Here is a 65,200-nt window from a genome sequence, read left to right on the forward strand (position 1 = left end):
GTTCCATAATTTTTTCAGGCTCTTCTGCCTCCAGGTCTAATCAATCATTGACTGGGGTACTCTAGGAGGATGCATAGTGAATGACAACATGAAGCTAGCTTGATGCTGACTCTGGCATATTTCCAGCATTCCCCAGAATGCTTAAAGAAAAAGGGGGCTCTCTATAACCTGATAAATCTCCCCAAGCAGAATTTTTAGAACTAGAATTTAACACATTGGAATTGGCAGAGACCTTAAAAACTATTCAGTCTGACACTGGTTTAACAGAAGGGAAACTGAGGGCATGAGTGATCAGTGAAGCAGCCAATATCCATGGTGCACTAAAGAGTAAGCACCCTCAATAGGAACTCAGCAGCCTAGCAAAGAAGCAGTAAAGGGTCAGGAAGAGGGGGAGAAGACTCTGGGAGTAGCATCAAGAGAAACTTTGGCCCCAAGCTGCCAAAGGACTGGCTCTCAACTTTTTATGTGTGTGAAAATTACCTGGGATGCTTATGTAAATGCAAGCTCCCAGGCTACATTCCTAAACCAAACCTTCCCGGGTTGCCTACCAGCTGGCCTTTTATATGAGAGAGAAATAAACCATTTAGTTTAAGCCATTGTTATTTGGCATCTGTTACAGTAAGTTAACCAATATCCTAACTAATAAATCACACAATGCTTCTAGAAACAGTTATTAGCAGTGCTCCTGCTGAGTCTTCCTGTGGCAGTTGTGAATTACATCTCTTTAAAAGATTTTACATGGTGTCACCTTTCTACCTCCTCCTAGGCTCTGTCTGCTGGGGTCCTCAAAGTGAGTTCTCACTCCTAAACGGGTACCCTCTTAGGATGCTGCTATGGAAAGTGCCATCTCTGCCTTCCAGCATTGCCCATGCTCAGGCACCTAGAAGACCTCATGCACTCAGTTAATTTATTTCACCATTTATGGGGCTCTTCTCATGTGGCAGTGCTGGCTTTAGACACCAGGGATACGGCAGTGAAAAGACCGATTAGTTTTATGTTCTCAAGAGGGTAACATTCTAGTAGAGAGGTAAAGATACAATATAACCAAATAAATAAGACAATTTCAGGGAATTAGAAAATAAAACCATCTGAAATTTATCTTTATTTGCTCTGTAAGATCACACAGGCAAACTGAGTCTCAGCCACATTGCTAGTCTCCATGGTAACAAGCCTCAAAGATGGCCCCCAATGATCCTTGTCTCTTAACTGCCTCAGCCTGAAGGAGACACATTACTTCCACCCACATTCCTTTGTTAAGAATTAGTCCCATGAATGTACCTAGATGCATGCAGAATGGGAAATACAGAGAAGCACATAGATATTTGTTGAATACTAACAGTGTTCTGCCAACATACTCATCATAAAAGCTCAGATAAATACAAAATGTAAAGTAGAGAATAAAAGGGCTACTTTATCCTCACTCCTCATAAGTAACTACTGTTAACATTTTGGTTCATTCATTCAAGCAAAACAGCATAACTGATCTCCTGCAGGGAGCCCAGTCCGGTCCTAATGCCAGATGGGCTGGACATCGTTCCTAACCTCATGCGGCTTCCAGTTTGAGGGCGTGCCTCCTCGGGGTTTGTACACTACCACCGGCACACATGGCTGCGTGATTCCATACAAACAGAACTCCCAAAGGCATGGTTTCCTCTTTTGCATAATGGGTAAAATAATAGTACCTAATTTATAGGATTGTTGTGGCAATTAATTTGATAATATACATTAAATGACTTAGAACAAGCTCTCAAAAAATCTATTGCTATATGCATAATACAAATATTTATTTTATAAATAGTGTTACACTGCACTACTTATATGCAACTATTCTATAGTTTACTTCTTGAACCTTTCCAGTAAGGTTCATTTTTTCATTTTAAATCATAGAAGATGAAGTTCACCATTTTCACTGCTTTATGATGTTCTATTCTCTGTTTTTATCCTAATATATTTGGCCGAAAGATGGATGGACATGGGGTCTATAAGTGGGCAAATGCAAATTTATTAATGTACTCATTGGAGAGGGGATCCAAAATTTAGTTATATTCTGAAAGGATTCATAATCCAAAAACAGAACTGTGATTTAAATGGATCAATCCTTGGTCTTGATCATGTAATTTCACCTGTTTGTTCTCCAGTCTCTGTAGCTGCATGTTTAGTTAAATCACTCCCCTCTTTCCTGGAAATGTGAAAGCTTTCTAGGAAACGCAAACAGAAACATAGAACCAAAACAAAGTTTTACTAGGTTTAAATGTAATGGTTCCACTTTACTTCCAGCTCCTAAGTGGAGCAGGACTGCCAGCCTCTACACTTGAGTTTTGCTAAACTACCCTAAGTACCTTCCTAGCTCAGGCTTTAAAAATCTGAGTTTCTGTACTATCTTCATAAGGCCTATTTCTTTTTCTCTCTCTAGTGTGTCCTCATTTAGATTTTCCTCCCTCTATATAGGTTCTAAAGCACCACTCTTGAGAAGATACAAGTGTTCCATTAATACTTGCAGCGTACCCTTTAAGGGTGCTCTCAACCCTGTAATTTAATGTCATTATCTAGTCCAAATTTGTGATTTTAAAAAATGTGCTCTTTGAACACCAGTGATTTTTCTTATTGATTTTAGAGAAAGGAATAAACATTGATTTTATTATTCCACTTATTTATGCACTCATTGATTGATTCTTGAATATGCCCTGGAAGGGGATTGAACCCTCAAACTTGGTGTATCAAGGGTGATGCTCTAAACAACTGAGCTGCCCAGCCAGGGCTGAATACCAGTGATTTTTTTTTTTTATATTCAACTGCCACAGTTAAGATTTTTAAGGGGAAAATTTTAACTACCCATTTGATTTGGGGGTTTTTGGTTCTGAGATCCACAGAGGCACAAAGTCCTGGATGATCATAGGCAATCACTCCACTTCTCTGAGATCACTTTCCCCATTTATAAATGTGTGGGAGATAAGGAGTTTTCCAAATGTAATTCCTTTGAACCTCTGGTGACTGATGAGTTGCCTTAAGAGTCTACTTGTTGACTGAGCACTCTGCTTCTGTTTCATATCCTGAGATTTTCTGATAACCACCAACCGACAGGGTGATCCCTTCCACTTCTGCTATGAGTCGGTACCTGGTGAATTACAAGTATAAGCCATTGCCTCTCAGGACCATTGGTTCATACACAAGGTCTCAATACACAGTGTTGAAAATGGAAAATGGAAAATGGAAAATGGAGGACAATAGTGAGAGAAGCCATGGGGAGGAGAGGGAGAGAGACCAGGGAAAATTGGGAAAGGAAGAAACGAGTTGGCCAGCCTAGTAATGTGACCCATGTAGAGGGCTTCCTCTTTAGGCAAGCCCAATGGGGAACTTTCTGCTTAAAGGATTACCCAAAGTTAAAGAGAGCTGGAACTTCAGTGAAGATTCTGTCCCTGGCCAAACAGCTGATGCTGTTCCAGTTCATAAGAGACTGCTGTGCACAGTTGACACATCTATACATATGGAAGAGAAGTTCAGAATCTTGACATGTTACCAACTAATGGCATGACTTTAGACAAGTCATGTAACTCTATGAGGGTCAATTTCTTTATCTAGAAAGTGAGGGATAGGACTGGATGATCTCTTGATGTGCTTTTCTGCTTGAAAATGGTGTGATTCTTATCAACACTTATGTATGTAGCCAGGTGTTCTGGTTTCTCTGTTACTAAGTAGAACCACCCCAACACTTAACGCCATAAAATAACAACCATCATGTTATGCTCCCATATTCTGCAGGACAGGAATTCACACAGGACACAATGCGGGGAAGTAGGAAGCTTATGTCACATGGTCTTTGATCTCAGTTGGGAATGACTCAGGTGGGGGTGACTGTCTCACTGGCCTGCCTGGCGCTTGAGCTAGAAGGCTTGAAGTCTGACCCAAGAAGAGTCTGTTAAGCAAATTCATGGGACTTTGGCTTTACATAACATGGCAACTGGGAATATGTTGAGATTGACCATCCATCCCAACAGGGAGGATTCAAAACAGGCAGAAGTGCCCTGGCCTTTTCAGACCTGGCCTTAGAAGTCCCTTGGTAGCAATTCTACTGTATTTTATTGATTATAAGCAAACCACTGAGGTTCAAGGGAAGGAAAAGTAGAAAGACAAATTCATTGTTGGGGCTTAGCAAGTTCACATTGCAAAAGAGCCATCTCTGCTGTCAGTTTTGGAAAAGTACAGCCTATCGCAGCCTATACTCTGGCACAGCCGTTCACATCCCTCCCAGACACAAAACCACCTCACCCATCCCTCGAGGTCCCCAAAGCCTCATCTTCAAGATATCTAAAGTTTGCTTCAATTCAGAGTCCAGAACCTTGCTCATTAGTCAGGTTCCCATGCTGATAAGTTTTCTCAGGTGGCTTTCTCAGGAATGGCCCCATTAGTGCAATTCCTTGCAATTTGAAGACCTGTATACTAAAGAGACAAGTGGTGTCTCAAGCTTCTTAAAGTGCCTGTTACCTGTCTGAAAGGGTTCATAAGGAACAATCTGAAATCTTTCTGAGGTTTTTAAAGTCACCTCATTGGCTTTATCTTTACTCGGAGATTTTGTCTTCCTGACTGCACCCTAGATCTGACCTTTCCACTGAGGGCATTCCTTACTCTGAGAATGCCTTGCTGACTCAAAAGACTGACTTGAGCCTTCTATACTTCCTCTAAATTTTGCTGAAAAATTGAACCATTCCTCTTTCTCTAGGCATATTTTATCACCAGTAACTAAAATAAACCAGTTGGCACTTTCAGCTTTTTGCCAGGGTATCTTCTTAGCCAAATCCTCTTTCACTTGGTATATTTTCTATTTTTCTTGTTACTGAAGGTGACAGCGTTGATAAACATTTTGCTACTACTTAGCTAATTCCCCTTATGTCCACCCTCCAACAGTAATTTCCTCCTTCTCCTAGCCTTCACTGACAGTCTTCTCAAGGTCCATAGCAATTTCACAAACTTCTGAGGGCCATTTGACCTTGAGAGACAGCATATGCAAACAGATAATGGACAGAAAATATATAAAAATGGAACTGTGACCCACAATCTGCTGTGACCAGCTTAAGAAACCAACCCATTATCTACAGTAACCAGCCCAGGAAGCCTGTCTACTATAAGTCAAGCTTGGAGGAAGCCAGACTGCTACCTTTAGCAACAATCCAGGAACCGCACAAGACCCCCTGTAAGAAGCCAAAATAACCAGGTTAATAACAGGAGACAGTTCCCTTAATTTTATCCCTGCTTCCAATTTAGAACAAACCAGAGAAAGCCAAATAAGCATCCTAACCAATCACATGGGACATTCCACTTCTAGTTAGCCCACCTACAGCTTCCCCAGTCCAGCACCTTCCAATCAGAGCACACATGAAGTCTTCCCTTTTTTCCACTGTAAAACTATGTCACCCTGCTCCTTGCTTTTGAGTTTCTGCCAAAATGCATTTGATGGTGGCTGATTGCCTTGCTATAGCAAGTTCTGAATAGCCTTTGCTTGTTCTCATTCGATTGGTCTTCCTTTATTTCCACAATATTCTTCCTGCTACCAAGTCAAAAGCCAATGATTTATGTTTTTGTTCTTTATTATGGAAGAATTCCTCTTCCAGGTACCAAATTCCATTCTGGTTATCTATTGCTGCACAAAAAGTACACCAAAAAGTAAAACAACAGTTATCTTATTCTTACAGATTCTGTGGGTCCAGAACTCAGACAGGCAAACAAAGACATCTTGTTACTGCTCCACAATGGCGGGGGCCTGGGTGGGAAAACTCGAATAACTGGGGAAAGGACTCGCCTGGAGGCTGCCTCCTTCACATGCACTGACGCCTGGGCTGGGGTCACTTGAAGACTGGGCTCAACTGGGTTTGGCAACCACGGACTTGGGCTTTTCACAGCATGGAGGCTTGGCTTTGTCAGGGAGCATCCTGGGAGGAGCAGCCGGACAACTAGTGTCTAAGAGAAAGGTAGAAGCTGCGCGTACTTCTAATGTAGGCTTAGAAGTCACATCTGTGCCCTGAGCGGGGTGGCTCAGTTGGTTGGGTGTTGTCCTGTGAAGCGAAAAGGCACTGGTTCAGTTCCAGGTCAGAGCACATGACCAGGTTTTGGGTTTGCACCCAGTCAGGGTGCATGTAAGAGGCAACCAATCAATGTTTATCACATTGATGTTTCCCTCTCTTTCTCCCTCCCTTCCCTTCTAAAAATAAGTAATTTTTTTTAAAAAGAAGTCACATTTGTTGGTTCAAGAGAGTCCCTAAGGCTAACCTAGATTCAAAGGGAAAGAATCAGACTCACCTCTCACTGGGAGTGACAAAGTCCCTCTGGGATATACCTGGGATAGCAGATACCATGGCAGCCGTTTCTAATAACTATGATTTGCCACCCCCCTCTTTGTGACATCCATCTACTCGCTCATTCCTACATTACTTGTTTTTCCTCTGCTTCCTTTAAAAAAGAATTGGAGGGCACTCAGTTGTAGTTAGAAGATGGGTTGGTGGGCATGGAATGAAAACAAAGGAAGTCAGTTGATCTCAGGTGATAATCTAAAACAGGTTTTCATTTATTCATTCCTTAAGTATTTTTTAAGCATTAATAACAGGTCATGCACTGTGATCAGCTCGGGAGACATGAAGTGAGCAAAATTAACACACGTCCTGTTTTCATGAAGCTTAAATCCAGCTGGGGAGGAAGACATTCTAAAACAGTTTCATAAATAAGTAACTACAAGTACACTAATCTCGAAGAGTTATGCAGCAGTGGACTAGGAGCCACACAGGAGCTTGTTCCCAGAGAATTAGAGATTTCCCTGGGGGTGGTGGGGAGTGACTTATAAGCTATTAATGCAAAGATGAGAAAAAGTCAGGTAACTAAACCAGGGTGTTGCAAAGCATGTTACATGAGCGACTGGTAGTATAAAGATGTATTATTATTGTCCATATTATATATTTATTTTGTGCAATTTAGGACAGGTGACAGTGGTTTTCCATTTTTGTTAGCAGACAAAGCTTGCTTGTTAAATAAATGTTTTTAAGGGTAGCAAAGATGTCAACTTAAAAAAAAAGGATGGTATATGAAATAATATGGTAGACCTTACACAAAGAAAAGGCAGATACTGTGTAGGTAGTATGTGGATACCTGAAGTTCAGTAAATACTGGACTTGGTATCTTGAAGGATGGGGGCACAGAAAGGAGACATGGAAAGGAAACGGTGCATCATGATGTGAAAGCTCTGAGGTGGAAAAATGGGGACCGAAGAACAGAAAAATGGCCAATACAGCTTGAGCAGAAAGTGCAATGGAGTTGTCTGCAATGAGCCAGGAGAGGCTAGTAAGACCTTGATATTCAGACACCTTGGCACAAAACTGAAACCTCCAAAAACCAAAATGTGCAATTACACTTTTTTCCTTAAATAGAGGTACCTGTGGCAGATTAGTACAAAAATCACTGGTATTTCAACAGTACATTTGTAATAGAACAAATTAGGCTATATAGATAGCAGCAATATTAATTTGCAGTGTCTGAGAGCTAATATTCCCGTAGGAGATAATGTTGTTCAACATGTTTTAATTATCCTAAAAGCAATGGGACATCATTGAAGAATTTGGGAAAGGGGAATGATAAAACCTAATTTGTGAGGTTAAAAAAAAATATTTTATCAGCATAATTCATGTACTAAAAAAATTGTATAGAAGAACTAATAGTAATAATAAGCAAATTCTGCTCACCAACCCCTTTCCCACCCCCAGAGGAACCACTTTAACACTTTTCTGTTTTTATTCTTCTGGTAGTTCCTTTCTTATCTCAAAATATATCTATATGCCTAAATCATCACTCTTGATTTACTGGGTTTAGATACTGTCCTGGACACTTTTGTATGTGCGTGGATTTCCTCAGACACACGTTTCTCCCAGCCTCTCAGCTTGCCCTGCCCAGGTCATCCCAGTGGTGACCAACTAGGTCTCATCAGGCCACATACCGAGATCTGACGAGGGGGCCAGGTGACACCACACTTGGATGTGTAGGAGAGTTCATTCTCCAGGCAGCAAATTTTGACCAATGGAACACAGAAGAGAAAGGGAGATTGCAGATACGTTTTCTCTTTCTTTCTCCTTCTGATGGATTGCTCCAGGCACAATATTTCCAGACAGCCTATCCAAAGAGGTCCTTTGTGACTGAGTGGTCACCTGCTGAGGAACCAATGGCCAGTGCAGTAATTCATCACCTTGTATTCGCTACCAGTCCTTCCCTGTCTGTCTCCCCATTCCTCGAACTCTTGCAGAGCTGAGATTGTACCTAATAAAGCCTTAAGCTTTGCCTCAGGCTGTTTTCAGGCTAAGACAGATATTGCCAATATTAAATATTGGCTTACAGCTATGACTTAATATTATCACTCATATCTTTTCCTGTATTCCTACAGTTAATTCATTGTTCCTAGTTCTGTTATGCTTAAACTTTCAGTTTTGTACTTTTAACTATTATTTTCCCCAACTACCAGAGAGAGTACCTCTTGGCTCTGATATTTTGCATGATGAAGATACTGGTTTTACTTCCCTCCTTTTCACTTCTCCTCCCCTTTCACCTCCAAACCTCCACATCCTACTTGTACATCCTTAGGGTTGGTAGCACTTACATTCTGTTCTGTAGTCATGACTTTCTTTCATTATTTTCATAAGTGCTGATTCTCACCTTGAAAATCAACATACATGTATATACTATGATAACTATCCTTGAACGATCAATGTTTATGGAGGGTTTTCTGTGTTTCAGGAACCGTTCTCTAAGCTCTGGGGACCAAAACAGACAGAAATCCTTGCTGTCACGGAGCCTTCTTTTCAGTAGGGAGACGACCAATAAACATGCAAAGTGTATAGTATGATGGGTAATGAAAAGCACTAAGAAGAAAATAAAGGAAAGAAGGAGAATAGGAAGAGTCAGACTAAAGAGCTGAAATTGTAGGAAGCCTGGGCAAGCCAGGCTTCACCAGGAAGGTAACCTTAAGGAAATGAGGGAACAAGACAGTCATCTGGGCAAAGGGAATTGCAAGTAAAGGCTCTAAGGTAGGAGGGTGCTTATTGTGTTTGAACAAGAGCAAGGAAGCTTATGGAGCTGGAGCATATTGACCAAGGGGGAGACGTAGAGGGGACCAAAGAAAAAGAAGTGATGGGGAGACAATATGTAGGGCCATGTAAGTCTCAGTAAGGACTTAGGCTTTTACTGTAGGAGAGATGGGGAATCTTGAGAGGGTTTAGAGCTGGGGAGTGACAAGATCTACTGTAGATTTTAGTAGGGTCATTCTGGAAATTGTGTTGAGAAGAGACTGAAGGGTGCAAGGGAGGAAAACTAGTTAGGAGACTGTTGAAATAATCTAAGAAAGAGATGATGATGGCTTGAAGCAAAGTGACAGCGTAAGTATGTGAGAAGTGGTCAGAATCTGGATATATTTTGAAGGTAGAAGCAACATGACTGATGAATGATTGGATGTGGGAGACAAAAATGGAATCAAGACTGGCTATAATTTTATTGCCCCAAGCACCTGTTAGAACGGGGCTGTCACATGGAGACATGGGGAAGCCAACGGAAAGAGCAGGTTTTGAGGTTAAAGAAAAAATCAGGGATACAAATCTTGCTGATTGAGTTGCTGTTTTAGTTACTCATTATTGCATCACAAATCACCCCAAAACTTAGTGGCTTAAAACAACAATAATTAATCACCATTGCTCATGGTTTCTGCCTCTTAAGAAGAGTTAGATATGGTTCAGCTGAGCAGTTCTTGTGTAAGGTCTCTCAGTGAAATTTCGCAGTTTTAGCACTGAAAGTACTGTGTCCTGGAAACCCTTCCCAAAGATGCAAAAAGTTTTGTGTTTCAGTGACGGGGGCAGAATTTGGAGGCTGGGAAGTACAAAACTCGTACAGTGACTAAACAAACAAAGCAGGGACCAAAAGCATTGTTATTTTGGGAGTCAAATCGATACACCATAGACTGTGTGCCTTAGTAGTTAGTCACTGGCACTGATTTTCCCCTGACCACTGATGTGAGCAACCGTGATCTGTGATTCATATTAATGGGTCATCTGTTGTTGCATCACTTTGAGTGATGTTAGGGAGCAGCTTAAATGTGTGTGATCATGGCATTAACAGACCATGTTTGATTTGGACTATGGATTAACTATTGTGCTTGTATTAAGACTATTGTGGCCACCTTGAATAACCAGGATGGGTCCCACCCAAACTTTAAATCAGATGTTGAAATTGATGCACACACGAAGAGGCTGTGGAAGGTTATATACTCGTATCATTCAGGTCCATCCAGGAGACAGGGCAGGCCTCTCCAGCAGGGAGAGGAGACAGACTGGCTTGGAGTTTTTACTGTGGCTAGAGGACAGGAGGCAGGGTGAGGGTTCCCAGTATGGGTAGGGGTTAGTGTTGTTTGAATCTCCCACTGACACCAAAGGAGAGAGCACCCAGGCTTTGTTCACAGCTTGTTTACCTGGATGTAGGGCAGCAGGAAGAGGGAAGGGATGAGGCTCGAGGCTGTTGATAGTCAAACATCAAAAAGGGAGTCAGACTGCTTATTACAGAAATAGTGCTAGGTTAATTTTTAACATTGTGAATATTGGAACAATGTTTTCTAAAAGTTCAGATCATGAAAATGAGAACTGCAATATCACAAACATGACCCCGATACAACTACAAAAGGAGGCTTAATGACTCTTATTTGAATGATAGAAGGAAGGGGACATACAAATAGATTATGTGGGTACATAGCCAAACAGAACATGCTGGACAATGTGCAGAAAATAATTTTGGATTGGGCATGGCAGAAAAGGAGACTGTGAAAACACACACAGAGAGTGAACCACGCAAGGTTCCTAAGTCCATCGAAAGATTTTGTCTCCCAAGGACACCAACGTTCAGTTGAAAATAGTGACCACAGAATTGTTGTAGGCACACCACACTGATGAGAGGACATTATTTTATCATTCCTCTTATGGTTCTGTGGAACTGAGTAAAGTCACATTTATTGATTTACATGTTGGAACTAAAATGTGCTGTGGGGAAATTTGAGAGCAGATGTGCTGGCCTCCATATTAGGTTGCTAGGGCTGCCATAACAAAGTACCACAAACCAGGTGGCTTAAAACAAGCAAAAAGTAGTCGCTCATCGTCTGGAGTCTAGAAGTCTGCAATCACGTCGTCAGCAGGGCCGTGCTCCCTCTGAGGTCCCAGGGAAGAATCTGTCTCATGCTCTCTCCTAGTTTCTGGTGGCTCTGGCGGTCACTGCTATTTTTGTGAATATAAGTAATATCTGTTAAATTAGCACTACTGTATGTGGCTTTTAAATGTCTTATGTTTACACATCTTAAAATACAGAATAGCATAGCCTAAAAAATTTAAACACCTGAGTTTAAAAAGAGATAAGACAAATTGCTATATCGAAGGACAAGAAGAAAATTATTATTATTTTTCTCATGGATGTTATATGCTCAATTAGTCCTGCTGTTAATGACTTCTAATTGCCATTGTGATTGTCCTGTTGTTTATTTAAATAATAGCATTATATTTATGTGCATATATGGACCTCTGGCATTCTGATTTTGAGAATAACTTAAAACATATTTCATATAAAAATTAGAAACAACTTCATTAATTTTAGTAGACAATATATAATTACATTTTTCTATTTAATGAAATTGCAATGGATAAACAGCTGAAAAAAAACCTAATTTGAAGCTAGCAACCATTTTTTTAATAGGAGATAAACAATATTTAACATTTTATAAGATAAGGATAACTATGATTGATATATTTTATGATATTATCTAATATTGGGTTGGCCAAAAAGTCCATTTAGTTTTTTCCCTAATATAAAAGACAAATTTTTCTTTTTCACTAATACTTTATAGATTTGGATATTTTGAGTATGTCGGCTATCTCCCACTATTGGCTTCTGGTGGGTAGAGGCCAGGGGTGTTGTCAAATGTCTTGCAATGCATTAGACAGTCCCATGGCAAAGAATTATTTGGCCAAAATGTTAATAGCACCAAGAAACTTTGCAAACCGCTTTTGACACATTCAATTAGTCACAGTACCTTCTCCATACACTGTACAAATCTTTCTTTGCATTTCAGTTGTGTTTTTACTTTTCTTGAAATAATAAAGCATAATACACCAAAAATGTTGCATATTTTCTTCCATCTTCAATATTAAAATGGCTGCACAAAAATTCACCAACTTTGATCATTCTTCTTAAATGCATGCTGATATGACAGCTGTCACAATACAATCTAACAAAACTGTTTTGAATGAAGTTAAAGACAACTAAGCACTACTAGAGCCATTGTACAGAAAAAACTAAACAAACTTTTTGGCCAACCCCATAAAATAGGTACATTTAATAATGTACACCTAATCTGAAAGAAACCACATAGAAGTTTTATCTGTAATTTTTATCTGATGTATCTTTTAAAAATTAATCCCTGAAAAGCATCACTGTTACTAACTTATACTAATTTGCTGTTTCACATTTTTTTCCTTCCAGTTAATACCATGTCCCTAAAGATGAATACTGAGAATAGCTATAAAAAAAAGATTTGTTCATGTTTAAATGAATTTAAGAAGCTACTTTTAGCATTCAGTATTTTTTCACCGATCCTCTTTGTTCTCTTGTATTCTCCCCAAGAATGCTCTATGCTCTTGACAACAGTCTGGGGACAGAAGAGGTTAGGTCTTTCAACAAAAATTGTCATTACTTCCACCACCTCACTCTACAATGTATCACAATTGAAAACATTTCAATGTGAGTCAAAATACTCTATCTCTAATGCTGGTTTTACTTTAAATGAAACACAGCACAGAGAAAGACAAGAAATCCAAAATATATCTTAATCGATCACAAAAAGGAACTGCCCTTTGGCTTAGCCCATGAGGTTCTTATATCATAGGGGTCACCTCTGGATTTGAGATGGGTGAGAAGTATGCTTTTCTTTTATAGAGTGTGAGGACATGCAGGAAAATTTTAGAAAAGAATCCATACAGATGTGAGGATCTGGTAGCTAATTCCCTTGAACTATTTTTTTTTTGGAATGTAACCGCCATTTGAAGACCACTGGTGTAGGAGAGAGGGAGAGCAGATGGACTAAGGACATGTGGTTCAATGATCTGCTGATGACCCCCTTGAGGTTAACCACAATGAATTTAAAATGAAACTAGTCATGTGTTTTCCATTAGTCACAGTCTGCTGGGCTGATACACGCATGAAGAAGGTAGAGAACTAGATTTAACTAGGGTTGTGGATTTAACCAAGCAAGTGCTTTTGAGAATTTAAAGATGAAAAAGAAAGGAAATGTAATAGTAGTGCACTACTAGATTCTAGAGTAATACAGTTTTATGTTGATTTTAGCTCCTGACTCATCATACTCTCTAAGTAAGTGTAGTCTGATGGTCACTGCTCCACTCTCATTCTTTTTGTTGTGGATTTAGACATTTTTCATTCTTATATTATCTTAAAAATGTGTTGAGAGGAAGAGGTGATAAACAGATGTGCCTAGTTTGTCATCTTGACCTTTGAATCACACAATTCTTAAGTTGAAGTTTAAAAGATCATGCTGGCTCTTGGGGGATTGAATTTAGTGAGGAGATAAGAGTAGATGTAGTGATATTAGGACACAGTTGCAATAATCCAAGGAAAGAGTGGTGGTAGCTTGGTCTAAAGTGGTGGAAATGGAAACGGAGAAAAGTGGACAGTTACTCGGGGCTTCTAATTGACCTGACTGGGTTATGGAATGAAAATGAGGAATAAAAATGAGATATTTGTTCAGTTTTCTTGTTAATGGTTATATTCACTAAGATAGGGAACACTAAAACAGGACAACAATTCTGGTAGAAGGTCATTAATGTAGTTGTAGAGCTATTGAGCTTGAAGTATCACTGACATATCCAAGTAAGAGATCAAGGAGGCACATGCTATATGAACTGAGAGGTGAGGTCTGAGAAGGAGACGTGTGTTTGGGAGTCACTGATGTTATATCAGTGGACAATGAGCAAGAAGAATGGAAGAAATCTGTTAGGAAATGAATACAGAATAAGAAGCAAAGGGGGTAGTAATACAAGATATAGGAAAAAAAAGTGGGCACCTATTTCTCTCATCCTGGTTTGCATGACTCTTTACATGATTTTGTCTCTCATTAAGAGGTAGAGTTTCTTTCTCCCACTTATTAAGTCTGGCCAGCTTTGTGACTTGCTTTGACCAATAGAATATGGTAAAAGAAACATTGTGGGAACCTGAGCCTACATATTGAGAAGTCTTGCAGCTCTGCTCTTGCCCTTGAGACTGTGTTAAGAAGCCTAGATTAGTCTTCTTGAGGGTAAGTGACAGTGAGAGGGACTGTCACCACTAACCACCATACTTATGGGCAAGGTCATTTTAGATTATCCAGGCCTCAGGTTGTCATCAGATAGCTGTAGCTGCCTGAGTGACTATATGCAGGAGCAGCAGGAACCCCTCTGCCAAGCCAAATTCAACTTGCTGACCATCAGAATCATGAACAAATAAAATATTTGCTATTGTTAAGCCACTAAGTTTTGAGATGCAGCAATAGACCACTGATGCAGGAGCCCAGGGAAGAGTCTTAAGAAACTCCAATATTTAAATATTGGGTAGAGAAACAAGCTGTCAAGAAAAAAGGAAGGAAGGAAGGGAGGAAGGAAGGAAGGAAAGGAGTGGGGAAGGAGGGAGGGAGGAAGGGAGGAAGGGAAAGGAGGAAAGGAGGGAGGGAAGGAAGGAAAAAAGGGAGGGAGGGAGGGAAGGAAGGAAAAAAGGGAGGGAGGGAAGGAGAAAGGAAGGGAAGGGAGAGAGAGAAGTGGAAGCCAGAGAGAGAGAAGAAGAAAACCAGAAAGATATAGTGTCACAGCAACATGGAACTGACCCACAGAAATCAAAGAGTGTTTCAAGAACGTGGGAATGCCACTCATGTCAAATATGGCTGAAAGGTTAAATAAGATGAGGTGAAAAATTCCTGTTGGGTTTAGTGGCATGAAGGTATGGTCACAGTGACATATGGAGCAAAGGGAGAATTGGTAAGTTCAGTTTTAGATTGTTTGAGTTGTCTGCAGAGCTATCTAAGGAAGTGTAGCTGTCCCGAATGCAGTTTATGTGAACCTGAAGCTCAACGTAAAGTTTAACAGCAGTGGACATATTGGTGATAAAGGGGAGATGCGACCCTAGCAAGACCACATTAAGTGGGATGGCATGGAGATCTTGGGGTGCACGAAGATTTTAGAGGGTGGGCATAGGCAGACACTCCACAAAGGAGCCCATGAATTAGAAGAACTGGGAGAAAGAGGTGCACAAGGGCTAAAAAAAAATAAAAAGTGTTTCAAAAAGGGGTGAAAAGTCTATGTTATGGTGCCAGGTGGGTCCTAGGCTCATCAAGAGAATCATTTCATAATTCATATAAATGTATGCTATGATATATACCTGAAACTAATATAACATCGAATGTCAACTGTAATGGGAAAAAAAAGGGTTGGGGTAAAAAGTATGTCAAATACAGCAGAGAGCATAGTAAGGCAAGAACCAGAAGGTCCTCCCATTGAACCTGACACCATTTGCCAGGGAAAATGTTTTAGCAGCACCTTTGCCGAGCTAGCAAATGGTGCTGAGCAATGACTGAAAACTGGAATGTGGATGCCAGCATGTAAAGAGAATCTGTGCAGAAAAGAGAAGGAGGGCACTTTCCAGTGCCCAGTATTTTGGGTATTTTTATTGATTATGTTTTGTTGTAAGGCTATGTGACTTAAGGCTTGTTTAGTAATTCAGGGGAAAGAGGTAGTGAAAGAAAACCAAAAAGAAAAAAAGAGGGTTATATTCTCATAGGATATTTTTTCCTAACATTTTCTTTTCCACCATCCATGAAAAATCCTTTTACCTGCATTTAGTTTTTTCATTATGACCCTTCATCTCAATATATAGTTGGTTAAAAATCCCAGATTTCTTTGCTTTTTCCATTACAATTTTAGGTTAGCTGATTCCCAATTAAGTTGGGCACTGACAGGGCATTTTTCTCACTTGGAGCTCACTTCAAATCACAGAGTAGGTGTCTAGTGTTCCAAGAATTCTCAAATGACCCTAAGAAAAGAAGTGAAATTTTCTGGTCAAATAAATTTGAGAAAGGCTATACATTAAAAATCTCCCTCGGAGAGACTGACAGAGTACATTAGCATATTAAAGCCTCTGAGAGTTCCCAGTTAAACAACAACAAAACTCCGTTAAAAAGTTTACATACTCATTTCCTCCCAGGGATGCTTTTTTTCTCTGTGTGTTATTAACACACCAGAAGAATTTCCCCTTAACACCAGTTTGGGAAACCCTGCTGCAGCAAATGGATTCTACCTATGTTCTGTGGACTGTTAGGTTTTAAATAGAGAGGTTCTCCATCTTACCTCTAGATTCAGGGTTCATGTTACCTCCGGGACTTTGGGCCCTCCCTACACAGTGAATAATGGAGACTACCAATTACCTTGGGAACCTCTTTATAACACCAGGACCAGAGCAATTAACAAAATATGAGGATAAAGATGGTTGAGGAGAGGTCAGCAGAAAAACAACATCTTTAATTAAGGCCAAGAAAAATCCCTGCTCTGTGAAAGGAATGGTAATTTATTCCTTCCTGGAAGGATGTGAGTTCAAGACAGGATCAAAATATCTCCTTACATGTCTGGAGGAAGCAGTCAGCTAAACCACAGACACTTTAATAAGATAATTGGAGATGGTAACATTTTTGAAGTTCTGATAAAATAATCATGATGTAATGCCCATGGAAATGGGTGACCTACATTATGGGTTGAAAGAGGAAAATTGTGGAGCACAAATATGTCACTGTGGCGGTGTGCTGTCTCCAGCTTTACTGGGAGGACAATCAGAGTCAGGTCTGTCCCAGCATGAACCCTGATGGGGTCTGGCCTGAACTGGCAGCCAACCTTTCAATTTCTATCTCATTAACGGTACAACTGACTTTTTTTTTTAAAGACTGCTATTTCATATATATATATGTATATATATACACTCTTTTTTATATATATACTCTTTTATATATATATATACTCTTAATAATATTTAAATTCATCCGCACATAAAGGATTGAAAGACAATCATCATTTATGCGAAGCCTAAAATAACAATGTTTTGGCTCCAGGCTCCCTCTACTGTCTCTGAAATAATAAATAAACATTTTATGGCACTCTTCAGACCAAATTCCAGAATTTATGAAAGTCAAAGCAAACACACAACCTTGTGTAATAATAAAAGAATTGTTACTATAATAATCAGGAAGTTCAATATTTGGAGAAAGTTGAAAAATCATAAACTAGTTAATGATTACATAGAACCACATGAAGTTGTCGTTTGACTATTTTTAATCCACAAGTGGCAATTTCATATATATATATATAACCTTATATATAAACATTTAATTGTCAAACAATAGTAGGGAGGGTGTGTGTTGGGAGTAGTTATTACTTTTAATAAATAATCTTTATTATAAAATCCCCTAAATATACTGATTAATTTAAACAGTATTTCTTGACCAAAGTTAACTACAGGGTATATCAGTAATATATAGGAATGTGTATATTATAACTTGGGTTTGAAAGTTAAAAAGTGTGAAGATACAAAATGTTTCACACAGGAAGGTAAATGAAAGGAATGTAGAAAAGCCATATGTTTACAAGAGGAAAGCTAGAAATAAAATAGTTGACATTTTAACTCTGAGAGGAGGAAGTAGGGCAATTTGCATAGACTTCAAACAATCTCACACTATTGAGAAAACCTGCAAATCCTGGAAAGAATTAGAGATAAAAGCCAAAGTCAATACACTTCAACCACCCTTGATGTTTCACAGTCACTAAAGGAGAAAGCATCTTCTGGGTAAGTTCACACTTTGCACAAAATAAATATTAAGTCTGTTGGCAATTTTCCAAAAGTTAATATTTTACAGTTCAGAATTTTATTTATGTTTGACTTTGAACCAGAAAAAAAATCCTTTTTTGAAGTTGTTTCCTTCAAGGGTCCTAGGAATTCAGTCTAAGAATGAAAGATGCCATCAAAAATTTATTTACAATGATGTTCATCAAAACCTTATATTTACAGTTACTGTTCACCACTTAAGTCTTATGCCTAGCATAGCACCTACTATGTAGTAACAACTCAATAAATATTCTTGAAAGAATGAATTACAGGAGAAAACTTGGAACTTTCCAAATTGGTGGCTGGTTGAATAATTGTGGGTAAATTGTGGTTTATATGTATCATACATGACCATTAAAATGTTTTGATGACTTTTAAAACACATTGGGGAAATGTTAAGACATTAGAGGGAATGTTAAGAAAAAAGGGATGATAACATTGTATATACTCTCTAGTATGAATGTTACAAGTATATGCAGATAAAAAAGGGTAAAATTATTGATTGAGATGGTTTTTATTTCTTTGTGTTTCTCTGCGTGTTGCAAATTGTCTACCATGAATACGTATTGCTTTTATAATCAGAACATTAAATGTTATTTAAACATTTTTATGATGCTCTGCCAACTATCAGATATGTAATGAAAATTTATCCATTAAAAACTGTGGAGTTTAATAAAAAGGTACTTTTATGGAGTAATTCAATATTTGTATAAGAGTGTTTGGCTTTTCCCTAGCATTTTATTGGGACAAACCCTCACTAGATACATACTTTTGGTAATTTATTCAGTGGCCTGAATGCACGAGCCAGAGCTAAATTGTATTCTACTTTTGGGTATTATAATGATAACTTCTGTACAAATGTTACAGATAGGAGAATTATTTATGAAGTTATACAAAGATGAACTGTGTTTTTTCATTCCTGAGAAATAAAATAACCATCATGCATTCAAATAGGCACTGGGACGAGCACTTTACCTAAATGATCTTTAATCCTTACAGCTCCCTTTTATTCATATACATAACACAGTAGAAATAGTAAGAATAGCTAAGTTATTGATCAATTGTCGTGTGCTAGGGTCTGTATCAGGGGCTTATTTTATCTCATTACATGTTTTGAGCTATTGGGGTAGGTATTGAATGTTATCTGCACTTTGCACTTGAAGAATGTGAGGCCCAAAGTGGAAGCCAGATCTAACCACCCTCCATGTGGAGAAAATATTTTTATGCTTGAAGGTCATTAAATCATTTTTGCCCTTACTTTCAGGAACCATAAAAAACGCTGCATTTTACAAATGGACTTGATCTTCTCTTGGGAGGAAGAGCGGTAGAAAAGGAAGCTTCATCAGTTAAAGCTGGGGTTTTCTTACATTCCTTGGAATAGGACAATGGGAATAGCCAATCAGACATTACCCATTCGTCAGTACAAAGCAAATTCATCAAAACTAATGCTTTCAAAAATATTGGTCAAGAAATATAATGAATTTCCCTTTGCCTTATTTGAACAAAAAGTCTGCAAACTTCAGATATCTGCTATGAAAGTTTGTTCCCATGATAGAGGAAGGAGGCAGTGGTTTGCTATGTCCTTACAAAACTAGAGATGTATTTGTCAATGACTTCACTGGGTTCTTTAAAAAACTTCTATTCTGACTTTATTTCTTTGCCTCCTTCCTTCCATCCAGGTTTCCAAGGAGATTTAGAGTGAATGTGGGCATATGAGTAAGAAAATTTAAAAATAACTGAGACTTAGCAGGACAGCTCCGTTGGTTAGAGTGTCCGCCGGAATCTCCTGGGTTGAGGATTTAATCCCCAGTCAGGGCACACACAAGTCAACCAATGAATGCATAAATAAGTGGAACAACAAATTGATTTTTCTTTCTCTCTCACCCGCCCCCACCCCATCCCACCTTCGTTTCTCTCTACAATTAAAAATTATAAAAATTTTAAAATTTTAAATAACAAGAATGCATACTTTTGGTCCCTGAAATGGCCCAACTGACTCTATTTTAATAATACTATTAATAAATTAAAAATTGCCACTTATTAAGCATCTTCTACATTGTCAGAGCTTTGTACATTTTATGCCATTTGAAGCTCACAGCCCTCTCCCAAGGTACATATTCCCAGAGGATACCTAAGCCCAAAGGTTAAATAGTAATTATTACTCATATCAGGGCTACTCAGTGAAATCGAATCCTGATTTGAGTCCAACAAACCCACTTCCTTCAAAATACGTTGCCTAGCAACAAATAGATCCTAGGGACTTCCCCGATACCATGTGGAGAAATCAACCAATTCCTTCCTAGACGTCAAGCTTGACGGACAGTTAGAATTTTCTGATATTCTTCCCCACCCCCTTTTGTGACCAAAACAGTTATTTATGCAGTAAAGGCTTCCATTGGCCAATGTCGATCTCACCCGAGGCTTGGCCCGAGTTGGTGGCAGAGGTCCCTTGTTCTAATCACTTGAATCAGATTTCTGAGAAAACTGGCATCCGGAGATTTCCCAGGAAACCTATAATCTTCTTGGGCGACCTCAGGTTGAGGGACCAAGTCCTGCAGGGGACATTTGTTCATTCATATCCAGGAACAACCGTCTCTCCCAATTCAAGGCTTCTTTTACTCACAAGTTTGAAACACTAACGAGGCCACCCCGCCCTTTTCCTTCTTCGAGCCAAAAACTGGATCAGGTATGGACAACGATACTTCAATCCCCCTCCCTCCTGCTCTTCTCAAAGTAACTGGTGTGCGTGCGGACCTGCGTCCGAGGGCAAATGCACCTAATTCGCGACGCAGCTGGACCTCCAGAACTGCGTGGATTTCTCGGATCCAGGTCTCGCGCCCAGTACCTGCTGAGACTTCCCGAGCTTGCTCCGCCCCCACCCGACCTTCGCCCAGCCCTACAGCTCCGCCCCGTGCTCTCCCCGCCCCGCCCCCTCAGGCTCATCTCTCAAGCCCTTCCCAGGCCAGCCCCGCCCCACTCCCTCTTTCTCGCGCCCCCCGCCGCTCCCCGTGCGCGGCCCGCCCCCTCCACGCCCCTCCTCAGTTTCCTGAGCTCGCTCCACCTCAGTCCCGCCCCTTCCGCCGCTTCCCTCCGCGGCTGCCGGGACTCCTGCAGCTGGAGGTATTGTCTCCATGGCGACGCGGCGTCTACAGCTCTTTGTACCGAAGCCCGCCCGAAACACCGGCTAAGCTGGCCTTCGCTGAGTGCTTTTCAGATGATCAGCGTGAGAAGGCCACGAGCGGGTAAGAGGAGCCGCGGCGACTGCGGGTCTCCCTCTCCCAATCCCCGCGTGCAGCCGGACTCATCTTCCACCTCGGACCACCCAGGCCCAGCGCCTGAACCCGCAAACTTCTCTGGTCCTCCAGGTTTGGGCTGTGGGGCTTCACGGCTGCCGAGGCTGCGCGCGAGAAGGTAGGATCCGCGCGACTAGATATGCGCCTCGCGTTTGATTTCCTCCTCTGGCTGTAGTTGGGCACGGAGAAAGGATATTAGTGTCTACGTGAGTGTGCGTGATAACGGGGCAGTTCTGACAGGCTAAACATGCCACATGCTCCGACCTCCGGATTCCCACGCGCCAACTCCTCTCCGCACACGCCCCAAAGGAAATTTGCCGCGTTCCATCTGAGGGCTTCCGCTACTTCCCTCGGTCCTTGTCCCCACTCCCCCACTTTAACATTTTCTTTTCCTTTCTTCTTTTCCTTCGTTCGTTCGTTCGTTCCTTCCTTCCTTCCTCCCTCCCTCCCTTCCCCTTCCCCTTTCCTTTCTTTTCCTTTTTTTTTTTTTTTTTTTAACAGCTTAATGGCCAATAGGAGCAAATACTCACTGGCTATAGTTAAGACATCATTACTCTCTAAGGGGTGTCCAGCCCCCGCTGACAGGCCGAATGCAGCCCAGGTTGGCTATTGAATACGACCCAACACAAAACCATAAATTTACTTAAAACATTGAGGTTTTTTGTGATTACATGTCACAATGAACTTAATCTGTAGCCCAAGACAACTCCTGTTCTGCTAGTGTGGCCCAGAGAGTCCAAAAGCTTGGACACCCCTGCCTGAAATAACTTGCTCAGCCATAAAATTTTTTCTGTGGAATTTGGACAAATTATTTAATCCCCACGGGCTTTATTTTCATCTATCTGTAAAATGAGGAGCCTGGACAATGGCTCACTTATAAGGTTCAGTCTTCGGCCTTGAGATGACAAAGTTGACCTGAGATTTCTAAAGTCATAGTGTGGTGTTGAGACTGCTTTACACTGCGCCCCAATAGCATTTACACTAACCCATGGAAAATCATAAACTTATCGCTTGACTTCCTAGAGGGCATAGGTGAACCGAATCCATTCTTACCCCAAGAAACTCCTGGAGGTTATTTTTTAAAATAAATCCGAAAAAGACACTGGGAATTTTTTTTTATTTGTTTCATTCTCCTGAAAACCAAATACAGTGTTCCCCAAATCCACCTTGTTAATTTTTTAATTTTAATTTTTTGCTAATTGGAGTTTTTTTTTCTTTTAATCTCAGGAAAACAACAACTCTGCTCTTTAAGTATTAAGAGGTTTACCAGAGCTGAATTCCAACACCTTTTGTAGGAATTCCACTGCACCACTCCAGAATTCAGAGCTTCTTACTTCCACCTTGGAACTAAACCTTCAGTGTTTTTCTCCCTCCTTTGCCCCATCCGATCTCAGCTGTGTACTTAGGTCTGGCTCTCTTAAGTCAGAATTAACTTTCAGCACTTTCTCTGCTAGGCTGTAGGTAATAATAAAAATAGTCATAGGAAGAGGAGAGTTGTAATAATTATAATTTTAGTAGAAGATAGGTGATACTATTATTATTATTTATATTAACCTTCATGATAACCCTGTGAGGTAGGTAATATTTTTATATTCATTTTACAGTTAGGAAAGTTAATCATAGGTTAAGGAATTTACTCAAGGTCACACAGTTTGCTAGGATTTGAACATACGCAATGTGACTTCAGAGTCTGGTCACTATCTTATGTTGTAAAGGAAAAAGGAAAGTTTATATGTAGCCACTTTTAAATAAGAATGTAAGTAATAGGTGATCACTGAAGCCATTGTATACACATTTAACTGTGCAATGAAATACTGCCCCCCTGTCCTTTCATGTTTCCCCATTAAGTTCCTCTCTGACGGAGGATGGTGCTTAGTCAGTTCTGTCTCTCCTTGTCACCACAGCCAGAGAGCCTGAATATATAGCTGTATATTTAGTAATTCATTCTTCACCTGTTAGAATACAAGGTAGCTTATAAAAACAAATAGCACAAAAGGATAAAATAATTGCACGAGTGGGATGAAAAAAAAGTCTTCCAATATAACAAGAAAAACAAGAATTTTGTGAAATCTGAATTTTAAATGTTGGTGACTCATAAAAGTTTCTACTTTATACCTGTAGATTCCAAATAAAACCTATTTGGCTCTAATAACTGCTGGTTAGTGAACACTTACTTAGAGCATGGGAGATACGAGATGTTTTGCATTCTTTTTGTGCTACTAAGTCTTTATTGTACAATGCGTATATCTCATATTGATCACATTTCAAGTGCTCAGTAGCCACATGTGGCTACTGGCCACCATATTGGACAGTGAAGCTCTAATTTACACATTCCTTTGCTTTCTTATTTTCTTCCTTCCCAGTCCGTTAATTCACCACATATTTATTGAGCACCGGATTATGTGACATGGAGTGCACTACACACTAGAGATTTTTTTTTAAGGTGGTTTGACTTTATCTGTTCTTGTAGCAAAAAAAAAAAAACAAAAACAAAAAACAAAAAAAAACCCCAAAACCAAAAAACAAAACACACACATACACACCTATCTAAACTTATTGGGCCCTTGACTGGGGTTTTTGAGAATCAACTTTTCCTTAAAGGCTGGTATTACATCACATAAAACTCAAGTATTGCTGGGAGCCCTGTTTTGCACCATGTGTAAAAAAATGTGTCTGCAGTAAGAGAGAGAATGAGGTCCACATGCAGGGAGAAACTGAAATGAACAAGGGAAAGTGCCACCTCCCCATCCCAACATAGCTGTATCTACTGTGTCTTGAATTCTGCACAATTGAGGTAATCAACTCTTGAATTCTACCAGCCAACCTCCCCCGCTTTTTTTCCCTAAACTAACTGGAGTATGGCTCCTGTAACTTGCAAACAAAAGTCTAGACTAATACAGCTGAGAAGACAAGAACCAATCACTTTCTTTTAGAAATGAGCCCTTACATTCTCTCTGTTTTACCCTCCACAAAATTTCAAAGGCTTGGTTTGCTTTCCATTGCCTACTGATTAAAGCTGAAAATCCTTAGCACATGGTAATTAACGACTTTTGAAATTTGTTTCCACATACATTCCAATTTTGCCTATTGCCATTCTCTAACACAATAGTGGGACTTCTCTTCCCCTTTTGTTAGCTGACTATTGGTGTTGAGTTGGTTAAATAAATGCCAGCTTCGTCATGAAGCCTGATTCAGTCTTTCTTCCCATAGCAGGTAGAAATCACCGGGGTGTGTTAGCCCTTTTTTGTTTCAAGGAGTAGGAACCACATTGTCAAGGTCTCTTTTGGCTTCAAATCTCAAAAATCAACTCCAGCTTATTTGGGCAAAAAGAGAAATTGATTGGCTCATGGTAAAGGCAGAGACTAAGCTGGTAAACAGGGCCTCTGCCTTTCTCTCCTCTCGTCATCTCTCACCCCTGATTCTTTTGTTATATTCTGTTTCGCTCTCAGGCCACTTTATTTCCTGAAGGCTAGAACCAGTTTCTTGAACGTTACTGGGAGCTCTAGACTCATATTCTTTTTTAGAAAATATATTTTATTGATTATGCTTTTACAGTTGTCCCAATTTTTCCCCCTTAGCCCCCCTGCACCTGGTACCCACCATTCCGTCCAGCAATCAATCCCCCCTCCCTTAGTTCATGTCCATGGGTAATGCATATAAGTTCTTTGGCTACTCCATTTTCTATTCTGTTTTTAAGATCCCCCTGTCTATTTTGTAACTACTGATTTATACTTCTTAATGCCTGCATCTTTTCCCCCATTCTCCCCCTCCCCCCTCCAGCTGATAATGTTCCAAATGATCTCCACATTTATGAGTTTGTTCTTGGTCTGCTTGTTTTCTTAGTTTGTTTTTTAGGTTCAGTTGTTGCCAGCTGTGAATTTATTGCCACTGTAATGTTCATAGTTTTGATTTTTTTCTTAAATAAGTCCCTTTAACATTTTGTATAAATGTGGGTTTGGAACCGTCCATTCAGCATCTCCATGTCTCCACCCCTCCTACCCGTCTTGATGAATGTGACTTTAATTCCTTGGTTGTCAGTCTTCCATGCAGCTCGATTTTCTAATGATTCTGGGTGATAGTTGTTTTGTAATTTAGTTGTAATTTTTGCTGAGATTGTGTGAGGAGGCAAGACATGTTCACCTATGCCTCCATTCCTAGACTCGTATTTTTCAACCTCTATGATAATTCCACATGGAAAAGTCTCGGGGAAACATTGTGATGGGCTTAGCATGTATCACAGGCTCACCCCTTGGTCCAGTCACTGTTAGCTTATGAATTACTATGATTGCTGTGTCTTAGGACAGTTCAGCTGGGCTGGATCTTTTAACCACATAAGGAAAAAAGAGATATCAGTTGACAATACTTTATTATAGGGATACTTGTAGAAATTAAACCTGGAGTAATATGGCAAACCTGGAGAAGAGGCCTCAAGCTTGATTCTGGAACTAGAAAGTTGTTCAGGGACAGCTCTGATGATTAGATTTTCTCCTCCACTGTCTTTCCAATTCTGCCTCTACTGCCTGCTGACTCTCCTTGGATATGGCCAGTCCATGAGCTTAAAAGAAGAGATTTGATTGATCCTGTTTGGGTAGTGTGGAAAAGTACATCAGAGCTTCTTAGAGAAAAAGATTTAATATGGTACTATGAAGCTTGGTCTGTCCCCTATCTGTAGGCAGTTAGTTCCTCTTTCCCCTGTGTTGAGGGACCTAGACCTGCAAAGTCACCTGGAGCCGCGGATGAAATAAATCTACCAACACATGATCTGCATGGGGAGAAAAGGCTGGCCAATCCCTCAGAGGAGAAGGGCCCTGATCTCCTTTTTCCTTAGACTTTTACTGAGTTCAGCAGGTAAGGGAGTACAGGCATGCACGTACAGCTCATCAATCAATGTTACATAGTGTTGATCAAAGGAGAATAGATATTGTTCGGAAGTAACAATTGCAAGAACATACTGGTCTCTATAAATCAGGGTCTGTTAGACAGCATGATGCTAGGCGATCAGGACAACCTTGTGCTTGGAAACTAAACATCCAGTGTGTGTTAACTCAATTACCTAGAAGACATTATTCTTAGCAGGGCAGGCTTCAAAGGAAATAATGCATTATTTTTCTTCAGGCCTGATTTCCTGGGGAGGCCGCCTGTGCCCGCATTGGTTCATGCCTGCTGCCCAGCATTCCTGGTTTTCCAATTGAGACTTATAGGTCAGCCCTTGCTCACACGGGGCTACAGTCCCCGATACCAGCCAGCGGGGTTCCCCGTACCCGTCAAAAATTATGAGCTTCTTTTTTATCCCCGGGGCTTATCACAGAGATATATAATACGTAGCAGATGCTCATCAAATGTTTGTGTCAAATAGACATTGAATGTTACTTGAAAATTTAGAACTATCATCACTGTTGTTCCCATTAGCCCTGGGACTGTTGAAAGACGTCAGGAGAGTCCACCCATGTTCCAAATGCCAGACAGTGCACTTGTTAGAAACTCAAAGTGCTTACTAAATGAATGTTGTTATGTTAACATTAACCATAACCAATAGTAATGAATATACAAGGTGTGCACCTGTGTACCGTTCTTTCTGGATACCATGACCCCAATTTGAACAGGTACCACTGGGTGGAAAAGAGAGTTGAAGCAGCACCTAGCCAACATATAGCTCACATGCCTGTAAGAAATGGATAAACATAGAGATACAAGTAGTGTTGCTAGTTTTAAATTGTATTTTTAAAAATAGATAATACATGAATTTTGTTCAAAGTTTAAGAGGTACAAACGCACGTAAAGTAAAAGTACTCCCAACGCAGTCCTGCAGCCATCCCCAGAGTCAACCAATGTTATTTCTTTTCTGAAAGCATTCCCTTTCAGCGATATTTTGCATAATGATGGGTGTTTGAAAAAAACGCATATCCCCTATCCAGAGGTCGACCTCATTCTGCTCAGCCTGTCAGCCACTGCTTTACCTTTACCTGTGTTCTCAAGTACTCTGCTTTTTTCCTGGAGTCAATGATCTTTCTAAACAAGGATCATTACTTTGGGGCTTGTGTGACTTTTTAAACTAATTCATTAAAAGTCTTTAAAGCCAATTTGCTTGCCTCAATCACAGTAAAGCCTCCTTTTTGTTTCCCGAAGCAATCTTAATCAGCCCCATTGAACATCTTCCCAGTTTTTCAGATTGTTTCTACAGTGCCCTTTCTATGTGCCATGCACTAGGCCAAACACTTTACCCAGATCATCCTATATAATCCTTATAATGATCCAATGAAGTTGGCCCCATTGTGATCCCTGTTTTACAGTTGGAGGAGCTGAGGCCTTGAGAAATTAAATAACTAACCCAAGCTTACTGGAATGTGAAGCCAGTCTCTGTCACTCAAGAGCCCCAACTTGAGTGTTGGGTGTTACTCTTGAGTGTTACTCTGTACTGCTCCCTAGGAACTCAATTTTAAGAAAGGGGATAAATGGACACTTCCTAGGTAGTGATAAAGTCAGACCTAGCAGAACCTGTGTTTCCATCACGGGCTAGGATCTTCCCTTCCTAGGTTTTTCTATTACCAGGTGAAAGTGAAATAAGAATTATTTGCACTGATGTTTTATACAGGTAAAGGGGTGGACTGTATCAAACCATAAAGATCCTAGAGCTGGAAAGAAGAGAAAGGCCCTAAACATAAAGAGATGTCTATCCAGGCAGTCTTATGACAACACACAAGATTGTGGAAATCTGTGGAGTGAAAGTACTTCTCAGGAGAAGTCATCCGCCTTATTTGGTTCATTTTTGCATTGTTTCAGCTTCTGAGCTTTGTCTACTGCACTAGAGAATTAGGAATAAAATCATTTATTCTTGAGTTTAGTCTTCAACTGTTTTTCAAAAAAAAAGATGACTTGCTTTCATGATGGACTTTAGTTCTCTGTGAACTAACTTCTCAGAGGGATAATCAAGTTAATAATATACAGCCCATGCCAGTGTGGCTCAGTTGGTTGGAGTGTCATCCCATACACCAAAGGGCTGGGGGTTTGATTACCAGTCAGGACACATACCTAGGTTGCGGGTTCAGTCCCAGCTTGGGGTGCTGATGGGAGGCAACCAATCTGTTTCTCTCTCACATCGATGTTTCTGTTTTTCTCTCTCTCCCCTCCATCTAAAAAATCAATAAACATATTTTTAAAAATTAATAACCTATATAATATCTGGCTTGGTTAGGGTTGCCCAGGAAAAAAAGCCTGAGGCAAAAGTTTACATACTACTGCTTATTCAGGAGGGCAGATCAGTATAAGGGAGCTGGATTTAAAAAGAGAAAAAATGTAATACCAAATAATGAAGGTTCTCTTTTATTGCCCACAGATTTGGCCCTAAGTTTTGTATTCCAGAAATCTCTAGGTATGTATTACTAATAATAATTTGAAAAGTCTGACTTGGGATGTGGGGACAAGTGAATTGTTACCTATGAAAAGTGTAAGTGTGACCTCTCTCATACATTAAAATCTGTATAAGCTGATTTTTCTCCTTGCAGTTAGAATAATGTTTATGCAAATATATAAAGGGCTAACTTTTAGGAAAATCAGTCTACAGGGGGGTGGGTAGCTTAGGAAAGGTAAAAGTTCTCAAAGAAAACATTTTAACTTATAAGTATTAATAAACACGTAAGGGAATTTTTAAGGTAAGAATTATATGTTTAAATGTATCTGGAGGTTAATTTCTAAATGTAGTGGTTGAAATAATATTTTATTAAAAATATTGTATCTTATTCTGGTTTACATACACTCTATAAAAGCATTTTTCATAACATGGATGAACTGGAATGTGTCATATAGTTTGGCTTAAATATTGTTTCATTGAAGTGGGAAAGAACAAAAGGTGATGTAAACATGAACCATGCTGATGAATTTATGATTTTTAGGGTCAGCTCAGTAGGTAAGGTGAGCCCTTAACCTGCTGTTGATTGTATTTGGATCTAGATCTAGAGACCAAGCTATATAAAACTAGAATAGTAACAGAGGTAGGAGCTAACTTAATACATCACGTTTCTAACATACAAAATTATTCCTATAGTTCATTTTACATAGACTGCAAGGTAAAATGGGGAGAAGGGGTTAATTTCTCTAGACTTTTGTTAAACTTAACATAATCCAAAAGAATGAGGTTTTTCAGTTAGGATGGAAATAATGCTACCAAATACAAAAACAAAGCACATACTTAATACTCTACTGGCCAAATGGGTTCTGCATTCTATTTTATTTATATTCTAAATCTATATAAGTATTTAAAGACTTATGAAGTACATATTTTGGTTTTTGCAGAAATTATCTAGACAAGACAGATGCTGTAGAGGTAAGAGTACATAAATTTTTTAGGACAGTTTAGTTCTATTTTACCATCAATTTATATAGTTTTTGAATAATTAGGATAAAATTACCTTTTAACCAGATAACAGAAATGTTTATATAAAGACTATGAATAAATTATTTCAGATACCTCAAATGAAAATAATAATGATAATGCTAGTTTTTATTTCTGCTTCTATTTTAGGCACCAAAATGTACACAGAATGGCAAATTGCTAGTGTGTGATCCAAAGGGTAAATGATTTATTACTTAAAAAGAATATGTTTGAACGCCATTTTGTCCTAAATGTTAAGAAGATAGTCTACTGGGATAGCTGAGTGTGGGTGAAAGACTTAGCAATTAAATCCTTTATTATGTTGTCTGTCATTCAAAAATGCCTAAGTATTTTCCAGTCAGGAATTTCTGTTATGAACATCACTGTTAATAAAATACTGAGGGGGTTTTTTTCTTCTCTTTCAGAAAAAGTGATGATTGAACCGAATGAAACAATGTCAGAGTAAGAAAATGTCTCTGGTTGTGCAGCTGATCTATCACATGCGTTTTGAGCAATTAGAACTAGATAATGCAATCATTTGCCACTCAATTAAATTTGAAAGGCCAGAAATGCATGGATTAGCACTTTAGCTTTTGCTTCAGTCAAAGCAATTGTTACTAGATAAAGAGACATTTTAAATGAAAAATAAATTTTAATAAAAATGTAGAGATATGGATAACATTGACTTTTACTTTTAAATGCTTAAACACCAAATGTTCTGTATTTTACTTAAAAAAATTTCATTGCTCATTTTTATTTCCCTTTGATACTTCCTCATTTCTTTCAGAATATCTCTTTAAATGAATATTTATGAACAGATTCTTTATTTACTGTGTGATGATTTGTCACTACTAAATAAGGAAAATTCATAATCACCCCAAATAGTTGAAGAGATTAGTGTTAAAAAAGAATCATAGTTCTGTTTAAATTTAATAGGTAAATATTAAGTACCTGCTTTGATCAAGGCACTGATTATGGTGATTCATCAAAGCCCTTACTGATTTGATCATCTCCTGCTACCTGAAAAAAAATTCTATCATTTCTACCATGAAAAATTACATTTTGAAAGTTGATCATAAAATGCATTCATAGAGATTAATTATTGACAGGTTGGTAAGTACCCTTTTGGTGGAATTCTAGTCAAATTAATACAATTTTAGCTTAGTGTGAGTATTATTGGGTAGGAAAATTTTCACCTAATGCAGCATATATAGGGTCCAGCAGAAGTAATGCCTGTTTGAGTGAGGTTGGTAGGGTAATAATATGGGTATAATAATTTATAGTTTTAATTTGAATATTTCACCTGGAATGTCATATGATATGCTTGAGTGTGCTATTGTTATGTTACAGAATTACATGCTTATGATTTTGTAATAAAAGATTTTATAATTAAAAAGGGGCATTATATTGTGCCAGACCCTGTATTTTAATTTTATACTGTCAAACCCAAAAATTAAAATTAGAATCCACATTGGCTTTGTTGTAAATTATATATTAAATACATATTTATATATTAAAGGGAGAGTAATATATAACAGATCAATGATGAGAATTTATTTATTTCAAATTAAATATTATATACAACCAGAAAAAAATAAATGTTCTGTTGAGAGAGAGGTGTGTGTGTGTGTGTGTATCCTATTACATGGTGGAAAACATTTAAATTTAAAAATCTAAGATAGTTTTAGTAGTCTTTGAAGGAAATATAACTTTCAATAATAGTAACAGAAGTTAGTAAGCCATTAATGAAAATAAATTATTTTGTCTACTATGAGCCCCAGTGTTCCAATGCTGTGAAAAGCAGTGTTGGAATTGGAGCAAGGGATGATCCACATCCTGAGTTAGTTATATCAAGGGATAAATCAAGGGCAGCGTGGGCCAAAACAGAAAAGTGGAGTGCCTACTTTTTCTCCTTATCTCATTAATAATCGCATCTTCTTATGAAACTGCTTTTTGAAAGGGTAAAATGATCATGTTCCTTTTAATTTGCTTACAGAGAAGAGTTTGGGTTTGGTTTGGTTGTTTGAAGTGGATAGTTAGTGTAGCCAATAAGCTTCACCATTGTATGGTATTATTACCTCAGGTACCTTACCCATAGTTGAAAGCAAATAGGGCCAGTCCTGGAAAAAAATGATCAAGGAAAAAAAAAGAAATTCGTGGGGGACCTTTGTTTGGGGACTAGTGTGACTGGTGTGAAAGTTGATCACTTTTCTCAGTGTAGCTTCAGATTACACTTTCTACTCCCTTTTAGGCTCCATAGTCTGACTGGAAGTATAATTTGCCAAAAGGTCCTATTAAGCCTGGGTTAGGGGAAAACTAGAAGTTTTCTTTCTCCACTAATTCTTTGCCTTAAACTTCTGATTAATTCTTCATTCTAGTCTGAGACACAAGGATTTTATAAACCATGAGTTTCACACTTCTATACACGCAAAACTCATATTTATCATTTCCTTTTCCCCATAGATCCATGTATGAAAGATTTTGTCCACCCAACAAATTGCACTTAATTAATAAACTTTTCAGTAGTAAAGGTAAAATGTATCTTTAATGCTGGACAAAATTCTATAGATCTTGGTCATTTGGTCTTTTGGGTTTTTTGGTCAAGCTTTTGAGCAAACTTAAAGATGTAAGGGGGAAATGGCTGAAGCAGACCCACAGACTCAATACTCTGAGGCTGAAAAATTTATATTTATATATTATTCCATAATTATATGTGTTATCTTTTCTAAAATGAATGACAAGTTATTTCTTTATTCTCATTTTTACACTTTAAGTAAATGCCTCTTTGGACTAAGACCAAGATTGGCCAGCAAATTTATATATCAGCAACACAAGTTTCTCTAAGTAGAGCTAACACATTCTTGGAAAAGTAAATTTTAATTAATTTTTAGGCCGATGTTTGACAAATTTATAAATCTGTTTAAAACAGTTTAAAATACAAACTTCCTGAAAAACTTGTTTAATTCCAGTAGAAATTTGGGACATTTCATAAATATGCCCAGTGCTCTTAACTAAGGAACAATCCTAAAATCTAGGTGATTTACCCTCTAGCATAAATATGTTGCAGTGAGATATGCAACTTGACTAACTCTCTAACCTTAGCAGATACTAAATTAAATACTTTTGATTTACAAAGGATATTACATAAAGTAAAAAAATTGAATCTTTCTTTAATAGTAACTGTATTTAAATAGCAGATTTTTTAGAGTATACTCGTTATCTATTTTTTAAAATGGCTAGAGGGGTTATTACCATAAATAACATCACTTTGGCAAATGGAAGTCAATAGACCAAAGGTTGATTATTAGTGTTGCATTCCCTCCATAAGTGTAGCATTTAACCATAGTACGATTTGATTTACAAACTTAAAAAAAAAAAAAGGCCAGTATTCCTTAAATACTTTTATTCTGTTACAAATATCACAATGATGTGTCAGAGAACCGATTGCTTTTATGCTCTGTGTTAAAGAACTCTGAAAAGATTCTAAGGATCATTATATAATGACAAATGCCAGGCAGAAATTTAATTTTAATTACCAGTAAAAATTATTTTTAATGTTTTGCCACAAAAAACATACTGCATTTTTAGCTGTTTAGTTTATTGTTGGTACATCATACTGTGTGTTTGTATTAAATGTGTGTTTACTTATAGAAGCCTTAAACAGAATTTTGACCTAGGAAGGTATTTTCTGACTATCAACTTTAACATTTAGGAAGGAAGTCTCAAAGAATGTTGAAAATAAGGTTTCTTTAAAGAATACTGAAAATAGAGTGTCTTCAAAGAGTATTGAAAATAAAGACACAGAAACAAATCTACAGTCTAAACTATGGTCATCTTCCTTCTTAAAAGAAAGCACAGGTAATAACTCCTGGTTTTGTTTGTTTGTTTGTTGTTTGTGTAACTGTTGCTTCTAATTCAGCCCTCTTTTACCAGGACCTTTGGGGTTGTTGACAACTCTGTAGGCCTGGAGAGGGTCATGGGAATCAGTACTTTTTCCAATTCATGAACAGATGATTCTGATATGCAGTCAGGTGTATGGCCCATGGAAGAACATTACATGAAATGATAATAATAAAGCATTAAATTTTAGAATTTAATACCCAGTGAAAGAGTTACCAAGCTCCATTCATTCAACAGCGGTTCACTGAGTGCCAGGCACTGGATACTATAGTTAGAAAATAGGCAAGGTCCTTACCCTTATGATGTTCACATTCTCGTGGGAGATAGACAACCAACTATAGCCAATCAATCAATCAGTCAATCAAACAAACAAAAAAGCAATACAATGTAGGTTGTAATGGGCATTATAATGTTAATAAGCGGCACCTGGGAGAGGACTGCCTTAGCTCTAAGGAACAGGAAATCTCTCTCATGAAGCTCCGTGTTTGTGAATTAACTGAGTTTCTGTGACATCACATACAGCCCTTTCACTGGTGATGTCAATGTGATGAGTCAGTGAGCAAGCTGGGTACACACTGAAGATTAGAGTGAACAGCTGTGAGCTGATGGAGACTGTAAAGGAAACAGAAGCAGGTAGATGGCTCACAGAGCCCAGCCATCCTACTCTGGAAAGGACTTGGTAACCCCTTTTCAGGGTAGCACTTTTTTTTACAGTCATAATTTGCTTTAGGGTTAAGAGTTTTATCTTTTCTTTTTTCCTTTTTTGGTCTGTGTTCTCTTAACATTGTGTTCTCTAGAGCTCTCTTGCATTTGCTCATTTTCTTCTAACACAGATATTTCTACATTATTTAGAGTAACTCCTGGCCATACTCTCATCAAAGAAGCCATCTCACAAGACTTCCCAGATACTCAAAATCTCACAAGAGAGGGATGGTGTAGCATAAGTTAGTTTGAAACTGTAAGAGATAACCAGAGAGCCAAAGGAGTCCTATAAATTCATTCAGTAGTGCTTCCCAAAGAGAGAAGTTTAGGAAACATATAGTAAGCTTTTTTAAGAATTACTTTAATAGTAGTATATTTTGATAATGTCGAAAAAAATAATATAAGGTGGTTAAGAATATGGACTCTGGAGCCAAACTGACTCCCAGATCTACCACCTAATTAGCAGTATGAAGTTGGGCAGGTTATAACCTCTCGGTCCCTCCGTTTCTTCTATGAATGGGATAAAAGCAAAACACACCTTGTTGGGATGTTGAGATAATTAAGTGGATTTTTATATATATATAGTGTTTATATATAGTGTTTATATATATATAGTGTTCAGAGAGTAATGGCATTTAATGTGTTATGATTATATGTTACTTTATTAATACATCCATGGAGGATAGTATTATCTGACAAAAGTTATGAGTTACAAAAGGAGATCTAAAGAAAAATATTAAGTAATTAGTATAGGTAATACTCATATATGGCAAAATGGATGAAGATGGTATAAGAATTACTAAAGTTTGGAAAATGTTCTAATAGTATCATGGAGACGAAACCTCTTAAAAATTTCTCTGTTGCTTCCTTTGTATTCCTGCTTTACCAGTGCCCTATCATCTCTCTCATCTGGGTGTATAAAAGAGCACTTTAATCTTTCCCCTTACTCTTTATTTTTTCATCTCCCCTCAAATACACTTTTCACCCTACTATCCAGGTTTTTCTCCAGCAATGCAAAATTGATCATACTTGTTTTCTTAAATAAAATTTTGCATTAGTAGCCCCTTCATTCTTAAGATAAACCCCAAGGCTTCTGGCCCACAAGACTCTATTATTCAGCTAGCTCCTACCTACACTTCAAGCCTCATCTGTCACTATTTCAGCTTCAACCTTGACTTTAAAGCAGCACCAAAGTGCTATAGTCAACACATATTCTTGCTTCTACATTGGCTCATACTGTACCCTCTCCCTGGATGAACTGATCCATTCAGACTGGACAGTTCCTGATCACTCCCCAGAATGGGATGCTGACCTCCTTGCTCTCCTATTTACCTAGTATACATCTTCATCACTGTTTTTCCATACTGTTTTATAATGCTCCATTATGTTTATGGATCCTCATTGAAGAGTTTTTGCAAGTGCTCTGAGATCAAAGACTATTCATTTTTGTGTTCCTGGGACTCAACCTAGTGCTAGGCACTGAATGGATAGTCAGCAGCATTGCTTAACTTTTCTTTTTCAGTCATCTACATTTAATCATAGGTGCTATGACTCGACATTAAGGAAAATCATTAATAATGTTATATTTAAAATATGCCACATGTATTTCTTCTTACTTTGTGTGTGTGGGGAGAGGGAAAAAGAGAACGAACTTTATTCTCAAGTATCCAAGAGTAACATGACCTAAGATTATTTGCTTCTCAGCCTCTCCAGTCTTTTGCTCTCCAAGCTCTTTATTTTGTATTTACCCCCTATAAAAACAATTTAGGGAATATATTTCTGGAGAAAGAATAGCATTAATTTCTTTTTTTCTTGAAATTATAAATAAGACTTTTCCATTTATTAAAATTTCAAGCACCACACAACATTAACGTCAGCTCAGTGTTACTAGTTTGGGTTGTTTCCTCTTTCCCCTGACAGTTTTGTTACCTTTTATGAAAATGGAAATCAGTGCTGTTTAGTCATGAAAAAAGAAAACAAAATGCGAAAACAGGAAGCCATATAGGAAACATGTACACTAGTTACATTATGAACTAGGAGTAACGAGTTAAAATTTTTGAACTTGTTAACATTTATTGATTAATTATGTACTTTGTTTTAGGTGAAGTGGGCAAAGATGAAGTCATTGCAAAGCATGAGAAAAATAATGAATATTGCTTTCAGGATATAGATAAGTTGTCTGAATCAACAGATGATGATGATAGTGAAGATGACACCGATGATGAAGATAATGAAGACAGTAGCCCAAATATTGATACTCATGCCCCATTAGAATTAATGGCAGAAGTAAGCTTTACTTGTGCATTTTAATTTTAGTAATGTAAAAATATTAAAATAACTAAATAGTATATAACCTTGAAGATTAAAAAAATAGTAAAAAGATCCTTGCCCAAGTACAAATGCTTGCCAGGCTACTTCTCTTTCTTATGACTTTCACCAAGGTAGAGGTGAGAAAAGATTTTGCAAGTGACTTACAGTATTCTCAAATAGGCAGAAGCAGGAATAAGAGAAGTTTTGGTATAAAACTCTTCAAGGACTGTTTAAAGGAATGCTTTCCACATAAAGCATGAGCACCATGCTAGTTACTTGGAATTTGTAGAAAGAAATAAAAAAGACATGTCCTACCTTTGAGTAGGACACTAACAGGCATATATTATTTATATAATACGATTTATAATAAAATGAAATATGTGCTCAATGAAGTATTTATGAAGTTCTCTAGGAACAGGGAGAATTAAGTGAGTAATTAAAAGAAACCAGAGAAACAGGGTTAAAAGTTTTAGAAACTTAAAGAGGGAAGGGTAGACATTCATCTGGTAAACAAGAGGAGATGGCATTCCTGACTTAGGAAACAGCATGTGCAAAGGCACTGAAGCCTGAAACATAGCATGCAAAAATTGTACATAAACATTTACTATGGAGAACAAAACTTTTTTACCTCACTTGTAGTATCGCAGTCTACCTTTACTTAATATTCCACAACTTCATGTATGTTGTACAAACTTCATAATAGTATATTTTCACTTCCCCTTCTCATCTTTTGTATTATTGTTGTCATATATTTAACTTCTACATATGTTATAAGCTCCACAATACATTTTTATTTTTGTTAAATGGTTAATTATCACAGGGGTGTCCAACCTTTTAGCATCTCTGAGCCACACTGGAAGAAGAAAAGTTGTCCTGGGATACATTTTAAATACGTTGTGACACCTAATCACAAAAAAACCTCATAATGTAGTAAGTAAATTTACTATTTTGTGTTGGGCTGCATTCATAGCCACCCTGGGAGATATGGGGCCCGTGGGCCACAGATTGGACACCCTGTGAGATTTTTTAAATTGGAAGGTATTTTGGGGGGGAACATATTTCTGGTGTTCTTCATAGTTTGGTGAGGATCCAGCTTATCACCTGATAATTATTTTCCTTTTACCTGAAGTACTCCTTCAGTATATTTTATAGTACAATTCTATTGGCAGTGAATTATCTCAGCTTTAGTTTGTCTGAAAAAGTATTAATTTCACCTACTTTTTTAAGGGATATGTTAGCGGAAGGGTTCAAAGTTGCCAGGTTATTTCCTATATTTGAAAGGTAACTACATTGTCAAGTAGTTTCAGAAAAGATGTCTGGAGATCCAAGATGGTGGAGGAGTAGGTGGAAGCTGCACAAACCTCCTCCCAAGATTAAACTGGAAAAGCAACTAAATAGTAGAGAAATCATCCTGAATAACCAACTGAACACTAGCTGGAGAGCCATATAACCAAGACAGACAGAAGAAACCAGTTCATCACAACAAGACTGGTAGGAAATTTGAAGGAGGAGCAAGAGGGATGGTGGGGCTGCCATAGGTGGCAGCTTAAGTTCTGGAGGGATATTTCAGTGGCTGGAAGGTTCCTCCTGAGAAGTTTGGGGTCCAGACACCAACCTGGGCTCCCCAGCCTATAGCACCAGTGTCAGGAATGGAACCCAGCTAACCTCCAGCTATGAAAAGTAGCGGGGTTTCTGTCCACCAGGGATTGACAGCTGGAGACTATCAGGGGACCAACATACAAAATTCCATTTGAAGCCTCTTACTCTGGACTCCTGTAGAAAGAGGGCAGAATGGACTAGAGACACATGAAGAGAGTCTGGGAATGGTGGCACTAGGGAGAGAACTGAAGGAACACCCACCAGGATCCCTGAGCTGAGTCATTCCCAGTACTGCAAGAGGCCATCTTTCTCAGGCGGAGCACCCCCCTCCAAGTAGCATCAGCCTGAGGAAAAGCAAAAGCCCTGCCCACAGGAATTACTTTCTTGTACCCTGTGGAGCTTAAACAGGGCCGCTAAGGACTACAGATAGAGGTTATCTCAGTGATTAAGTTTAACAACTATGGCAGATACCTAGAAGTTTTGAGACTTTAGCTGGCCCTCTCCTGAGCTACTTGCTAGTAAAAGCCAGCCTTGGTGCACAACCTGGTTCTTTCTGCACACAAACAGTCACAGCAGAGAGAGCTACATGTCATGGATTGCTGATAGCTCCAAACAGGTTGCCCAGGGCCAGTCACAGCATCTGACATAGGTCTGCACCAGAGTCTTTGCAGATCTACCTAATACATAGAAACAAACAAAAAGCAACCAAAATGGAAAGATGAAGAAACAGGCCCCAAATGAAAGAATAAGAGAATACGCCAGAATAACCTAAAAAAATGGAAAGCAATGTATTAGATATAGAGTTTAGAGTAATGATTATAGGATATTCAATAGCATGAAAAAAGACATCAGAAACAATAAAAAGAACTAGTCAGAAATAAAAACAATATCTGAAGTAAATAATACACTGGGATGAATAAACAGTAGGTTAGATGAAGCAAGGGACTGAATCAGTGATTTAGAAGATAAGACAAAATTCCCAAGCAGAACAACAAAAAGGAAAAAATTTAAAAGAATGGAGAGAGCTTAAACAACCTTTGGGACAACATGAAATATAACAACATTAGCATCATGGGAATACCAGCCAAAGAGAATGAGCAAGGGGGTCGAGAACCTATTTGAAGAAATAATGACTGAAAACTTCCCTAGTCTACTGGGGGGAGTGGGGAGGGGAACATACAAATCCAGGAAATGCAGAGAATCCCACACAGGCCTACACCAAGACATCATAATTAAAATGGCAAAACTTAAAGACAAGAAGAGAATCCTAAAAGCCACAAGAGAAAAGCAGTTACATACAAGGGAGCACCAGTTAGAATGTCATCTGATTTCTGATGACATTCATCATTCAGTTGGCATGAAATGTTAAAGGTGATGAAAAGCAAGGACCGACAAACCAAGGCTGCTTTATCCAGCAAGGCTATCATTTGAAATTGAAGGAGAAACAAAGCTTCCCAAATAAAAAAACTAAAGAGCTTTGTTAATATGAAACCACTACTGGAACAAATATTAAAGGACTCGCTTGAAGAAGAAGAGAAAAATAGTTTAAAAATAAAATGGCAATAAATACATGTCCATCAATAATCACCTTAAATGTAAATGGCTTAAATGATCCAAACAAAAAAAACAGAAGGTAGCTGAATGGATAAGGAAACAAGACACATATATGTGCTGGGTCCAAGAGACCCACCTCAGATCAAAAGATACACACAAGCTAAAAGTAAAGGGATGGGAAAAGATATTTCATGCAAGTGGGAAAGAAAACAAAGCTGGGGTATCAGTACTTATATCCGACACAATAGACTTTAAAACCAAGGCTATAGTAAGAGACATAGAATGATACTACATAATAATAAAGGGAACAATACAACAAGAGGATATTACTCTAGTAAATATTTGTGCACCCAACACAGGAGCACCTAAATATGTAAAGCAAATCTTGATGGACATAAGAGGAGAAATAAGAGAAACACAGCCATAGTAGGGGATTTTAACACCAAATTGCTTCAATGGATAGATCTTCCAGACAGAAAATCAACAAGGAGATAGTGGCCTTAAATGACACACTAAATCAGATGGATTTAATTGATATTTTCAGACCATTTCACCCCAAAGCAGCAGAATATACATACTTTTTTAAGTGCACATGCCATGTTTTCTACAATAGACTACACGTTAGGACACCAAAAAAAATCTCAATAAATTTAAGAAGATTGAAATCATATCAAGCATCTTCTCTCACCACAATGCTAAGAAACTAGAAATCGATCACAAGAACACTGAAAAATACACAAGGATGTAAGCTAAATAACATGTTATTAAACAATGAAATGGGTCAACAATGAGATCAAGGAAGAAATCTTGAAACAAATGAAAGTGAGAACACAACAATCTAAAATCTCTGTGACACAGGGAAAACAATCCTAAGAGGGACATTAAAAGCCTATCCAAAGAAACAAGAAAAAGCTCAAAAACAGTCTAACTTCATCTAGTCAAGACAGAGGCATAAGTAAACATAGCTCACCTCTTCACACAACCACAGCAAAAGTTAAAACTAAATTACGAAACAACTATCACCCAGAGTCATCAGAAAATCAAGCTGTATGGAAGTCAGACAACCAAAGAATTAAAGAAGGCACAATATTCAAGAAGGGTAGGAGGGAGAGAGGTGAAGATGCGGAACGGGTGGTCCCACACCCACCTGTGGTGGATAAAAATCCTGAGGGATATCTCAGGAGCGAGGGATCCCCCACATACCAGGCCACCAAGCCCAGGCTTCCAGAACCAGGAAGATAAGTCCCCATAACTTTTGACTATTAAAGCCAGTAGGGGTTAGCGGGGCAGAAGAATCTGAGAATCTCAGGTGTCTCTTCTTAAAGGGCCCACGACCATATTAGAAATTACGCAGGCTCACTTGCTCTGCACTCCAGTGCCAAGGCAGCAACAAAGAAGGGCACCAGTGGCATACAGGAAGAAACAGAATAATCTGGCATCAGGGTGAGTGCCAGGGGACAGCTTTCTTCAGGACAAAACAAAGGTTAGGCAGCAGCCACCATCCCTTTTCTGAGCCTGTAACCACACAGAGCCACAGAGCATGACACCACATCTGAGAGTCCATCAATCTGGTTCACATGGTTGCCTACTTTGGAAATTACCTAAGGCTCTGCCCCATCCAACTTGCAGGTGCACTTTTCTATAATAAGCCACACTCCTAAGACAGGAAATCAAAGCAAAACAAAAAACAAAAAAACAAAAAAAACCCCACAGGGAGGCTGCCAAAATGAGGAGACAAAGAGACATGGCCCAAATGAAAGAACAGAACAAAACTCCAGAAAAAGAACTAAACAGAGTGGAGATAAGCAATCTTTCAGATGCAGAGTTCAAAACACTAGTTATTAGGATGCCAAAGGAACTCACTGGGTACTTCAACAGCATAAAAAAGACCCAGGCAGAAATGAAGATTACACTAAGTGATATAAAGAAAAATTGACAGGGAATCAACAGTGGAGTAGAAGCTGATAATCAAATCAATGGTTTGGAACATAAGGAAGATAAAAAAACATTCCATCAGAACAGCAAGAAGAAAAAAAGAACCCAGAAAAACAAGGATAGGCTAAGGAGCCTCTGGGACAACTTCAAATGTAACAACATTCAAATCATAGGGCTGCCAGAGGAGAAGAGAAAGAGCAAGGAGTTGAAAACATATTTGAAAAAAAAATAGTGAAAGAAAACTTCCCTAATTTGGTGAAGGAAATAGACATACAAGTACAGGAAGCACAGAGAGTTCCAAACTGGATGGACACAAGAGGACCACACCAAGACACATCATAATTAAAATGCCAAAAGTTAAAGAGAGAATCTAAAGAGCAGCAAGAGAAAAGTAGATAGTTACCTACAAAGGAGTTCCCATAAGACTGTCTGCTGATTTCTCCAAGGAAACTTTGCAGGATAGAAAGGACAAGAAGTATCCAAAGTGATGAAAAGAAAGGACCTACAACCCAGATTACTCTATCCAGCAAAGTTATCATTTAGAATTGAAGTGCAGATAAAGTGCTTCCCAGACAAGGTAAAACTACAGGAGTTCATCATCACCAAGCCATTTTTATATGAAATATTAAAGGGGCTTATTTAAGAAAAAGAAGATCAAAACTACAAACATAAAAATGGCAATAAATTCACAATTACCAACAATTGAATCTAAAAAATTAAGCAAACAAGCAGAAAAGAAACAGAAACAGAAATGTGGAGGTCGTTTGGAGGGCTATCAGTTGGGAGGGGGAAGAGGAAGACTGGAGGAAAAATGCAGGGATTTAGAAGTACCAATTGGTATGTACAAAATAGACGGTAATGTTAGGAACAGTACAGGAAATGGAGTAGCTAAAAAACATATGCATTACCCATGGACATGAACTAAGGGGGAGAGGGGGGATTGCCAGAGTGTGGTACTGAGTGGAGGGTGTCAAATGGGGAAAAATTTGGATAACAGTTATATAATAATCAAAAAATTATATTTTTAAAAACAGCAAAAATACAATTAAAAAATCTAACTTTACACTTAAACAATCTGGGAAAAGATCAGCAAGGCCTAAAGTGAGCAGAAGGAAGGAAATATTAAAGATCAGAGCAGAAACAAATGACATACAGTCTAAAAAAACAATACAAAAGATAAGTGAATCCAAGAGCTGGTTCTGTCCTGACTGGTGTGGCTCAGTGGATTGAGCACCAGCCTGCAAACCAAAGGGTTGCCAGTTGGGTCCCCAGTCAAGGATATATGCCTGGGTTGCAGGCCAAGTCCCTGGCTGGGGATGCACAAGAGGCAGCCACACATTGATGTTTCTGTCTCTCTCTCCCTCCCTTCCCCTTTCTCTGAAAATAAAATCTTTAAAAAAAAAAAAAGGCTCTGAAAAGATAAACAAGACTGACAATCCTTTAACCAGTCTCATCAGGAAAAAAAAAGACAACCCAAATAAATAAAATCAGAAATGAAAAAGGAGAAATAACTGACACCAAAGAAATACAAAAGACTGTAAGAAAATATTGTGAACAAACTATATGCCAAAAAATCAGACAGTTTGGACAAAATGGATAAATTCCTAGAAATATACAATCTCCCAAAACTAAATCAGAAATGATCAGAGAACCTCAACACAGAGACTATACCTAATGAAACTGAAGCAGTAATGAAAAAAACTCCTAACAAACTAAAGCCCATGACCAGATGGCTTCACAAGTAAATTTTACCAAAAATTCCGAGAAGACCTAACATCTTTCCTCAAACTATTTCAAAAAATTCAAGAGAAGGGGAAGCTCCCAAACTCATTTTACAAGTACACAATTATCCTAATTCCAAAAACAAATACACTATAAAAAAAGGAAAATTACAGGCCAATCTCCCTGATGAACATAGATGCTAAAATCCTTAACGAATATTAAAAATTGAATGCAGCAATAACACATCAAAGAGATCATATACCATGACCAAGTGGGATTCATCCTGGTAATGCAAGGTTAGTACAATATTTGCAAAAAATAAATGTGATTTGTGACAAACAAAAATGAAGGCTAAAACCCACATGATCATATCAATAGATGCAGAAAAAGCATTTGATAAAATCCAGCACCCATTTATGATAAAAACTCTCAGCAAAGTGGGAAGAGAGGAAACATTTGAAAGCACGTTGAAGACATCATAAAACTTCACCTCTAAAATTTGAGCATGGGTCTCCTGAGAATAAGTTCATTCCTCAAAGTAACATCATATCCTTATCACATTAAAAACAGTTCTAAGAAAATTAACAACAGTTCTGTGGTAAAGTGTATTATAGGCAAATTGAGACTTCCCAATTTGTCTTTAAAATGACTTACAACTGGACTATTTTCCAGTCAGGAATCCCATCATTCATGTTTTGAGTTTAGTTTTTGAGTATTCCTTTATTTTGACTGTTACAAATAATTTAATATAAGACCTATTTTTTAGAAACCTGTCTTCAGCTTAAGTTTGAAGTCTTTAAGTAATTTTCATGAAAGTCTTTAGACAAATATTCATTGCACAAATTGCTTAATTTCACTGGCATTTCAACTATTGAAAGAAAATGTATTTTATGTTAACAACATAAAATAGATCAAAGCAAATAAAAAATAGGTCAATGCACAGGAGCCTTTGAAGTGGATTCTATGCACCATTTCATTTTCTGAGATTAGTGTTATTAATATAACACTTCATTAAAAATACTGGATATTAGTTGATATTAAGAAAGTCTTGTTAATTTTCTTAGGTGTGATAGTGATAATGTGATTGGGTTTTTAATTGAAAGTAAAATGAGGTGATGTATATAAAGTCCTTTTATTTTTTCCTTTTTTTCCAAGTAGATCAATGAAATAAAATGAGCATTCTAGAAACAAACATATATCTAACAATATAATATATGATTAAATTGATATTTCAAATCAATGGGAAAGATAAGTCTTATTCAACAAATAAGGTGCATGAACCTCTTTTACTTGAAATAAAACAAATACAGAGCCCTATTTCACACACTATCCAAAAAATATTCAGGTGAGCTAAAAATCAATTCAGGTGAGTAAAATCTAAGGAGTTTTAGGAGAAAACACAAAATAATATTTTCCTTACCCTGAAGTAAAATATTCAAACCCAGAAGCTATAAAATAAAATACTGACAATATGACTATATTAAACATTTAAGACTATATAGTAATACACATATAAAAAAGTTAAAGGACAAGTAATAGAATAGGAAAGTATTTGCAACACATCTAAAAAAGGGTTAATAGTTTTGTTTTTCTTTTTTAGGGAAAAAATTCTACAAACATTTAATCAAAAAATGCATAAAGAATACCAAAAAGTCATATAAAGCTTTTTAAAAATTATAGAAATAGGGAAAAAGTATACAAAACAGGTTTAGTTTCGATAAATAATAAAGTAACAAAATAGCACATCATACCATCAGATTAATAAGTATTTAAAATATTGATAATATCAAGTATTAGTGACTGTGAAAGGAACTGGGTATTCATAGACTCTTTTTCTTCATCTTCTTAAAGCAGTCCATTTAGCATCTCTTGTAGTGCTGGTTTGATGGAGGTATATTCTTTTAGCCTCCTTTGGTCTGGGAAACTCCTTATTTCACCTTCCATTTTAATTGACAGCCTTGCTGGGTAGAGCAGTCCTGGTTGCAAGCCTTTGTTTTTTCATTACTTGGAATATTTCTTGCCATTCCCTCTGGCTTGTAGTGTTTCCACTGAGAAGTAGCTGCTAGCCATATCGAGGCTCCCTTATAAGTTACTACCTCTTTCTCCCTTGCTTCCTTTAGGATTCTCTGTTTGTCTTTGATATTTGCCATTTTAATTATGATGTGTCTTAGAGTGGGCCTCATTGGGTTCCTCTTAAATGGGACCTTCTGTGGTTCCTGGACTTGTGTGTCTTTTTCTCTTCTCAAATTAGGGAAGTTTCCCATCATTACTTTTTCAAACAGGTTCTCTATCCCTTGCTCCTCTTCTTCTCCTTCTGGTATCCCCATTAGATGGTTATTGTTACATTTCAGGTTGTCCTGCATTTCCCTCAACCCCTCTTCATTCTTTCTGAGTCTTTTTTTCATTTTCTTGCTCTTTCTGGGAGTTTTCTGCTACCTTATCCTCCAGCTCATTGATTCATTCCTCTGCTTCATGTAGCCTGCTTTTGATTCCTTCTACTGTGTTCTTCAATTCAGAAATTGTATTCTTCATTTTCTCTTGTCTCTTATTGATAGTTTCTATGTCCTTTTTCATGCTAATATAGTTTGCAGTAAGTTCCTCGTAGTTTCCCTGTAGTTTTTGGTAATTCTCTCTGAGCTCACTTAGCTCATTGAGCTTCCTTAGAACCATTGTTTTGAACTCAATATGTGATAGTTTACTTGCCTCTATTTCATTTATTTCTCTCTCTGGGGATTCCTCCATTCCCTTTGACTAGGGGGTGTTTCTTTATCTTCCCATTATTTGTGAGACTCTTCTTTTTTGCTTCTGCTTCTTAAATTAATTTGTCTGGATTTCCTGACTTTGTGGTGTGAACTTCTATGGTAGGAGACTGCTGTTTTTTCTTTCTGGATCTGCCTCTGATGATGTCAGATATTGACCCTGTCTGACCTTAGGCAAACTGTTCAAGACTTCCAGAAATCTACTGTCTGTGGCTGTCCCCTTCTGCTATTAATCTAGTCACTTTGCACTCAGCAGGCCGGCTTAGATACCACGGGGTGGGGCCCAGTCCATCCTGGGGGCGGGGCTATTGGGTCCTCTCATGCTGCTGCCACTCAGGAGTGGTCTGCCTGAGCCAGATGGCTGCTGACATCTGGAAAATGAGTCAGCACCAGGGTCCCACCGGCTACTCTCTCAGTTCTCTCCCCAAAACCTTCTTCCCCAGTTTCTCCTCAGGTGTCTCCAGACCACTCTGCCCCCACCTTAGCCGGAGACCAAGGTAAGTGCCTGCAAATAAAAATTTACGTGTGGGCCCTTTAAACGGCTCTTCGTGTCTCCAGCTGCCTGTCTCTGGCAGAGAGAAACCCTGCCACTTTTTGCAGCTGGCTATTATCTGTGTACTTTGGGGGATCTGGTGCTGTAGTCTGGAGATCCCCACTTATGGTTTAGACCCCGCTCTTCTCAGGGGGATCCAACTGGCCATTTCGATATCCTTCTGCCACCCATAGGTGCCCTGCCTGCCTTCTTGAGTCTCTACCACACTTCTTACAGTTAGGTTGTGCTATTGCTGATTCTTCTGTCTGTCTGAGGTTAAAGGCTCCTCTCTTAGAGGTATTGTTCAGTTGTTTGTTCTAGGTGATTTATCCACAATTTAGTTTTAATTCCAGATTGGTCTGGGGAGGAGGTCAGTGTGGCTTCCACACACTCCTCTGCCATCTTGATTCCCCCTAAACTGCTTTTAAATAGTCTAGGCAGAAGGGGAAAAAGTTTGTGGTGATACTGATAAAACTAGATTGGTAAAATATTAATTTTTGAAGGTGAGAATTGCGAGCATGTATTTCTTTTACAATTCCTCTACTTGTGTATATATTTAAATCTTCCATAAAGATTTAAAAAATATAAACAGACAATAAGTGAACTAACAAAATTACTTAAAACTAAAAGATAGTCTTCTAGGTAACTCATGAATTAAAAATAAAACTCTAAACTTATAAACCTATTTAGAAAATAGCAATAACCATACTACTATTAATCTAGTCACTTTGCACTCAGCAGGCCGGCTTAGATACCACGGGGTGGGGCCCAGTCCATCCTGGGGGCGGGGCTATTGGGTCCTCTCATGCTGCTGCCACTCAGGAGTGGTCTGCCTGAGCCAGATGGCTGCTGACATCTGGGAAATGAGTCAGCACCAGGGTCCCACTGGCTATGAAAACATTTGAAAAAGTTCTTAATTTTAAATGCTTTGATGATGATGATTCAAGAAAGAATGACAGTTAATGAACTAAATATTAGTGCCAAAAACTAGGAAAACAAAATAAGCATAAGAAAAGTACAAAGAATTAAAGAAACAATAGTTCAGAGTAAAAACCAAATTAAAATATCAACTTAAGAGCTAGATTTTTGAAAAAATGACATAGATCAAACATAGATATTATAATTAAATGGAAGAAATCTACAAATAAGAACCGTAGAGAAGAATAAATTTTTTTAAATATAAGAGAATTATTAATATGTGAATAAATGGGAATTGTGATGAAATTATTTATAGAAAAATCTCTAGGAGAGTTTCATTTACATTAGAAAAATAATCTGATACCCATGTAAGAAACTTAGAAACTGGTAGACAACTGCTTTTTAAAATGGCCCCTGGGTATTTATCAAATATCTGGAAATGTGTGAGAAGTGTTGTTCGTTTGTTTTCTTGTTTTGTTTTGTATGACTTTATGCTCATGTGTCTTGGAGAATAGACCTAGTGGACCTAGTGTATCTACATACCATTCAGAATATGTCACACACAAGCAAAAGCAATCATCTAAGTGTAGGCTGATTTTTTCAGTGGAATCAGTTAAATAACTAATAATAAATATTTGGTAAATTGCAGCCTAAATAAATAAAAAATATATAAAAATAGTTAATTCCATGGGAGAAAATAATCATGATATGCGAACATGAACATGATTTTTATTTTTCAAGTGTTACTGAACAGTCCTAGTTTTTGTAAATATGTGGTCATTTATGGAAACAATATACATGAAGATGTAATAATAAACATCTCTGGAAGGTAGAGATATAGTCTTTTAAATTGAGGACAGAATGCATTTATTTAGATTTTAAATTTTCTATATACAAAGATATGTGTTGCTTTGTAATAATAAAAATATAATAAGAATAGTAAAAGTAGGGTGGTATGAGACTAATACTGGAAAATAGTGAATATATGTACATAATTGTAAACCTACATATTTTTCCTAAGTATTATCACATAATTATGGATGAAGCTAACAAATAAAAGCCAAATCAGAACCAAAGGGCTATTAAAGTGGTTAATGTCTTCACTCTCTCTGCTGTTGAATCAACCTATGTATTCTCAAATTTTTCAGTAGTACATATATCATGTGTCTGCACTGAAGTAGAGGTATTATACTTAACTGTCGCCTTGCCATGAGAAGTCCTTAAATATTTTTAATTAGGTTTGACAGATTACAGACTCATTCCTGAAAAAACGTGTGTAATGTTAAAAGCAAAATAATCATTAATGGAATATTTTCTAGAAAGTTTATAATTGACACTTAAATTCTCTCTGAAATTACTTATCTGAATAATTTCTTAATGTTTTCCAGTTCCTAAGAGCAGAAATGAACAAAGACTACCATTTGGCTAAAAAATTATGTCAGATGAGTAAGTACAAAATACTTTGTTTTCCAATTTTCTCTTTTTTTCCTAAATACATTCCATAATATATAAGATGGTTTGATTTTCATAAGTCCAGTGAATTTCCTAATAGTGTCTCAGTGATTTTTTTTACAGCAAATTAGGTTGATTGGTATAAGGACAAATTTAGACTTCTATACTAACTTCGAGTGAGATCAAATAAAAGAGACTAATTAATTACCACTAATTACCATGAAGGTAAGTCAAAATCCTTACCTTTATGATAAGGAATAACTTTGTGCCTTTAATTTCAGAGAAGTGTCAGGTAGTACAACAACCATTACTTAATATGCAATTGTTCCAAAACTATTTGAGTGCCTACATGTGTCAGGCACTGTTCTAGGCACTGGAAATACAGCAGTCAACAAGACAGATAACAATCCCACATTTATATCTAGTGTCAGATAATAAACTCATATATAGTGTGTCATAAATGATAGGTGCTATTTGGGAAAATAAAGTAGGGAAGAAGGAATAGGAAGTACTGGGAGGAGGCAAAGTACTTTCAGATAATATGGCCCCAGAAGGCCTCATGAAAAGACTTGCGCAAAGACTTGAAGCTGAAGAACTAGTTATGTGAGTATCTGGAAGAAGTGAGTTCCAGGGAGGACTAATAGCAAATAAGCTGAGATGAGAGTGTGTCTGATGAACAACAAGGAAGACAGTATGATGGGAGCAGAATAAGCAATGGAAGTGTGGTAGGAGATGAGGCCACAGAGGTTTGGGTTGGAGGTTGTGCAGATTGCATTGCACCTTTCCACAGCTGAAGGCTCTTCAATTTTTCTCTGAATGGGGAACTGCTGGACACTTTTGAGTAGAAGAATATAATCCTACTCTTTTTTCTCTGTATCTTTGGTTTTTGGTGGTTGACTTAATGTTCAAAATAGTTGAGGTTTTCTTTGTCTTTATACAAAGGGAGATTTGAGAGGTTTGCTGGGTTTCTTAATTCTGGGGGTTGTTTTCATCAACTTTTAAAAAAACTCTTGGCCATTACCTTTTCAAATATCACTTATGCCCCATTCTCTTTCTCTCTTTTCTTCCTGGACTTCCAGTTACACATAAATTAAACTTTTTTCATGGTGTCTCACATTTGTCTGATAGCTCCCCCCTGCTTTTTTTTTTTCATTTCTCTGCTTCAGTTTGGATGTTTTCTATTGTCTGTACTTGAGTTGACTTATCCTATCTTCTGCTGTGTCCCATCTGCTGTTAAAACTATCCAGGGAGGTTTTTTTGTATTGACATCCAGTGAGTTCTTAATTTCAAAGATTGTATTTGAAAGATCTTTCTTTCAAAGATTTGAAAGATCTTTCAAAAGATTCTTGCTCTCTTTTGAAGTCCACAATGTTTTCAACTATTTTACCCATCTTTTTCTCTAATACATTTGTCATAGTAATTTTCAAAGCGAAATGGCAACTCTCCAATAAACCTTATTGATAATAGGACTCCAAATATCAACTGGTGGTAGACTTAAGTCTCATGGTAAAAGCCCTTGAAGTGAATATGTAGTATAGGAATTGTAACAGTCTACTTTCATTTGCCTCACAGAGTCCCCACTATGGATACAGTATTTCTGAAATCATTGGCTAATTTTTTTTTAATTCACACCTGAGGAAATGTTTACTGATTTTTAGAGAGAAGAAGGAGGAGAGATAAACATCAATCGGTTGCTTGTCGTATGTGTCCTAATCAGAGATTGACACTGCAACTTAGGTATGTGTCCTGGCCAGGGTTCAAACCTGAAACCTTTTGGTGTACAGGACGATGCTCCAACCAGCTAAGCCACCCAGCCAGGGCTCGTTGGCTAATTTTTAAAACAGGTTTCTTGAATGCTTTAACACTACCTATTTTATATTCAAAATCGTATGCCATATTTTGCACTTTGGACAAGCCATTGAATGAAATATTTTGATCAAAACTATTTTTGGTAGCCCATACATAGAATTTCTGATCAGAAGGAATCCTTAGACAGAATCATGTCCAGTCCTCTGTTTTTATAAGTAATGAAACTGAAGCAGAGAGAGGTTAAGCAACCTCATCAGCCCTACGCAGGGAGCGGGTGGCATGGGCAGACCTGGAACCCAGCCTCCTTCTCCCACAATGCCTTTCTTCTCTGTGGGGCTAGTGTGGAGGTGAATGACTGTGACTCTAGCTCCCAGTTCTTTAAGTTTCTGGTGGAGCCTAATTGTGGGGAAATTTACATATTATATTTCAGTATACATCAATCAGTTTTAGAAAGCCTCTGGCTGAGGCTTACAAATATATGCACTGATGTCCCCACATCTGTCAGTCAATTTTGGCTGTTAGCCCTTCAGGGTGCTGCATAAACAGCAAGTGCTTAATAAAATGCTTATTGACCTGACTCCAGCCAGTGAATACACATTAAGTGCCAGATCAATAGGGATGAAAAAATCCCAATGATCTAACTTAATGGGGTTGTGCCCCTTTAAAAAGTCACTCCCATCTTTCCTTCCTTCTAACAAATACATATTGAGCACCATATCTGTACCAGACATTCTGGGAGCTGGAAAGCAAGCAGAAATTAGAGCAAACATGCTCGAAACACTTTGGGATTGATGTAGACATGATTTGGTTTGGTTTTCACCTCTACTGGTTCATCTAGTAACACTGTTCACTCTTTTTGTATGTCAAAATATGGTACCTCTAAAACTAAGGACTAGACTTCAGGGAAGGGAGCAATGGAGGGCTCTAAGACAGGCACCATGATCCAAGGAGCCCATTGGGAAAGAACACAGCTCCCAAGAGAAAGAAGAGGCTCATGGCAAACATGGGAAAAGGCCCAGAGGTGGGGGTTGGGGGCATGGAGTAGCTAATGATATGAATGTGGGGAAGCCCGGGTTTAGCAATGCCAAGCAAATCCAAGGAAGAACGGAGAGCTGAAGACAGACTCTGCCTCAAGGATAAGGAAGTGCTAGTGCTCTGGTGGCAACAGGAACACTCAACTGAGGGCTGCCCAAAGCCCCTGTCTGTGTTCAGAGTAACAGACAAATGAAATTTTTTCATCTAGCATGGACCCCCAAATATATATATACGATTCTTACAATATAGATATTCTTTTGTCTCTTTTTTCCTACTTCTAGCTCTTCTATAGACATCACCCCTTTCTCTCAATAGATATTTACATATTTATGTATATAAACATAGATTATGTATTTACATATTTATGTATGTATGGTTTGAGTACCCATTAGGATAGCATTCATATCACATTGTTTAGTTCTTCAAGTAATTCTATGAGGCTGATATTATTAAACCTTCTTTACAGATGAGAAAACTGAGGCTAGGAAAGAGAACTAGTTTACACAAAGTCACACAGCTACTGAGTGGTAAAGTGAGGATGAGATCCCAGGTCTGGCTTGAAAGCCTAAGATTTCCTACTATATTTCCATTTTGTCATTTGATTAATAAGTTTGTGATGGGGGGGTACCACATCCCATGCAGAGTCCCCCTGGAGGTCACTGCGGATAGAGGAAAATAAGTTGTTTCAGACACTTATTCTGCCAGGGAAAGGGGGTGGCAATTCCCTCTAGTGGAGAAGGCCCTGAGCCCTTCTCTTGAAGTGGCTTTTATTGAGAACGATATGTGCAGGGGTATACAGCATGCACGCAAAGCTTATCAATCAATGTCAAAAGGCTATGATTGAAAGAACACAGACATTTGCCTCAAGTCAGGGTCTGGTAGATAGGGTGGTGCCCATTCAACCCTGAAACCTGGGAAACTGATCACATTCTATGCTTGACCCCAAACTTTAGTACTCATTAACTTGAGGACATTCTTAGCAAAGTAAATTTCATAAGAATTAATGCATTCCTCTTCCAGGCCTAATTGTTCCCGGGAACCACCCTATCCAGTTTAGGGCTGTACCTGCCTTTAGTAGTGTTTCACTGACCTGGTCAGTGGGCAGTGGGCAGAGCAGCCAAGAGATAAGGAGACTTCTTTCAGATAGAATGAGGACTCCAGCAATGACAAAGCCGAGGGGTGAGGGTCTTTTGCCCCTTCTCCATGTCTCCCAAGTCTTTCCCTGATGGCCCCTACGTAACTGTGCCTGTCTTAGGTTGCCCCTGCCACTGAGGGGTCTTACCCATCATTGACTAACCAGCCTTCCTCCGGGGCCAAGCAGGGTGATGCGAGCAGGGGGACAGTTTTTGTCTCCTCAGTGGCCTATTTTCCCAAGGCCTCCTTGCTCAGCTCCAGCCTTAGGGCCTCCACTTGTCGGAGAGGCTGCAGTCCCCGAAACCAAGCGGGAGAGTTCCCAACAAGTTTGTATTTCTGGTCAAACAGACAGGGACTTGGAAAATAGGTACTTTTATGGACCAATCAGGTTTGAAATGGCTCCTATGGTTGACTAGTATATTTATTTAATTAATAATATATTTATTGTGTGAAATAATTTATATGAAACAATGCATCTTTGTCCCTTTAGAAATGTTTTACAAATTTATTTTCTTGAACAAAGCTCAGGATCCTGGTGTGCTTTCTTGTTGTCTGATTATAACATAATCGTTTACATCTTGTTTGGCCTCAGAGCTTCCCGCCTGGCATCCCACATACCCATGGGTTCTTTCCTCTTTGTCCCATCTTTTAAAAATTTGTATTGTGTTCCCCCAAGAAATTTTACCTGTTGGCAAAGGCTTGAATTTTATCTGTCTTCCACATTCATTTTTTATGTGGCCCTAATGTTTCCTCAGCCATTTTTCTGCTGTTTCATGCAGAACTGGTGTCTCTGCTCCTGCCATTTCCTGCCAGGCATTGTTGGCAACCCGGAAAAGTGATTTTTCAATGGGGCTGAGAGTCAAGAGTCCCAAATACTTATCTTAGTTCATATCATGAATGACTGCGAGATTTTGTGCTAATCAATCTTCCTCTTTCTTGGTCTTTTCATCTGTAAGAAGGAACCTGCAACTAAGTCTTCTTGGGTACCACACTTCTGCTCACGGGCAACCCTAGATTCTATCAGCCTGGAATACCTATTTCATCTACTATAATAATTGTAAACATTTAAGAATAATGGCCTGAAAACCAAAATGTCTCTCGTCATTATAAGTCTAACACAAATACAGATGTACCTTCATAAAACATAGTTCCAATAATGACATTTTTTCTTTTTGAGTAAAATAAGTCATTCTGTCCTATTAGCCTAGATACAATTTTATCTAGCCCAAAAAATTGCTTTCTACTTAGTTGTCTATATTCATTTATTTCATTTTTTTTTTAATGTTTTGAGGGCTGCAGCTCTGTTCTGGGCACTCTAGGGATGTAAACAGTGAACAAGATCAACACTTGGTCTCCCCTAGAACAGCCTCCAGCCTGAGGGACCTAGAACCCCATGGGCAGCAGAGCCCCCAGCTCCCTGCCCCAGCTTCAGCCAGAAGAAAGTGTCCACTGAATTCTAAGGAAGGAAGCATGCCTTTCTCTAAGCTCAGACCATTCCAGGAAAACTTATAATCAACATTTATTCCACATTTATCATGCATCAAGGACTGAACTAAATACTTTATCTACATTATCTCACTGATTTATTAAAGTAGCCCAATGTGGCCAATAGTATTATTACAGACAAAGGAACTGAAGTATAGAGGTGTTAAATACTTTCTGCAAGGTAACACAGCTAGACAGTGGCAGAGCCAAGATTCACATCGAACAGTCTTTCTTCAAGGTCCACACTGAGCTCTGCTTATTTGCCCAGGTTGGGAAACAGCCCTCAGAACACCAGCTGCATGTGCTAGAAGCTTCCCTTACTTTTTTCCAAACTCTACTAGCTTGTCAAAGAGTAAGAAGAATTTTTTATTCATCACCTTGAGTGGATACTGCTGTGCTAATTTTCAAAGCAGATACCTTTCTCTCACTCTGAAAATTAACAATTGCCAGCAGTTTTTGTTAAACCATGAGATTGGCTGATCTCATATTCCAATCGCATGGAATAACCCTCATTGCAATAAGAAATTTTCTAAACTGTGTTATAAGGAAATTAATAACACTTCTTAATATATGCCCTACCCAAAATGATCCCATGGGAATAATAAATTGGGGAAACCACATTCTCCTCTCTATAAGATTCATAATAGTTAGGAACATGTTTGTAATTCTATAAAATCCTGCAATTGCTTTTTACTGTAAACATTACCTAGTTAACTTTATTTAACCTAATGTTTCAAGTAAGTATTCGCATCTTAAGAAACTAGTAGCGCAAGGAGCAGGTTAGAGAACACCTGCTCTAGAAAGAGGCTTAACCTCAGAAATGATTTAGACTGCTAATGATAAGCATTTTTTTAGTCCAAGTTAAAATGTATAGAAAGTTACTTTTATTAGAAACCTTGAAAGATATATAAATACCTATGGGATCCTCAGAAGCAGCTTCTAAGCAAGTACACAGTCATGCTATTGCAGATTGGTGGTAGATTGTTATAGTAGTGGATTAGGAAATAAAGCCACTGGTTTAATGTGTCAGGATGAAAGCCATATGGGGTGAGGTCCTCTCAGCCAGTGGGGCTTGGCTGAACCATCCACAGTTCTCTCTTACTCACAGCCAGGCAGATAGCATACTACTTGATGTTTCAGTGCCCCCTGGGTGCCATCGAGATATTGCGCAGGAGCCACAACATTAAATAGATGATGCAGAACCATGAATATTCCTCAAGGCAGGCAGGAAAACGGTAGAGAGAGCGCTGAAAAATAAAATGGTCTAGAAAACTCTCAAATATAAGGTGTAAATTGTTCTGCTCTCTAGGACATTGGTAACATACCAATAAGCCTTAAAAAAAATCTGTTGGTCTGGTCCAAGGGAAAGATGACACATTCACATAAAGGATCAACAAAAAGTCATAAATAGTGCTAAAAACAATGGATCTGATGAAAACGGTAGAATGCTGTTAAGTCGGCAATGACTGGGGTATAAACTAAGGTAAAAGTTTTAAGGATGAAGAGAAATAAGAAAAATCAATTTTCCTATTTGAAAGATGAGTTTTTAGAAATGGCCTCTCTGCTATGGGAGAGCTTGCACTAAAAAACAAAAAAAAAAAAAAAAGAAAACGAAAAAACCAACTTTGTTGCTTTGTGTTCAAAGTGTTCAGATGAGACCTTTAGTAAAGGATGTCATATAGGATTTGGAAGGCTGAGATGAGATGAAGGATTAACAGACTATAGCTACACACTCTCAGTAGCAAAGTCTCCATATTTTGCAGGATCTGTGCCTTATTTGAGGAATTAGTTACAAAACACCTTGGTTTCAGGCCTATGAAGGAAGCCTCATAGTGACAGAGGTTGATTCTTCGGACAGGAGGTAGAAAATAGAATGAGAATTATTTCATTTACAAAGTACCTAAGATAAGTAGAGCATTTTCTCTCTTTGCACTTAAATATACCCATGGTGTAATTGGTGTTTGTCACTTTGTGCATTTTTACTTACTCTGATTGGCAGTTTCAGTCTCATTCTGAGGAGCCTGTTTGCTGATACACTTGAACATTAATAACACTCTGTTGTCCATTTTCAGTCCTAATTTATGAACCAGAAAATCCTGAGGCCAAGGAGTTTTTCTCACTTATTGAAGAAATGTTGCAGATGGGTAAATTTAAAAATTGAACTTCCTTCTTTCTCATAGAACTATAAGCAGTCACTATTTAGAAACCCATTATCCCAGGAGATTGGCAAAGTACATCCTCAGGAAGTGGTTAAGAAAAGTCTAAGTGGTTGTCTTGGGTGGTTTAATGAAGCCAGCTTGTCCTTTGTGGATAGTCAAGATGACTTCCTTCTCTCTGTGGAGTGGAACTGCCCAAACAAAGCAGGCTTCCCGGACATAGGCATCACGCACCCTAGTCTTCCAAGGGAAGAGAACATGCTAATTGCCCCCTGTGTTAAGGAAAGTCAGTGTAGAGGGCCCACAATTCCAAGGAAAGTCAGCACCCTCCAGATTATCCTATTCTACTAAGTATTTACTTACCCTATTTAAGAATTACATTCACGATAATAAAAATATTTTCATAGACATAGTTTTAAGTTTACTTTGAATTCACAAACATCTTTATGCCAGTAAGAATATATTCTTATTTGTACTACTACTGTAACCCTATATACAGTTAACAAAGTTCAGCTCAGTTCTCATATTCCAAAAGTATGTATTTCTTGGTGGAGGGATAGGCAAGGAGAATTACAATTTTTCAAGGAGTGGAAATATTAAGAAATGTATTAAGCGATTCTCTTTCTTTCTGTGGCAGAGAGAGCTCAGAATCTTGGGGAAGATGATAAAGATAGTGAAGAAGACAGTAGCAGTGAGAGTGAAGGGGAAAGCAGCGAGGAGCTCAGCGAAGAAAGCTCCGATGAGTGCGAAGATGGGTGATGAAACATGCTGCTGTGGTTTAATCGTCACACATTTCTTTTACTGTGTAACATGGAACTATAAAGAAGAGAACTGCATTTTAGTCCAATTCTTCTTTATTTGGTACAGATTTGCTTTAATTTCTCCATATTGATAGCATATATATCAATTCCTGATGTTCTCATTTAACTACTTGTTCTTTTTATCTTCTCCCTTCTTGTCAGAAAATGTAAACTCCCTGAAGCAGGACTTTGTCTTTTTCACCATTATATCCTTAGCAACTGCACAAGTGCCTGGCAAATAATGGGATGTATATACCAAGTGAATGAATGAAATGAAAATTAATGAAATGTTTACCTTCTTTCATGAAACATTAACACAACTTTATTGAACCTTCGATGTATTGAGCTACAATATTTTGCTGATTCCATATTCCTTGATGAGTATCTGCCACCTTCAAAACAGGTTGTAAGGTAACTGAGGAAAAAGTGAGGAAAATATTCACAAGTAATTTGTTTTTCAAGGTGTCAGTCTGATTTGTGGGTAGGTATTTTGAATTTTTACTCTGACATCAGCACAGTGTTATGTTATATCCGAAATGTTTGCAGCCTACTGCAAAGTTTAGTCTTTGGGCATTTCGTAGCCCACTAACATTTAGAGGAAGAAATTCTGCACCATTTTGTAGGAGTGACTGAAAGAGACGAAGGCAGGTATATATAATCCTCTAGTGACATTAAGTAGTCAGATAACGTTGGAGAGCTGGCTGACATATACTTCACGGACAGCTATTCTTTTTATTTGTGGGGGGTTCGTTATTCCTTCCCACCAGAGCAAAACCACCATATATCAATCCGGTGATGCTCAGCTGAGTATGGAGCTCTCCCCACCCCACCAAGAAGTTCATAAAATACCCAGCAACTGATATTGCAGACTAAATTAGTTACACTGATGAGATTTTTGTTTTCTTTTAAGGGAACAGGAAAGTTCTGAGGAAGAAACTCTCTGAATAAAAAGCCAAAATATCACGGACCAAATTATAGATAAATCCAAGAAATTTACAAGGCTTGCTCATACAGGATAATCATACCTCTCTCTCCCATTCTTCACCCTACTTCCTGGCTTTGATCAATGTAACTTAGGGTGTTAGCGTAACCTGACATAAGCATGTGTGTCTGTATGTAGGAGTAATAGATTAAAAATAATCTGCAAAGTATTATTTAATTATTTATCCCACTGGCTACTCAAAATTGTCCTAAGAGCATGCTATTATTATCCCTGTATGTTACCCAAACTGAGTTTGGGGTGCTTGTGGATAGCCAAGGGTAAATGTTAAGTTTACCCTTGAATTCAGGTAAGAGGAAATTAAAACTTAGAGATGCTAGGTTATGTCCCAATATGAGAGATCTCGTGAGTGTTGAACCCAGTGTACCATGCTGCTTCACACATAGCTAAACTCCAGAAACTGTTTAATGTTCCAGACCTGTGCCTTCTTTGAAATTTTATAACATGTTGCATGGTGTGAAAGAACCAAATATCCAACAACATGGGAATGTGTGAGAATGTCCGTTTAATGGACTTAAAATGGGAACCCACTAAACTAGTTTTATTTATTCAATAAATATTTACTGAAGGCCAACTAAGTATACCATGGAGAACAAAGTCCATAAATAGCATTTACATAGTGCTCTTCAATAGCATTGTTGTAGTTGAAATGCAGTGACAAACACTGCCATTGAGGACATGCAATGTGCCAAGAAAGCATACGGCAGGAGGGGTTGGCCCCAAACCCAAGCCAGGCACCCAGGGACAGCACACAGAAGGAAATGAAGTCTAAGCTGAGAAGGTGGAATGAGCAGGAATTAGCCACAGGATGATGTTCTAACACTAGACCACAGGGCAGTGTTCTAACACTAGACACATTGTGAGTCCAGAAAGGAGTAGGTTAGATTGGGTTGCAAAATGAAAATGAATTAGTTAGAGTAGAGCCAGATGAAACTTCAGTGATAAAAGAGCTGGATAATGGAGGATCACATAAGCTGTGTTAAGTTTGAACTTTATCTTCAGAGTAGTGGGAGGCCATTGAAGAATTTTAAGGAAAATAATGATTGTATTTTAGAAAGAAAATTCTAGAAGGCTGGTGGAAAAATGTTTTCTCAAACTACAGGTCATGATCCATTAGTCAGTTATGAAATCATTATAGTGAGTCACAAGTAGCTGGGTTTTTTAATATAAAATTAAATTATATATAATAGAAAATAGCACACATTACAAGAGAGTATGAATTAGGGTTTTGGGAAACTTTTGGTTTGAGTGTGTGTGTGTGTGCGCTTGTATGCTATATCTTGATGTGAAATGTTGTTCTTCCTATGGATCTCAGTTAAAAAATGTATCTGTATATGTATGTATATGTACACATATATCTGAAAGTGTAGAGAACAGAGAACAAAACTCCACTGGTACATAGTAATTCTAGCAGTTCAGAATTATAGCCTAGAAAGAGTCAGTTGCAGAGAGATGCAGTGGAATAGGGGAGTTATCTTAGAGGTAGAAAGAACTGACAGGAATTGGTGAATTAAACATTGGGGAGAGGTAGAGGTCAAGGATGACCCCCAGTTGGATAACTGGGTATATGGTGGTGCTATTCCCCCAAAAAAAGAAAACAAAGATTTGCAGGAGATGTTGGCAGTTAACTTACACGAGTTGAGCATGAGAAGTATATTAGTTGTTAGGACTGCTGTAGCAAATTACAACAAACTTAGTGGCTTTAAAGCAGCACAAATTTATTATCTTCTAGTTCTAGAGGTCAGAAATTAAAAATGGATCTCACTCAGCCAAAATCAAGGTGTCAGCAAGGCTGCATTCATTCTGGAGGCTCTAGGAGAGAGTCAGTTTCCTTGCCTTTTCGTGCTTTGAGAGCCTGCCTGCATTTCTTGGCTCATGGCCCCATTGCTCCACCTTCAAAACCAGCAATATCTGACTGAGTCATTCTCACACTGCAGTCTCTCTAGTTCTTTCTCCCCTATCTTGTGATTTTTGTTAAATTAACATTTATTAAGTAGAACCCTGGGGTGTTGAGCCACAGTTCAACAGAGATCCCAAGAGAAAGTGAAATAGGAAAGTTTATTACATCTTACATACAACTGGGGAGATCAAGGGGCAGGCAGGGAGTGAGTAGCAGGACCTGGGGTACATGTCTTTGTTAAGGTCAAGTGGAATGCTTTTGGGTTTCCCAGACTAAGGTCAGATTGGTCAATTCAAACCAAAAAATTAGAGTTTTGGTAAGCCCAATGGAGGTATTATCCAAGGGGGTGCACAAAGGAAAATAGTTGGTAAACAGAAGAGACTGTGTATCACCAGGGGCTTTGGGAAGTCATATCAGGAACTTACTTGTGACCCTTCTATCTAGTGGTTGGGTTGCTAGCCAGGCCATGCACTTGAGGGAGGGGCTGGTGTCAGTTCAAAGCCCTGTGGGCTGCTCAGCCACACACAATGGATGCTGAGGCAGCAGTGTTATGGAGTAGTTTGCCTATGCTCTCAACACTCTGCCTCCCTCTTCCACTTTTAAAGAGATCTGTAGTTACTTTGGGCCCATCTGGAAAATCCGCTGATCAGCTACCTTAATTCCATCTGTAACCTTAATTGCCCTTTGCCTGTAACCTAACTTGTTTATGGGATCTGGAGATTAGGACATAATCCTAATGTCCTAATTAGGACATAATTAGGGTAGGGGAGCATTATTCTGCCTACCACAGGAAGTATTGGATGTAAATTGTTTTGGAATTCACAGTATGGAGCTTGGAACAGATACTTTGGCTGGAGATATACACTTTAATTAGGAGTCATCAGTTTAGATTCAGTTAGGTAATGCATAACAGAATTTTTTTATTAGAGATAGTAATCAAAGATAAGGCTGTGGTGGTCCACAGATAGACTGTAGTCTGAATGGAAGAGGATTGAAAATAGAATTATCTAAAGTGATTACATTTAAGTGATGGTTCAGGGAAGAAAAATTCAGAAAGGAGCCTAAGAAGAGGAGCCAGGGAAAATCAGGAAAGCAAATGCAGTGGACACCATCGGCTGTGTGCTCAGCATCCATCCCACCCTGCTGCTTTGCTAAGAGAGCCCTGATTTTGTTCAGATATTCACTCCCCACATGCATAGCCATGGGATTCAGGAAAGACACCCTCAGCCAGCCAGTACATAGAATTTCTCTGGTGACTGTTATTGTTCCAAAAGTGGACATTTCACTGATGCTGGCCCAACCAAATTAAGGATTTTTTTTTCATGATGGGGTAGAGGGGTTCCAGGAAGCATGCTGCCTTATTGCTGGCAGCTGCTTTATGGTCATGAAAGAAACTAATCTTAGGATGAAGCTGATGCTGTGGATAGTTAAGCAAAAAGAACCCAAGTTGCTAGTGATGTTCTACCATGGAATCAATTGTTCTGGAAGCCAGCCCTCTGAGCTTTACTATTATGTGAAATAACTTTATTATTGTCTAAACCAGTTTGGATTGGGTTTTTTTCTTTAACTGTTGCTAAAAGCCTCTTAACTGATAGTGAGTACACCACAGAAACCCAGAGAAGAGTTTCCAGGTCTGGTCCTGACCACTCTGGCTCAGTTGGTTGAGTGTCATACTGCAAAGCAAAAGATTGTTGGTTCCAATTCTGGTCTTGGCACATGCCTGGGTTGCACGTTCCACCTCTGGTTGGGGTACCTATAAGAGGCAACCAATCAATGTTTCTCTCCCACATCATTTCCCTCCCTCTCTTTCTCGCTCCCTCCCCCTCCCTAAAAAATAAAGAAAGAAAATCTTTTAAAACGAAGTACCAATGGAAAAACCAAATGTTTCAAGGATAAAATTTTTTTAAAAAAGAGTTTAAAGATCTGGAATGATCTACTTTGCCAAAAGTTATAGAGAGAACAAATAAGATAAGAACTAAAAAGGGTGGTTGGACAGCAACAAAGAGGTGGTTGGTGAAATCAGAACAGAACCACTTGGCGGTGGTGGGGGACATCGTATACGCACATTAGTGAGTTTGAGTGCATTTGAAGTGAGGAAAAAGAAAACAAGGCATTTAACTATGAAGGAAAGGAAAATGATGAAGTATGGTTGGAGGACAGGTATAAGGAGTATTATTTTTTAAATGTTTAAGATAAGCATGTTTAGGAAGGATCATAATGATATGTATTGATAGGCTATTATGTGTTAGGCTTTGTACATTTCATATCTTAGTGCTTTATTTATAGCACTGGTATAGGATAGACATTATTATCCCCATTTATGTATGAAGAAACTGAGGTTTAGAGAAAAAATAACTTTGTTCAGATCACATGCCTGAAAATTGGCAGATTCAAATCTAGGGGTATATGTGGCTTTATAACTTTGACAATTGGTGGTCAGTTCTCATCCACACTGACTGACTGTAGATTTTTGAAAGAGGTAATAGGTATATAGGTAACCAATATATAGAGCTTGTTCGGCGAATCTTCATACTTGTTTCGTTTTCTGTATAACCACACATGAATACAGTATGGGACATTACCCCTGTAATTGTAATAGTTGGGAAACTTTCATGAGTTTCTTTGCTCCTTTTAAATACTTTTAGCTTGCTTCCTCTTCTATCTGAAACAAGACTCTTGATTCTTGATGTTTCATGCCCTCAGTTTCCTAAATGCGTCTTCATCTCTAATAAAATTATTCTAAATGTCTTTCTTTAATAAGTATTATTTGAAAATGATCATTCTGTAAATATGATAAATCTCAGTTCCCTGGACATTGTGTTAAGAAAATCTTTTCTCCATCAAAACTGGCACAAAATTCAGTTTCTTCCTGTTGGTATTAACTCAAACAAAGGTGCGGCAGAATACTTAAATCAGCAGCCAACATCGCCATCCTAATGCTACCTTCTTTTAGTTTGCAACCCACCAATGAAAAAAAATAAGATGAAAAATATTAAAAATTATATGTACTAAATGGAATTAAAAGAATACTTTAAGAAACTAGTCTCAAACTAAAACATGCTAAATTGAGGCCTTTTACAACTACTACAGCAGTGGTTTGAATACTCATGTAACTAACTGCTCCCTTTTAGGCTAATTGAAGTCCTCTAGGTGGCTCTGATTTTAGGGACTTATTTCTTCTTTCTCCACATTTTCTTCTCAACTTATCTGAATCCACATGAAGAAAAGAAACTGATGCAAAATGACTGCTCAGACTCATTTTGCAGGTGCTAGGTGCCTTCCAAATGGCCAGCTGAACAGGTTAGGAATATATTGTCTATTCAGCTACACAAATAAAAGCCAGCAAAATATGCATTGGGTGGTTATAGTGTTCTAGGAACCATTCTATGCTGGGAATAAATTGGTTTAAAAAACAAACAAACAAAAAATCCCTGCCCTCATGGAGCTCACATTTTAGTGGGGAAAAGAGAGCAATAAATAAATAGAATATATATTATGTCAAGTGATGCAAGAAAAAACAGGGAAGGGATAGGAACTACTGTTTTATATACATACATAAATAAAACATACAATATGTCAAGTGGGATAAGGAAAAACAGGGAAGGGAGGAGAGAATTGAAATGTTAAACAGAAGGATAAAGCAAGCTCTCACTGAGAAAATAACATTTGAACATTTGAGCAAAGACCAAGAATAAGGAGGAACAAATCCTATGGATACTCCGGGGAAGAGATTTTTTCCCAAGCAGAGAAACAGCAATGGTCAAGTCCCTGCAGTGGGAGCATGCCTTGAATGTTCGAGAAACAGCAAGTGTCACTGGGGCAGAATGAGGATTCCAATCACAAAACGGGCTCCCTTTCACCCCTTCTCAGGTGAATCTAAATATCCATGAGAAAGTTTTCTCCTCTTAGAATCAAAATGTGTCTGTGGGTTCAAAAAACAAAAAACAAAAAACAAAAAAAAAAACCCCTCTAACTCGCTAGAGAAGAGGGCCTCAAGTCCGTGTCAGCGGATGCTCAAGCTCTACTGAAACAAATGGGCAACAAAATAAACCACTTATTAGGCTTTGCTTACACATTCATGGAGACATTTAAATCGATCAAAATCATTCTTGAACTGAGGGGGCAGGAATTAACATTTATGGGACACCATAAACTAGGCACAGTTAGACTTGCTGAGTTTTATGGACATCAAATAAGATAGCCCACAAAGCTGACGTTAGCCCTCATTTTACAGATGAGAAAATTTAGAGGAATAAATAAGAGCTGATAAGGAGAATCTAGATTTGAACTTTGCTGACTGACTTCAAAGTTTCTGCTTTTCCTCGTGTAAGAAGCTGCTGAGAAGACCTCAAGAGGTCGTTGAAAGGAGCTCTTAGCATTCACAACGTAAGAAGATTCCCCAATGAGAAGAGCCACAAAATTCTATTACTAAATTATTTCAGATAAATGAAGCCTTATCTGGCCTCACCTGATACCCTACCCCTCCCATAATGGGAGTCCAGAGAGATTAAGTGATTTTCCAAGATCAAGCGGTTATGTGGCAGAGTTGGGAAGCCTCCCGGAGGAGTGTCCAGGGCAACTGGGCCTGAAGGAAGGAGGCTTCTCAGCCTATTTCCCACGTGTGTGGTCTGAGAAGTCCTGAAAGCTCTCTGGACTTCAGTTTCCTCATCAGCAAAATACAGGTGATAGTTGAATGAGAATTCATACAATAAACACCACAGAATTTTCATGAGACTTATTTCTCACCTCTATAATATGAATTAGTCACGTTTTGAAGTGAGAGAAACATACACACAGAGAAAGACAGGTCTCTAACACACCCCACTTCCCTCCTCCTCTACCACCCTTAGGCCAGCCTAGGCCCACAGTAAGCAGTCCT

At 38.3% G+C, this 65,200-nt stretch overlaps 1 protein-coding gene across 1 annotated transcript; it reads left to right on the plus strand.

Moving 5' to 3' along the window:
* The first annotated feature begins 21,157 nt into the window (after positions 1 to 21,157).
* On the plus strand, positions 21,158 to 57,423 carry ERICH2 (glutamate rich 2). Its single transcript, XM_054562788.1, has 10 exons — positions 21,158 to 21,369; positions 28,585 to 28,620; positions 29,541 to 29,571; positions 29,770 to 29,818; positions 30,045 to 30,081; positions 33,332 to 33,477; positions 36,323 to 36,507; positions 48,939 to 48,996; positions 56,538 to 56,609; positions 57,259 to 57,423. Exons 1-10 carry the CDS (start codon positions 21,173 to 21,175, stop codon positions 57,378 to 57,380), a joined length of 933 nt encoding a protein of 310 aa, XP_054418763.1. The 5' UTR covers positions 21,158 to 21,172; the 3' UTR covers positions 57,381 to 57,423.
* The last annotated feature ends 7,777 nt before the right edge of the window (positions 57,424 to 65,200 follow it).

The sequence above is a fragment of the Pteronotus mesoamericanus genome, unplaced genomic scaffold (genome assembly GCF_021234165.1).
Source record: "Pteronotus mesoamericanus isolate MK-2021 breed Mesoamerican mustached bat unplaced genomic scaffold, CSHL_Meso_final scaffold_651, whole genome shotgun sequence".
In the NCBI taxonomy this organism is placed as follows: Eukaryota; Metazoa; Chordata; class Mammalia; order Chiroptera; family Mormoopidae; genus Pteronotus; species Pteronotus mesoamericanus.

What these genes read in the sequence shown, in the direction of transcription:
- ERICH2 (XM_054562788.1), top strand. Translation starts at nt 21,173, where the DNA reads ATGATCAGCGTGAGAAGGCCACGAGCGGGTAAGAGGAGCCGCGGCGAC. An exon ending in TGTATTCCAGAAATCTCTAG is followed by an intron (nt 28,621 to 29,540) that starts GTATGTATTACT and finishes TGGTTTTTGCAG; the next exon opens with AAATTATCTAGACAAGACAG. An exon ending in CTTCTTAAAAGAAAGCACAG is followed by an intron (nt 33,478 to 36,322) that starts GTAATAACTCCT and finishes ACTTTGTTTTAG; the next exon opens with GTGAAGTGGGCAAAGATGAA.